The 68658-nt window shown below is 41.3% G+C and overlaps 8 protein-coding genes across 12 annotated transcripts; 4 read left to right on the top strand and 4 right to left on the bottom strand.

The window, feature by feature from the left end:
• Positions 1–5878: 5878 nt before the first annotated feature.
• Positions 5879–9799, bottom strand: suv39h1b (SUV39H1 histone lysine methyltransferase b). Of its 4 annotated transcripts, none has more exons than XM_030784970.1 (6): positions 9781–9799; positions 8530–8717; positions 7541–8194; positions 7010–7156; positions 6173–6302; positions 5879–5967 (listed from the first exon to the last, which is right to left on the bottom strand). In XM_030784970.1, the coding sequence occupies exons 1-6, from the start codon at positions 9797–9799 to the stop codon at positions 5879–5881; spliced, it is 1227 nt and encodes a 408-aa protein (XP_030640830.1). The 4 variants fall into 4 exon arrangements, with proteins under 4 accessions (XP_030640830.1, XP_030640831.1, XP_030640832.1 ...); XM_030784971.1 differs by having other exon boundaries at positions 8536–8717; XM_030784972.1 differs by having other exon boundaries at positions 8575–8717.
• A 1298-nt stretch (positions 9800–11097) lies between these two features.
• On the bottom strand, positions 11098–16893 carry wdr13 (WD repeat domain 13). Its single transcript, XM_030784529.1, has 10 exons — positions 16887–16893; positions 15911–15965; positions 15358–15589; positions 14934–15043; positions 14419–14549; positions 13721–14028; positions 13205–13385; positions 12255–12396; positions 11905–12023; positions 11098–11459 (listed from the first exon to the last, which is right to left on the bottom strand). The coding sequence occupies exons 2-10, from the start codon at positions 15949–15951 to the stop codon at positions 11275–11277; spliced, it is 1449 nt and encodes a 482-aa protein (XP_030640389.1). The 5' UTR covers positions 15952–15965; positions 16887–16893; the 3' UTR covers positions 11098–11274.
• A 6496-nt stretch (positions 16894–23389) lies between these two features.
• asic1a (acid-sensing (proton-gated) ion channel 1a) lies at positions 23390–31116 on the top strand. Its single transcript, XM_030783510.1, has 10 exons — positions 23390–23751; positions 24546–24741; positions 28119–28266; positions 28663–28790; positions 28916–29066; positions 29360–29416; positions 29969–30122; positions 30309–30400; positions 30537–30616; positions 31000–31116. The coding sequence occupies exons 1-10, from the start codon at positions 23390–23392 to the stop codon at positions 31114–31116; spliced, it is 1485 nt and encodes a 494-aa protein (XP_030639370.1).
• A 3058-nt stretch (positions 31117–34174) lies between these two features.
• gpd1a (glycerol-3-phosphate dehydrogenase 1a) lies at positions 34175–37558 on the top strand. 2 transcript variants are annotated; one of them, XM_030784082.1, is made up of 8 exons: positions 34175–34252; positions 35169–35346; positions 35620–35691; positions 36044–36182; positions 36295–36407; positions 36717–36953; positions 37132–37238; positions 37430–37558. In XM_030784082.1, the coding sequence occupies exons 1-8, from the start codon at positions 34209–34211 to the stop codon at positions 37524–37526; spliced, it is 987 nt and encodes a 328-aa protein (XP_030639942.1). In that variant the 5' UTR covers positions 34175–34208; the 3' UTR covers positions 37527–37558. The 2 variants fall into 2 exon arrangements, with proteins under 2 accessions (XP_030639942.1, XP_030639941.1); XM_030784081.1 differs by having other exon boundaries at positions 35551–35691.
• Positions 37559–38452: 894 nt separating this feature from the next.
• Positions 38453–43410, bottom strand: LOC115821351 (NACHT, LRR and PYD domains-containing protein 12). Its single transcript, XM_030785177.1, has 9 exons — positions 43365–43410; positions 41527–43144; positions 41259–41420; positions 40770–40940; positions 40472–40645; positions 39656–39829; positions 39346–39519; positions 39043–39210; positions 38453–38759 (listed from the first exon to the last, which is right to left on the bottom strand). The coding sequence occupies exons 1-9, from the start codon at positions 43408–43410 to the stop codon at positions 38690–38692; spliced, it is 2757 nt and encodes a 918-aa protein (XP_030641037.1). The 3' UTR covers positions 38453–38689.
• Positions 43411–49693: 6283 nt separating this feature from the next.
• LOC115821350 (keratin, type II cytoskeletal 8) lies at positions 49694–53252 on the bottom strand. Its single transcript, XM_030785175.1, has 9 exons — positions 52956–53252; positions 52128–52336; positions 51617–51677; positions 51296–51391; positions 51008–51172; positions 50630–50755; positions 50214–50434; positions 50066–50112; positions 49694–49788 (listed from the first exon to the last, which is right to left on the bottom strand). The coding sequence occupies exons 1-9, from the start codon at positions 53250–53252 to the stop codon at positions 49694–49696; spliced, it is 1317 nt and encodes a 438-aa protein (XP_030641035.1).
• Positions 53253–55083: 1831 nt separating this feature from the next.
• Positions 55084–59002, top strand: LOC115821349 (deoxyribonuclease-1-like). The gene is made up of 9 exons (XM_030785174.1): positions 55084–55164; positions 55607–55695; positions 55848–55934; positions 56498–56610; positions 57064–57176; positions 57403–57560; positions 57730–57838; positions 58119–58230; positions 58857–59002. Exons 1-9 carry the CDS (start codon positions 55084–55086, stop codon positions 59000–59002), a joined length of 1008 nt encoding a protein of 335 aa, XP_030641034.1.
• Positions 59003–60094: 1092 nt separating this feature from the next.
• On the top strand, positions 60095–68109 carry abtb1 (ankyrin repeat and BTB (POZ) domain containing 1). The gene is made up of 12 exons (XM_030784583.1): positions 60095–60238; positions 62368–62430; positions 62543–62598; positions 63006–63150; positions 63269–63428; positions 63725–63770; positions 63985–64101; positions 64215–64327; positions 65077–65175; positions 65282–65449; positions 67245–67445; positions 67853–68109. The coding sequence occupies exons 1-12, from the start codon at positions 60183–60185 to the stop codon at positions 68057–68059; spliced, it is 1431 nt and encodes a 476-aa protein (XP_030640443.1). The 5' UTR covers positions 60095–60182; the 3' UTR covers positions 68060–68109.
• Positions 68110–68658: the final 549 nt, after the last annotated feature.

Genomic DNA, 68658 nt, shown 5'->3' with positions numbered 1-68658 from the left:
ACTTGTTCAGCTGCTTTGTAATTCTTCCTGTCATAGGAGATATGTCCATGTAGTCTTGTTTTTCCACGTCTCTCCAGATTTGGAATACCTAATTATCCTCAATCTCGTGAGAAATCTTCCCCTTGTGTAGCAGTTATTTCTGTCAAGCCACTTTCCCCATAATAAGTGAAGTTGATCAGACATTTTTTCACACAATGAATTTCATTATATCGTCAAGCAACGTAACGCGGGTGGAGGAAAACTTTACTCTCCTGGTTTTTCACCCACATAAGCACCTCAACGTCACTGACCACCCGCTGAGAGGGAGGGGCAGAGGGAACCAGCTGCACTCACCTGTCCACAGAACTTTGCCAATTATGTTCTCATGGACACCTGTCTGCTATACCCGTGTTCAATGGCCTGTTCTAATTTACAAACACGTCCTATACTTTGTACAAAACAGCATGAATTAGAATGAGATGTATCAGCACTAATTCTGAATGTATGCTGTGAATGGCCCCAATGTATGATATCAGGCAAGGACCAGTAAGTAGCTTTGTCTCCTGATCAAACTTACATTAGGTGGCCTAACAGGTATTGCCTGATGTGATAACCACACCATTTGCATCATTATTACCTATTGTTTAGGTGCTGTCTAACAGCACATACCACTGAAGTATTTGGATCCACTTGTAAGTAGCTAGAAAGGTAACGCTAATTAGATGTGTAATTAACAATATATGGGACTATTCTGTACAAAGGCTACCTAATGTAATGAGGGACCAACAAAAGACAGTGTATTTGTTATTACTGTTTCTCTCTGTTACAGACAAAGCGAGATACATCCATCCAGAATGTCACAGCACAGTGTGCGCTGTCCAATGTTGACGAAACCATCAGTGAACACCCACTCTCCATGCCAACTACAGACACAACACAAATTGACCAGTCAGAAACCGTATGTCAAGCTAGCCAGCCACCTCTACTATCCAAATCACAGCAGGAAGAGACCACAACTTGGCCTGCGTACGGGCCAGCCCATCCTGCTGACACTGCAGATGTGTTAGAAGATTATTTTGAAGATTCTGTGAAGCCAAAACAATCCGTTCAGGCTGTCAAAGATGACCTTCAGATTTCTACCAAAGTGCCTTCCCATCTAGACCTAGCTAAATCAGTTGCGCTTCCTGTTCATTTGCATTTAGAAGATAAAATAGGGGTTTCAGAGGAGAATCAGGAAGAAAGACAGTATGGAGGAATACAGTCTCAGACAGAAGAGGAGGTAAATGAAGCAGTGCAGAGGAAATCAAATGAGAAAAAGAATGGCAAGGAGGATAAAAGTTCTCTTCATGCTCCCGTGGAACTAACAGACCCCAGGGAAGAAATGAAGACTGGTGATTCAGAAGAAATCAAAGAAGACCTTGAACAAAAAGAGGAAGAGAATACTCAAGCATATGGCTCCGACCGTATCCAGGAGGAGGAGATTGGAAAACTCAAAACCATCAGGATGGAGACCATGAAGAAAGTGGAACCAGTCCATGACATAAGTAGCTCTAAGGCAGATGGTGAAGAAATGCCAAGCATTGTGGCCTCCAGTAAATGGCAAGCCCCTGGAGTTACCCCCCTGGGGCCAATAGAAGAGGGCATTGTGAACAAGAGAGAACCTATTCTTTCAGCTACTACAGCATTTCATTCAGAATTACTGCCCATGCCTCACCAGTGTCCACTGGAAGTGGCAGCAACGCTTCCTGAGGACTCTGTTGAAGACCAAGAGCCCCTGGATGCCACTAAGTGCAAAACCATCAGTGAGGAGAATTTGGTGAAGACAGATATTTCAGAAACAAAAGCCAGATCACCACACCTAATCACCAGCGACCGTCCGATTCCACCTGTGGAACCATCCGATTCCCCCTGTGGAAGCGAGGATTCCGCCCGTGTTTTCACAGAGGATGACTTGGTGACTAACGAAGAAGCAGAGTCTGCTTGTGTTTACCTTGAACCAACATACGTTCCACATCACAAGGTCCCAGGACAAGAGCTGTCACTGCCCTGCAAAACCAGTCAAACCCCCGAAGCTCATGTGAGCCATTCTGAGGAAAATCTGGAAAAGACTCTACTTCTGTCTGTTGCCTTCCTCTTATTTGCCATCTGTCTGGTCATAGGTCTTCAAAATCCAAGATTCTTCATTTTCATGGGATTGTTCTTGGTCTCGCTTTGTTTCTGATTTTTTTTTTTCCTCCTCTCACACCTCATTCTGTGCAAGACAACCACTTTTCACTCCACCAGTGCCTTCCTTTCAATTTCTCCAAAAGCAAACCTTGAAAGCACAGTTTTTTTGTTGGTATGTGTTTATATAAGTGAAAGTACAGCGAGATCTATACTCAAGGTTATCATTTTTACGTGAGATAATTTTTTTATGTTGTGGTCATACCCAGTATGCAGTACAAAGACCTGAATCAAATATAGTACAAAACAGTAACAAAACAAAATAGCTTGTCTCAACCTGAAATTTAAAACATTGGACATCTTCTGTCGATATATGCATAGTTAATTTGACAGTTTATTTTGTAAATTAAGACAAGAACAAGCTTTCATCAAAAGGTTCATTTTTAGATATGAAATCTCCTTTTTATTTTTGTGATTAAGACGCCAAATTACTGATCTTCATTAACGAGACTATTATTTCTGAAGATTTTATAGGTTTTAGCCATACGTTTAGTCTCCCCAAAAGTAAATTAAATAGGGATAATTTCACTGTTTGTTGGAAGTTTCACTATTAGCTAAACTTCTAACAAAGTCAGAGCCTTTTTAATGCCTTTGTTTCTGCCTTTTGTTTTTACAAAGAAAGTTTGAAAACATTTTTCATGCAATAATGGGAAGAATAGTTAGATGAGAATACTTTGAGAGTGATAACAGAATTAATGAAGTTTATTGGCACGTTGGATACAGAAATGAATAGATACTGTACATTAACATAACATCTACTCATATGTGGCTGGTTTGGTGATGGTGAGTGCATGTGATGTTTGTGGTGTTTGACTGAGATGTATGACAAGATGGGTGTTTAAGAAAACTGGTCAAACAAAATAGATTTAGCTCAAATGTTTTGAAGGGAGCTAAATGCAGAAAGTGATATAAATAAATGTCTTGAGAAAATGTTAGTTTTTAAAATTTTAAGAAAAAGCTGCTGAGATGGACACTACTCCCTCTTTTCATTCAAACAACATTTGTGACCTAAACTGCCATCAATCATTGTATTGAAAATAGTGTTAAAGTGATCACAAAAAAATTATAGTACTACAAAATATAAATTAGAGTGTTAAGACACACGAGTTCCTGAGTTTCACTGTGAAAAACTATGCGCTGTGTGATGTAAACATTTGCTGTGTTAGTGTACTTGCGTGTAAGCAGGAAATTTGGTGTCTATAAATGCCAATGCACAAAATCAAGTCATTCAGCAATGTTTTCTTTTCATCTCAATCTGTCTTTTCTAATGCCTTCAGGGGACATTGCCTATATTTTTAGCATTCAACTATTCAGTAAATGTAATTCTGAAAGAAGTGAGAAGACAGTATAATTGATGTACCAGTCATGTTCATTACCACTCACTAATTCATTTGCAGGCTCCTAGCCTACAGCTTCATTGCCTTTGAGCAGAAAACTGCAGAGCTCTAAATTAGTAACTAGGTTAAATGTAATTTTTAAATATAATTGTAATTGTTAAATATATTTTAGTTAGATTTGCAGCTCACCTCGTAAACAGGATGACCTAGATGTACGGGAATATTAAAGTTTCACTACGAGGATTAAGTTGACGTTGACATATTTAGTGTGTCTTATAAGAGCATTTCCAACATGTTGCCCACTTGCAGTAAACTCAGACTAAGACATGGTTTCCTCTGAATGCGCAAGGCAGAGAGACTTCTTTCATCGCAATTTCAAGCACGAACGAGGTGACCTTAACCACTGATATCACCGAAAAGGTCATGCATTGCACAGAAGTCAAGGTGTCCCATTTCAGAGGAGCTAGTTGCCATTGTAAGTTGAGATCAGAGTTTATGGACCGACAGCTTCTTATGGCCTTGGGTTCACCTCTTTCAGCTCTTGAACATTTGGGGGTAGGTTTCAGTGTATTGTAACCTACTGATAATAGCAAGCTGGCTTAGGTCAACTTCAATGTCAAGACCTGTAGGCCTACTCACTATTTTGGGCTCCAAAGAGAATTGAGCTATTAATCCTTAATCTGTCGGCAACTGAAATTAAGAGTTTGGATGGTTGAGTAATACATTTCCTTTAAAGAATATTTGATATAGCGAATGCTTTAAGAAGCATCATGTTACAATGACATGGTGTAAGTGATTTTAATACAAATAATTTGAGTTGAAAAGATGCTTTGAAAACACCATCAAGTATTTTAATCACAGTCATGAGTAAAGTTTAATGTTTTTATTTCACAGTATCTTCTCCTTTTTGCTGCTAGTGTACATCTTTTTACAAAAGAAGACATGATATCACTAATTTTTCTTGACATATAAAAATCAAAGACAAACATCTACGTTAAAAAAATATTAACCTTTGGCAGTAACTGTGACATTCAGGTAATCTTATCCAAAATAACAACTGAGAGACCGGGAAAAGATCCGAGACATTTTATCAGGACACAACAATCTTCATAGCATAATAAACCCATTTGCTTGTGTTGCAATTATGTTCATCCACTTGCCCAAAAATCACAAAGCTGATATTTGAACGAATATGAAATGTGGTGCGATGGAACAGCATTTAAAAATGATCATGGTGTGTGCTAGTAATACTTTAAAACCATGAATTCATCTTGTGAATATGCCACTATTTAAAAGAAAAACACCAGCAGACAATTGACCGGTCCGATTTTTCCTTTACGTTTCTTTAATGATCTCACTGTTCTGTAAAGATTTTTTTTTTTATGTCATGGGACGAAGCCACTTGCTGTCGTAATAACAACCCTGACAAAAATGTTGTTGTGACATCATTGCAGATTGTTCATCTGGGTGGAAAATTAATTTCTTTTGAAGACAGTAAAAACATAACAGGCAGAACACGAGACCATGTATGCCTGAGCATACGACATGCCAACTGCATATGACCCAGTCACACAATCGGTGACCTCGCTATGACATCACGAGTGTCGTTAAAACTCTGCAGTGACCTCACTACAATTTAAATCATTATAAAACCTTCCTGTTAAACGTTAAATAAAATACATCCATGCTAACATCTTTCTACAAGGTCTTTAAAAGCGCTCTCGCTAAAAAATTTTTTTGTATTAAAAAAAGACAAGAAAAAAAATGGAAAAACAACTTTTAAAAAGTCCCCACCCACCATACCAACTCACAATGATACATATCTTCATGACATTTATGATTCTGTGAAATTCATTTACGTTTGTCTGTACAAAATCAGCTGGCACGGCTGGAGCAAAGAAAAGTGTCATGTCATGTACAAAAAAAACAAAACAAAAACCTGAAACCATCCACACAGCATAAAAAGGCCGATCACAAATGATGTGAAAACAACATTTATCATCAGCAGACATCTAAAAGATTTAAATGTTTAAACTGAATCAAGTAGCTTTTTCGTTCCATAATATATTCTGTAAGTCAAATTCTTTCTATATATATTTATATATATAAAAAAATGCCACTGACTTGAAGGACAAAAAGTGTGAGGGAGGTCAGATATTCAAGCATGTATCTGACGTGTTGACACATGAAAATGTTCCCGTATGACTCTGAAGGACTCGTCTGAAATGGGACATTAGAGCCTCTCAGAATGTTCCCTATGACTTAACCATGTAATACCAACTCACCCCTCCCAATCTAAAAGAGGTACTTTCGACAGGACTCCACACCACACTTGCATTCTATACGCATTCTCTTTTTGGGGATCCAGGGAGTCCAGTCAAACTGAAATTAGAGTCCATCTTCGTACTTTCTGCATCGACAGGATCAACTGTATAAGACAAGGGAAAGGTGTTAATTCCAAAGCATTCCTGTAATAACTAATTACACTTTTAGGCTCCTTAAAAAAAAAAAAGAGAGAGAGAAGAAAAAAACAAAACAAAAAATTAAAAATCCTTGCTCGTCCATCATTTGATATAACTAAGCTTGCAAGAGCTAACCTAAGGGTAATGATCCTCTGCCTCCTTCATACTTACTCTGCATTTTGTAGTCAAAGGTGAGCTCTTCCCCTGTCTTGATTGTGCGGGTGGCAAAAAAAGCTATCCGCGGTAGTCTCTCATCCAGGTTGTTTATGAACACGTTGTACACCTGAAGATTTGGGTCACACTGCAAAATAGTGAAGAGGAAAAAAAAAAAAAAAAACACTTTTTAGGTCAGAACTTAAACTGAGGATGCTAATCTTCAGTCAAGTGTCTACGTTTGACCTGTATAAGGTATATCTGCAATGTTATTTTACAAAGTGCCTTTAAACAGGTTTTTGAATTTAACCAGGAATCTCTGGGCCAGAGATCCCAGTCCAGTCCCGGAGGGCTACAGACCCGTGGCCGCTGCTGCTTTTTTACCTCTTAATTAAATGCCATTTTGTTATGTATAAATCAGGTTTCTGCATTCTTCAGCTAATTAGAGAGCACAGTGAACAGATTATGAGAAAACCTAAGGAAAATCCACACTAAGTCCTGCATACATATGCCATTGTAATGATAAAGACCTGGTGTACATATCAAAATCACTTTATTAAATGGTTTGTGCTATTAGATTCATAAATATACAGATAAAGAGAGCCAGTGACTCTGCTGATTACTTCCATCGCTAAAATCATTTCCTCTTAGTTTTGTTTAACTGAGCTTTTTTTTTCCCCCTTACTGCTGGGGGGGTGGGGGGTGGTATGCTGATCTCACTACTAAATCTAAACATAGGCTGTGAACTGGCTTAGCTGCACATGACCATATATGTCATTTTGTTGATACGAAACATGACAGATCTTTGCCTGCAGAAAAAAAAAAAAAAAAAACACTTTGGCCAAGAGCACTCACACTATGATTAACAAAGTGAGAGATGTTTCCGTAATGAGCTGCATCCACGGTGTACTCATCATCAACGTAGTCCAGGTCAAACAGGTAGGTGGCGCCCTCTCTATCATAGATGTGACCTCGCCTTTCTGCTTCCTCCGTCGTGATGATCTGTAACAGAGCATAGCCAAACAGTGTGACTGTCTGTCAGTACTTTCAAAGTCTAGAAGTACAAGTTTCTTTATAATGCTTAAAAACTTCTTTGTGTTGTTTGGGCAACACTCAAGACATAAAAAACTTGACATTGTAAATGAGCTTAAATAGGGTAAAACACAAAATCTCAGGACTCACAACCTAGGTTAGTCTGAATTTGATTCTGAATCTGACCTGAAAAGTCAGTCATAATGTATATTTACAGGAAATATATTTTACCCTTGAAGTTAATAACAACAAAAGATCTAAAAATGTCTTGTGGAGCACCTCAGATTTGTCCTAGATGGTTAGAGACTGATGCTTAGCTGCCTATGTAATCAGACACCCTCCCCAATCCCTTACCTCTCCAACATATTCCATCACAAAAGTATTCTTACGGATGCGTTCCATCGTGCGCACTCCCCAACCTCTGCCGTTGTCAGTCCGAAAGATGCAGAGTGAGTACTGGATGCCACGCTGAACCACTCTGTTCGGACAGTCTGGTCCACAGCGGCATCTCTTGTTGCATTCGTATATGGGCATCCCCGGCCGAATGCGAACCTGACCCGAATCGTTATAGGCAAAACGGTGCTGGGACGCACCGGCGCAACACCCGTCCACGGGGTTGTCCAGGCAGTCGGTGCATTCGCAACCCACCGCCACTTCAGTTAGTGTAATGCCCTCCCCAACCTTATAGTCATTAATGTATGTGAAGTTCTTAGGCGGTCCCTCCGAGTCCACTTCGTTACAAACAGATATACGGCCCTTGTGGGTTCCAAGGCTGTTGAGATGGACCTCCCACTGTCGAAGGATCTGACGATGCTTGGCTTTCTGAACCAAATGTGAGGATATGGCGGAATCGAGCTTCTTGGGGATGCTCCTCTTTTTTTGCCTCTTGAGCTCCTTGTGCACGTCCTCCCAAAACTGTGTGAGCAAGTCCACGCACTTCAGATTCTTCCGCGGCTCCCACGTGCTCATGGACTCTGGGTAACCCTTCCATTTTACTAAATAGAACTCCTGTAAGTGAAATGAGAATTATGGCGACGGCCAAGCATTGTTTCGAATATTATGAAATAAAGTGCTGCTTAGTCTGGCATCTCACCTCGTTCAGTATGTTAATAAAGAAGTTAAAACAAATCAGAAACAACTACAATTTCAAATGAAAAGGGAAAAAAAAAAGAACACAACAACAACAAAAACTAAGAAGTCATAATTGTTTTAAGCAAGAATATTCAGCATCATAATCTTCATATTCTTACATGCTATGCTATGCAAAGCTGACCGAGGACCCGTATTTGATAATCCTGGAGACACTGACAAACTACAGTTAAAGCTCTGCAAAGTTATGTTACCTGTACTTCTGGCGTTCTTCCCGGTGTCTTTCCATTTGAAACAACTACTTTCTTGTAGTTACAGAGATACTCAACCTCAAAATCACAAAGGTTGTATTTGTTGATTCCCAGATCTTTGCAGATGACACCCTCTTCTCGACAAACAGTCTCCAGTTGCTCCAGTGTAGCCTTGCAGGCCACTTGGCATTCTAGAAGCAGAGAAATTATTAGACATAAAAGAAAACTGGTATTTGCCCGTTCATAGTGCATTCATTCATTCTCCAAACCGCTTATCCCTAATTGGGGTCGCGGGGTGCTGGAGCCCATCCCAGCGCTCATTGGACGAAGGGCGGGGGGAAACACTCTGGACAGGTCGCCAGTCCATCACAGCCCGTTCATAGTTGTATTCACAATATTTGATTTTTAACCAAATTCTAAACGGCGCAGCACATCTGGCTGCGTCAGTAATGTGCGAATGGATACTTCATGAAGAGGTGAGGAATTAACCTAAAAGCTCATTACTTTGTTTGGAAATGTCTGATAACATATTTATACATGGAAATGCCTGTTATCATATTTAGACATTACCCTCCAGTGCCAGGCTGGCAACCAAAGGAGTACAAACTGGACAGCGTAAACGCAACTGTCGATGGTATGGATTTGATAACTGGTGGACATACATGCTTAACTTTCTTGATGCGTTTTAGATTACACTTAGAACACTATCAAGAACACAGTCGACAACGTCCCATCTCCTGCTTAGATTACACTACGCAGCTAAGTAAAGACTGGTAGAAAGATGCACAACACTTAGGTTCGCTTAGTTGACAATAGCTAAAGTTAGCTAGACTACCGGGGCCAGATCATTCACGTTCTGCATATACAGAGTGTGTACAGAGATCATCTAAGGTAGTGTAATCGCACTTCTGTTCTAACGCCATCAAACATAGCTGTATTTAATTCGACAGTAAATCATAGAAACTTAATGCACAAATAATAACTGTTCGATAGTTCCATTCACTTTTAAGTTAATTTTGCAAACGTGTTGCTACCGAGCTCTCTGCTTGGCGCTATGAAATGTGGTTCGTAGGTTTATATCAACAAATGACTGCAACGCCACCTACACGTTTCTAGCCATTTTATAACTTTCATGTTTTTAAAAAACCGCCCTTCATCCAACCTTATGACTGGTAAAACGCTATGCAATCGACCGCAGACATGATGGGACGAGGAAATCGTTGTTTTTAAAGATTACAGACGACATAATCCTACCTTTCAAATTTTCCGCCATCTTCCTCCCGCCGCCAAAACGCAAGAATAGAAAAAGTGACCAACGATTGGTTACATGGTGACTGAGTGACAAGCCGAGTATCCAATTAATACAAAGACCTAAAATCTACATTGAGTAGAAACCATATGAGGGCGCTGCAGAAACGGATCAGCAGGACGTGTGTTCCTCTTCTTCTGTTATATCTCTGTAGCTCGTTGCTGCCCCTCGTAGGTTAAATTCACAGTAACTTCATTATTTTTCATCCTCACCATCCTTCGCTCACACTGCTGACGCAAATAAACTATTTCGTGTCGAACATGCAAAACACAGTTGCCATTTAAAAAAAGGAAGAAGGGAAGAAAATATGGTGACAGAAATAAATGTAGATTTATCGTTACAAACGTAAAATAACCTAATGAATATAATCACCAATATTAGATTAAACTTCCTGTGTTCAGAAGAATAGTGAAATGATGTTTACTTAATGTACATATCTGTATTTCCCATACAGTGCATGATATCTTTTAATTATTCATTGAAATATGATGGAGCTACTTGAATTGGTTTGTTATGTAAGTGCTTTTGTCTGTACCATTTATCCAAAATGCACTGCTAGATGTTTTTTATGCTGAATATCTTGGACAAATGGAAATTCTATTTACAGGGTATGTAGTGTAAACACAATCATAAATAAAAAGACAATGCGAAAAACTATTTATTCTGCTGTGTGATGGATTTATTCCTCAACAGTAATGAATAAATACGATAGTGTTAAAGTGTAAGCCATTAAAACTTTTGACAGTGAATATTCTCTCACTCTCCCATACACATACACAATGAAAACTTTACTGACAAAATTCCATCTTTTTGTAAACTTCTTCTTAGTTACTTCTTCATGACATTGATTGCAATTACATACGTGTTCCACATAGTTTTGTGCAAGCATCACCCCAATGAAAGAGAAGGAGACTGAAGTTGTTTGCAGGCTTTTGTGCCAGCCTTACTTAAAAAAAAATAAAAATAAAAAAAAAAAAATAAAAAAAAGAAGAAAAAAAAAAAATAGCTGGCTTAGCTAATCAAGGTTCTGGAAAGTCTCCAAGTTGTAGAATCACGTGTTTTCAGTTCAGGCTAAAATGAAGTCCCACTGGAGCATGACACTCCAAGAGAAGGATTGCCTCTCTCGGTTTTAAACCAAAAAAGACAAAAAAGGAATGCTGGACACAAACAAAAAAAAAGGGTAACGGATTCTTAAGAAAAAAAAAAAAAAAAAACAAATCTCATTTTAAAACGTCTCATTTCACGATGAATAAGTAGTTTAGCATCTCACAAGTTATCTTTACAAGCAGAAACCATAAACGTAAGAACAGAACCATCTGGCCTATCCCTCTGTCAGTCTCTGTTAAACAAGGTTATCTTAATTGCACATAATGGGACTAACCAGTACAGTGGCTGCTGTTGGCGTGGAAGCATAGTGTCGGCTATGGGGGTTGCTATGGTTACTTCTGCTCTCGTCTCCAGATGATGACCATGCCGGTGGCGTCAGCTGACGCCAGCAGACTCTCATCGCAGTTGAAGCTAACATCCAGTACCGGGCCGCTATGACCCTGAAGCTTGTTGACAATTGCTTTAGTGTTGCGTTCCACATCAAAGAAATAGACACATGCGTCCTCACTGCCAGTCACTAGTAAGAGAAGAAAAAAAAGAAGAAAAAAAAAGCTTAAAAACACCAATGTCTTGAAGCATCTGGAAAATCAAAGAATACAAAGCAGTGATGAGCTCATCAGGTAGCTAGGGGATGGTTCACCAGGTTTCTTTAGACCAAAATTGAACAAACTGCTGAGGGGAAAAACACCACTATAAAAACTGCTTGAGCATATTAAAAACAAACAAACACGCAAAGCACTTCGATCTGAGCAAATGAATAAAAGAATGACTGAAAAAACAAATGAAAGATTGGATACAACTGTCTTATGATCCACCTCGTTTCCTTGGCAATGCTCACACAAAGATCCACTTCTTCCTCTGTTAAAATCACTGGCACAAAATACTCAGCAGCGTGCTGTTTTGCCAACACGACACTGAAGAATCTGTGTGCGGGGGTGGAAGCGGGGGGGCGGGTGTCTTACCAACACAGGCTCCCTGTCTGAAAGACATCAGTGGACAGAAGATGCTGTGGGTGGGCTGAGAGCCATGCTGGATTGGAAAACTCCTCTTTAGCTGCAGAGTTCCCTCATTATCTACAACCCTGTCCGCAAAAAAAAAAAAACACAGCCACGTCAGAACGACGAAAACAGCTCCCGTCCAGATAACACTTCATCAAATCACGTATCACAGTTACGTTCGGAGTAGGTCACCCAAGACACGTCCTCGATCTCCACTTCATGTGAAGTCGTTATCGGTTTGGGAACCACACAAGTGTTATGTCTCATTGTTGTTGTAAGGTCAATAAACTCCATGGAGAGGTGTGCATTCTGACCTGTAGAGCAGCAGTTTGTTGACGCAGGCGTTAACGAGGAGGGAGGGGTCACGTGCTTCTCGACTGATCCAGGAACGGGCGGAGATGCTGGAGATAGAGCTGCCCTCACTGACCACTAACCGCTTGGCTTTCGTCAGTTTTCCTGTGAGAAAGACTTTCTTTTTAAGTTTTTGTCTTTTTCAGTAAAGATATAAAATCTCTGTTCCTTTAGGCCTTGCACAGTGGTGCAAGTGACACTATGTACAAAGTGACTTCCTTTTCTAATAACTGCTGACTAGAGCGAAATAGGAGTTTCACTGCTCAGCTACTTCTGTTTTTTGGGGTTTTGGTTTTTTGTTTTCAGATTAATCTGGTAAGTGCACAGATTATTGCTTCAGATAAGGTTACAGCAGTAGCACTGGTTTTTGAGGTTAATTAATTAAAGGTTAACATTTAAAATTACTTCAAACAAAGTCACATACAGCCCCCCCCCCCCCCGCTTCATGGCTCGAGAGCCTTCTAGCATTTTTATTGAGCAGAGGATTTTTACTTTCAGAAGGTTCCGATTTGTAAAATAAAAAAGCGAGAATCGCTTGTGGAAAATAGAACAAACAGAGGTATATTCACACGAGAATGTAGCGCCTCCATTTGAAGTGAAACTATGCATTTTCTATAAATGGAACCTCACACGAATGTAATTGGGTCAAGACAACAAGAGCGGGGGGTGCAGCCGAAAAAAGCAAGCAAGGGGACGAAATCCACTAAGCCAACAAACGTCAACACATTTACAATAGTACATCTTACCGCTGGTTCCAAAAGACATTATTAAAAAAACATTACTGTGACAGAGGGAAGGGGATTTTTTTTTAGTGCTTTGTGACTAGAATTGTTCTGAAAAGTAAACACAGAGGGTTACGAGAGGACTAAAAAAAGAAAAAAAAAGAGAGAGATAGAGGTTAGTGTATCAGTACCTGTAGCCATGTCAAACAGGAAAGAGAATATGCTTCCTCTGTCATCTCCAGCCCACAGGATCCTTCCCGGAGCGTCAAAGGAGAGAGACAGCACCCTGCCAGTCAGTTTACTCGAGCCACCTTTTACCTTCTTCCCAGTGGAGATATTAACCACCTGCAAGAGATGCTTACTGTTCCCAACCTGCATTACAGAGAGAAGAAGACGACTTTATTTCCAAAGCAGTTGAGAATATGATACATTAGTTCCATTACAGTTTGATTACATATTTTAATTGAAATGATCAATATGACTGTGGATAATTTCGTGTTCCTCATCCACAGCAAGATAATATATTCTGCTTAAAGGGGTTTTTTTCCCCCCTGACCTAGAATGATCCAGTGCTTGCATCTTAAGTGTTTCCAGATTGGACCTTATAAAAACCGTACTTACTGATAATGATGTTATGAGCTATTAAAGTAAATTGAGCTATTGAACAAAATGACAGTGAATGGACTCATCCAGCTCGCATGACTCACCACAGTCAAGTTGTTGTTCATTGGCTGAAATGTGCAGCACAGAAGCTCGCTGGACTCAGGGTCAACCACTTCACGGATACAGCGTCCGTCCTCCGTGTTCCAGATGCGAAGGGTGCCGTCCTGCGACGTGGACACTATGATATCGTTGCTAAGAGACCAGGCGAAATCAGTGACAGGACCAGCGTGTCCTCGCAGGGTCACCTTAACTGTGGGCGGAGGCGGGGACAGCGTCATGATAGACAAGGTCCCGTCCAATGAACAACAGGCCAGGAGGTGCTTGTCATCATTGGCAAACTGCAGCCGAGGGACTAGAGACAGAACACGTATACAGATGATGAGAATACAGTCAATACTCATAAAAGTCATATAAAATCAATGAATCAGCAGTACATGTTAATTTATATCAGCAACAGCAACACAAAAATAATAGGGGCAGCAGTAATGAATGAGAGAGAGAGAGCGAGCTGTAAAAGTTGGAGGCAGATAAAGCCAGTGAGAAAAGGCTTTTAAGCAGTCGTATCTCTCGTCGAGAACAACAGAGAACTAAACTGTTTGTAATGTCCTGTTTATCTTCTTGTTAAATACCGAGCAGCACTGCAGTGTGATGTTCCTTGTAATTACGCTGTGCAGCAGCCTACTCCATCAAAAAGCCATTTTACCGCATTGCTTTAGTCTCGGCCAGAGGCAGCTTCTCTCACCGGCTTTGTCCACGTGCTGGTCAAAGATATGGTGCATTCCAGCGAAGGCGTAGTTTTCACTGAGTGTGGTGTCCCCAGCCATGGCACGGCTGGCCTCTGCCACCGAAGTGGGAACCAAGCTGCCAGGGGGCCTAGCATCACATACACACACACACTCACTTATGTTGAGTATTACATGAGCTTTGGTCACCAAAGAAACCATAATGTGACCAAAATGTTGAATGAATATTTTAAAATTCCAAAGTAAAAACCATGAATCAATTCTATTCCCAAAACAGGCTAATTCATCAAATTTGGAAGAGAGCCTCATATCGATTGTATATTCTCTTAGTTTACAGCTCAAGATGAACAGGGTAGGTAAGTTCCGCTTGTACAGCGCATGACAAATCGGACAGACTTCTGCTAAGAACTTCATGATCAACAAGCTAAGTTAGTTTTACACCCAAAATGTCATTTCAGACCTTTTTTGTGAAAATGTATTTCCCGCCAACTGAGATGGTGGAGTTCAGCCTTACCTCTCATCATATGCAGCTCTGTTCATTTGGGCTTGGAGCTGGTAGGAGCCTCGGCTCACAGAACGCCGGTGGCCACGTGCACCCTGGGCTCTGGGGTCCTCCTCAAAGTCCTGTCAGGAAGAGACAACCTCACAGAGTAAATACAGCTATTCAACATGACTTCACCCACTGATAACAGGTACATATACCTCCATTTAAGACTTTCACCAGAGTTAAAGCTTTGCCTTCAGTTTACTTTGAATGTCTCCCCCCCCCCCCCGTGTGGACCTATTCCCTCAGTATGCCTTGATTGTTTAACCTCACTCAGTGAAGGGGTGTTTTAAACAACACCCAATTGTCTTTCATTCATAAACCTAATGTTCTGCCTTGTTTGTATCCCTCTCTAACGCCGTCCTCTCTCTCTCTCTCTCTGCGAGAACCTAACCTCCATGCGGTCCAGTGTGGTGCGGGAACTGCGCACACTGCTGGCTCTGAAGCTGCTCTGCTCAGACAGCGGCCCGTAACGCAGGGCCAGCAGCTGACTGCGCAGCCGCAGATACTGCCTGCGCAGCCCCGGCTCAAAGCCACATTTGGCGTTCTCACGGAGCAGCTGGCTGCGCCGGCGGATGTATTGTGTGCGGAACTGTGGGTACGTGGGCGTGCGGTAAGCATTGTACCTGCAGAAAGCAAGAGGGGGGGGAAAAAAAAAAAAAGAGAGAGACAGAGACATGAAGGAAAATCAATCATGGCTCAAATATCAACAGTCAGTTGAAGTTTCACTTCATTGAAAGTTTGGCAGTATCAAATGAGATTTTTCTGCTGACAGAAATATCACCTACTGATTGGATATTTGAGACTGCAGGCAGTTATTGTAGGACAGAACCAAATGGTTTAAACGTTTACTCCATTAATATATCACACATTGTGTGCAAACAACTTCCACTACCATGATCATCAATTTAGGTGGTGATAAGACTGGCCATTTTTCTGGAGCTCACCTTGCGTCCACTGCCAACACCTGCTGCCAAACTGCAGCCATTCCACACACTCTCTCTGGGAATCCAGGAAGACAAAGGCAAGGCTGATGTCGGGCACCTTGTCAAGAAAATGGCCTAATTAAGTAATTTCCTGATCAATAATGAAGGGCGTACAAAAACATTAATTGTTCTCAGTGCTAAGTGTTCAAAGCTTATTTATGAGCAATGCTACCATCAACCAGTGTGTGTGTTTGTTTGTTTTGTGTTTCACGACAAACACTGGCGGTCATCCCAATCTCTTCCTATGATCTCCATAAACATACATCTGAAACTTTCTTTCAAGAGATGTCAAGATTCGTCACCCATTTCGGTTCCCTTGAGTCGTACTTATTTGGTCTTTTGCATCCAATCCGGCATAATATTACAGTGCTGACAACTGCCTGTTTCGATTCATTTCCCGGGTAACTGCACGATTCAGGCCTAACTGAGGCCACAGCAACTTAAAAGCAAGCGGCTGAAAATGGACGTGGGAAGGGACATAAGATAACTTAAAGAAAGCAAAACTGAAAAAGAGGAAAATTTGTTGTACCTTTCATTTAACCTGGTTGGTCTCCAACGACTTCTATGAACTGCATTCATAATCACCGGCTCATATCTCATTATTTAATACCCTCACTCTTGATTGAAACATCCCAAACTTCTAAAGAAATGTTGTTATTAATGCTACAGTGGTAGCTTAAATGGGTTTTCCCCAAATCGCAACAGAACTGAACCGAGCTGCAGTTTCGTTTAGGGAAATAGCTCCAAGCTATGAAGGGTTGGTTAGTTAGCTTGGAGGCTAGCTAAGTAGCTCAGCACCGTGTTGGCGACAGCCCAGCATATCAAGTACAGCCATTTATCCATGATTCTGATAAAGAGGAAGTTAAAAGTCGTGTTTTCTCTTCTTAAATTTGAAACGCACACAAAACATAATAAATTAGTGAGACAAATCCCTTACCTTCCAAATCTTCTCACTGATGCATTTTTGCGAGGGTGGGTTGACAGATCACGTGATCCGTATGCTAGTATCGACTCGTTTTACCCTCGTTGATCTGTAAATCATCTGGAAGGCAGAAGAATAGTCTATCAGGTTTTACATTCGTTGTATGTGAATGCGACAAGAAGCGAAGGTAGCGCACGATTGCCACAATATAAACGCATCAAAATAAGATTGACTCAAGGAGTGTACACAGCCTCGCCTCTTCAGAACAACGCCCGTAAATGTAGTGCACGTTAGTCATTGTCCAGCCTAATAAAAATGACCGGAAACCCAAATCATTATACCGATCAGATTGTGGTATGGCATGTAGCGAGTTTCGAATGTTCTCTATCGGCCCGCTAACAGCATACTAAGCATGGGCGAGATCTAGACGAAGCACTTCTTTGCTTCCAATAATGAATAAACGTATGTTGGTCCGTTTTCAGGTTGTCTGGACTTATTTTCTCTACATTTACATTAACAACAACAACAACATCAACAATAGTAGTGGTAGTAGCAGTTTGGTCAAAACGCCTGAATACGAGAAAAGGTTTACTGTTCGATAATTACATCTGTTTTAACAAAAACTGAGTATCCCTAGAAGCCCAGACAACTCCAAAATGATTATTGTATTGTTTTACAAATAGATTGATTTCTAATATGGGTGTCACTGTTTTCACCAGATATATTCTCATCAAAATATTTACATTTCTCACACACTGAGTGTTGATGTAAATGTACATGTGCTACATTGTGAGCCTAGCTGCCTAAATCTGTAAATATATTTGTTTATAAACTGATTCCAACATGATACTTACCAAAATCGTAATTATTTGAAGTAGTCGCCCCACCATTCAGCAAAAAAACCAAACATATATTCCTGAAGATGTCCAAAGTTGGAGTCAAAAAAAAAGTGCTGTCCTAGATAAAACATTTGTACAAAAATAATGAATTTTCACTTCAGGCTGTCTCTTAGATTTACACATTTTAATGTCGAAGAAGAGAATTAATACAGGAGCTTAATTATACAGCATATTAAAGGGAGTGATCATCCTTTCTGACATAGGTACTCGCTGTAAGAAGAGTGTTTGTTGGTACTTTAGATTTTATTTTTAATCAACCACAAGATTTTTTCACGTTTTCCATTTCCATTAAAAGCCTTCATTTTACATTCTAACTTAAAATATTCTCCAGCCTAAATAGATCAGCTGTTGGTCATAATGGATGTTCTATAACTAACCTCCCACATGTTTTTTTTTAAATGTCAGTGTTTTTTAAGGGACTATCTGCATTTGTTCTCACAGGAGGTCAGACTAAATAGCATCTCACACTCTTCGTTTTCAAGAAAGCGCATAAAACTTCGCCGGTCCAATCAGACATACTTAAAATAGATGTTCTTTGTGGGTATCAAAATGTAAACAACAACAATTGCTACATGTCAGTCTACTGAAATAACACATCAGAAAAATCATGCCACATATGTAATTGCAGGGAGTTATATGTTAACATGAGCCCACCTGTCTACAAAGATGAATTTTCCTTACATTACTACGTTTTCTTTCATAGCCACGGTGGGCGTAGAAAGGTAAAAGCTATCTTTGGGGACTGTCAATATTTAAAAAAAAACACACACACACACACATTTCTTCTCTTTGGAAGCACATGTTTTTAAGCCCGAAATGTAATTCAGTTGTTTCCACTTGTTTATGAATAAAAATATCTTACAATACTTTGCGAATATTATTTATGATGCTTGGCGATGAAAACTGAAGCTTGTGCACATTTGTATTGTTGAAAACAATGTGAGTGTTCGTGTAAGGGACAATGGATGGGATTAACGGCACAGCACTGGCGCCTGTTGTTTCACCTGAGCTCAGCAAAGGCCTGTGGGATGGCCATGCGGGGGGGCACAGCTGACAGGGCTCTTTGCTTGTTTGAGGCACTTTTTCCCGAAGGGGCCCCAATGACGGTGGCATTCACTAGCCAGAGCCATAAATGAGGGATGCAGATGGGCCTAGTCACTGCATTTTCAAAAAGGACGCAAGGACTTTGGAGCAAAGCCAAAATGCCAGGAACGAAAGGTATGTCAAAGTCAAATAAGTGCAGAAGTGGAAAAGTACTGCTTTTATTAAATAAATAAATTAAATCAATGTTTGGCAGCTGCAAATGTTTTGCACGAGCTCGTTGGAAACTATCCAAAGTTTCCACGGTCCTTATGTAGATGAATATAGTCAGTGTGAAGTTGAAGGATGAAAAACATAAACTGTCTGTCATCAACTCTCCACAGGTAACAAATCGGATAAGAAATCAGCCACAAAGGTAAAAAGGCCACTCCTGAACTGTAGTGCAAAGAATGTGTAAACGATGAATGATAGTAAAACCGGAGCATCATAGCAGCCCATTGAATATGCATATGAATATAAACATAAATATTCACTGACTGCACTGCCCAAGGTCAGAAAATAATGTGATAGAGCTTCCTATACTCATCTTATTACTGTACTCTTATTATTGCTGCACTCATTATTACTGAGTAATCAGTGAGAATTTGTGACTCCACAATGTGTCTGCTGCCCCAGCATGCTCTATAGTTGGGTAGCTTTATCTATTTTTACATATGTGTTGTTTCACCGTGAGTACGACGTGATTCACCGTATTTATTGGTTTTTTTGTTTAATGTTTGTTTGCTTTTTTTTCCATGTAGCAGCCTCAGAGTCCTAAGGATCAACCGAAGAAAGGTGATCAGAAAGGAGATGACAACAAAAAGCAAGGAGGTAAGCATTGAAAGCTGAGAATGTATATGAGTCAGAACAGAATCTTCATCAAGACAGATTGACTTTTCATGGAAAATCTTTTCTAAATGTGAAAGATTTACATTTATTTTAGTAGCTAAGACAGGAGCTGCCTTTCTGCCTGAATTTCTAACACCACAGCCAGAACAATTTAGACATAATATCTAATAAAACTCATTGCAGTCATAACATTAATTACGAATACAAATTAGAAATTATGAATTACAAATTAAGAATAAGACTATCCGAGTAGGACTTCAAAATAAACGTAACCACCTCTTGGAGCTAAGAACGACTTCCATTCATCTCGGCTATGATAGTTTCTACACAAGGAATCAGTGACTTATCAAAGCTCACAAACTGGAACACTGCCTTCCAGTAGCTAAAGGCACTTACTGTTAGAATGAAGCACATGTGCAATTTCAGAGGAATTAAAAGCTTGATTGTTCTCCTCCACATTTAAAATGAAATAGCATTAATTGAACTATTCATTGAACTAAGAGAATCACTTCAAGGTATCTTACTGCAGCTGCAGCAAAAGAAGAGAACATCCTATTGTAGAAGCGCTGTAACCCTTTGTATGTCCTAACTGTGTATACACATACAATATCTATCCAAAAGCAAGAAAATCAATCACACGCCCTCATGTAGAATTTAAGTGTACTTGTTACACTTCCTGTGTGTTTCCAATCAAGGTATCTGTCTGTGTCTCTTCCCCTCGCAGGACAGCCGAAGGGAGAGAAGCAATAACTTCCAGGCCTTTGTGAAGATGGCTTTGGAGACACTCCTGGGCTCCTGCCGCCGTAAGCACGGGGGCCCTCGGGGCAGACAGGGCTGAAGACGTCCCTGCCCATCCTACCCTATCCAACCAATCAATGCAGTCCATTGTATCTCACTGAGACAAAGATTGGCTTAAGTCTCCATCCATCATTGACTCGCTGTCTACTAGAGACTTCCCTCCCGCTGAACCATACAATCCTCCTTTCTTCAAGGTCTCAGGTCTGAATAATGCTGCTGAAAGGAATTATGGAAATCAAGATGTTGTCCTGACACGCCTCAGGATTCCAAGCCTCCCTATTCACCCTAAACCTGATCTCCTCTGATTTGACTCCGCCCCTTTTCATTGATTGTGTGAAAGTCCCTCTCTGTATTGTAAATAAATAATCTGATCAATAAACATAATTTCATACAGTTACTACAGTTTTATAGACCTAATATTTATACAACTAAACAACACTGATGGTTGTCCATATCACTGAAAAACAAGATACTGACATATTAATAGATAGTTTAACGTTTACAAAGCCTTGTAAATGTAAAACTATTTAGTTTGTAACGTTTACAAAACCTTGCGGGTTTAACCACAAACACAGCCAAAAGTTAACAATTCATATTTGTAGTTTAAATTTTTATTTCTTTTTCTGAGACTAACAACGAAACCGTACTCTGAATCTGATGTCTTTTTGATTAGAACATCTAAATAAAATTAGTCCTGTATCCAGCTTTATCATCTTACAGGTGAAAACAACAGCACAGTGTAGACATTTTATGCAATCTTACTATGAAACCTTTATATTCTTATTATTCACACTTGAGTTTCCATGCATCCTCATATTTAGGTGTGCAGCCAAACTTACAGTATGGCTATTTAAACAGGCCTGGGAGACCTCACATAAAAACTAGTGAAGCGTTAACTAAAAGCCTGTATTTAAAATTCAGGGGAGGTGTCATCAGCAAGGGAGCCCTTCATGTGAAGTGCATGCTCCTTTCTGTCATGTCTATTAGTAAAGACAGGAGTCCTAAATGCCTGAGAAGTGGTCCAATCCCACAGAGACCGCCCACATCTCGCTCTCCTCACCCCACCACACACACACACACACACACATACACAAATTTGCTTCTGCAGTGCTGGCTATGCTTGTACCCTGCAGTTGCATCAAACGCAGCCCTTTACTCTAGTATAGAGATGGAGAGGATAAGCCTCTCGCTTATTTCAGAGCACGACCATGTATATTTAATGGAAAGTAATAAATATTTCCTTACATTAGTAAAGCCTGGATTATTCCATGCTATATACCAATTTTAATACCATCGGGTTACGGGGGTTACATTTAAATTTGGACTTTCTCAATGATTTAACTCCTGTTCAACAGGTACACCAGAAGACTGAAACACAAAGACAACACAGAACTACCAAAAAGCAGTATGACAGCTCATGACAGCGTTTAACACTGATGAAGAGACTGTGAAACGTAACTAGGTGACTGTGCACGCTCACTCAGAGGTGAAGTGAGCGCATTTTTGTAGCATGATAACATTAATAGTAGCCTACCACCTGGGCGAAGTACAGACTACGGTTTCCGTTATCCTTTCTGGCGGACCACTCTTAAAATAATAGTCCTCAGGTTATTCGCCATATTATGTCCCCGCTGATTTGATTGATAATTTCCTTAAGAATGTGTACACAGCTGACGAAATTCACAATAGCGAATACAGCTGTCCTCTCGACTGTAAACACAGGGGGCAAAGGATTGTATAGGATATGCAATCTCTCTCTCTCTCTCTCTCTCTCTCTCTCTCTCTCTCTCTCTCTCTCTCTCTCTCTCTCTCTCTCTCTCTCTCTCTCTCTCTCTCTCTCTCTCTGTGCGTGTGTGTCGGGGTGGAGTGTGTGTCTGTTTCATGCTCTTTCTCTCTCCCTCTCCTCAGAGTCTGGGAATCGCCATCAAAGCCCCAAGAACAGATATGTGAAACAGCAAACCAGCAACTGACATAGAGGGAGAAGGATCAGGATTCCGATGCGAAGCCCCATCTGTCTTCTTCTTAAATACCTGGATATCTACATTCAAAATATTCTTTTTTAAATTTATTTACAATACTCCGTTGTATAAGTAATGTATACAGTTAATCTGCTGATATATTTCTCCCCGCAGCGACCCGTTTTTGTTAACTAAATTTTGAGTCTCAGATGTCCGTCTCGTGTAGCCAACGAGCACTAAGGTGCATTGACCACGAGTGGTAGGCTCTCTGCTGTATGGACCGTATTTTATTACATCGTTTCTTGGAATCTATAGTGGGCAGCTCTTTTTTTTAGTTTGGTGTTCAGTCTCGATCTGCTGTTTCTGACAATACTTCTTTCTACACTTGGGAGTAATTCGGAGTTTGAAAACAATTGTTGATTCTTATATAATAAGCCATCGGTGAATACTTGCTTGTCTACATGGAGTTCTTTGCGTCGTGATCCTATCTTATTCATGAGTTCCGTTAACTGCAACGTGGAGTCAGCCGTTACAGGTTTTGACCTGCTATTTAAATCAACTGTCTATACCCGAGCTTAAATTGATGAGGGCTGGTAGTCTCATTTCAGCTAAACTACCCTTCTCTGACCGTGAGCTTACTGAATCGTTGACTTTCATTTATTAATATCCGAAAATGTTTCAGTCGGTTAAATGTATTGATAAATATGATCATCCATACGCAGTGACCAAACTGAAGATCCTATGGGAGTTCCAGCGTCCACCGACACAATATGCCGTCATGCGCGAAAGGATTTGATTTATACCCAGGCTGAGCTGAGAGAATTGTTTTACAAACCATATTCATAATTTAGTGTTCTGCTGTCTGCTACTCATTTGATTTTGCCAAATCACAAACCAGGAGGAAAAAACTTTTCAATATCCAACAACAGGAACAATGGACCTTAAAGTTGAACCAGTGGACATGGACTGTAACCGACCGCCTCCGCTCCGGGTTTTTGCACATAGGTCGACCCTTCACGGAATCTCGCACGTATTTTCACAGGAGAGGGTTACAGTAAAGTGTTGTCTCTGGCTAGTTTTTTTCCTCAGTTCATTGTCGTTTCTACTGTACGTCTGCATAGACCGGATTCAGTACTACTTGAAATACCCACACGTAACCAAACTAGACGAGGTCACGACACCTAAAATGACCTTTCCGGCCATTACAATCTGCAACCTGAATTCCTTTCGCTTTAGCCAGGTTACGCGTAACGACCTCTACCACGCGGGGGAATTGCTCGCATTGCTCAACCACAGGTGCGTTCGGTGAACTGACAATGGCAGCATGTGTGTTTATATGTGAGTGAAGTGGACTGGAAAAAATTATGCCAGAAGTTCCTTAATGGTCGCTTGATTTTGTTACAAAAGAAAGGGAGGGAAATTAGGGTTGTCACTTAATTTCACTCTTTGTACCCATCGCTTTACTTCTCAGCCCCTGTGCGTTCCTATTTTCCCCTCAGAGCAGATTTTCACCATTAGTTTTGTCTATCCACGTGATCCACAGAAACGTCACTGAAGAATGGGCCCTAGTTTAAACTGTGATTTAGTGTATGCTTGTTCTAGAGAGCATAAGCGACAAGGATGTGCCAATATTTAGTCTATGTTGGTTTCACTAAATAATGAAGTACTGGTAATTTTTGACATTTTTTCATTCATTTTGAAGAGAGAAATATAAGAAATATCATGAATTTGATGAGTGGTCTGCTTTCTTAGGAATTAAATTCAAGACTGAATCAGTCCTGGTTTGTTGTGGTTTCTTGGTTTGTTAATTCATTAACCGTGTTTTCTTCCTGAGCTGCTTAATACAACTGTGTAAAATGTTAAAAAACAGTATTGGCTCATTTCACATCTAATAACTACCCCTAAAAAGTGATTCAGATGATTAATGATGGTGAGTCACTGCTGAGAGGAGCCACTGATGATTGGGAAAAAAAAAACATATGTAATAACTGTGGCAGCCAAGAATTTTGTGTTGTTTTGCTAGCATTTTAGCAATTTTGCATTATTTTCTCTCTCTCTCTCTCTCTCTCTCTCCCTCTCTCTCTGACTAGATATGAGATTCGGGATGCTCACCTGGTGGAAGATAAGGTTCTAGCGGTTCTGAAGAGCAAGGCCAACTTCACCAACTTCAAGCCTCGTCCTTTCAACATGTGGGAGTTTTACAACCGCACAGGACATGACATCAGGGACATGCTATTATCCTGTCAGTATAGGGGTCAGACGTGCAGTGCAGACGACTTCACTGTAGTAAGTCAACCTGAAGTACCTGCTCATAATTCATTACTACAGAAATGCCCAATTAAAGTAAAGCAACTGTTTGACAGCATGGCTTATGAGGCTAAAAAGAATTCTGGAAGTTTCTGTCATTATTGGGAAAAGGAGTGATGTGGAAGGGTAGCAGTGCATGGTTGATGACAGTGTGCTGGTGTGGGAGCAGATAATGTGTTGTCCAAGGTGCTGAAAAGGCAATATCGTGTGTATTTCGTATGGTTTGTATTAATTTTAAGAAGGCAGTGTGAGTCCCCCTAACCTTGTTAATCCACTGTTCCAGAAATCACAGCACCACAGGGTATGATTCGCAGATCGGCTTAATTTCACTGCTACATTAGCCGTGTCCTATGACAGTGTTAAAAATGAAAGGCAGCAAAGTCCTATAAAAGGTTGCCATGGTAATGTGTCACTGATATTTTGTTGTATTACTGTGATGATCCCTTCTGCAGGACAGTATCACTCTAGTGACAAGAACGCCCATCCCTGAAGACACAGACCCTCTGGGGACCAATGTGTGTGTGTGTGTGTGTGTGCGCATGTGTGTGTGTGTTTGTGTGTGTCTGTTAGAAGGGGCTATTTGTAGCATTGACCTACTTACATAGGCTGTGCCCACAAGCATCTATATTACCACAAACATTTTTAAAATGTTCCAGTTTCCACATACAAATCTCAAAGAAAAGTGTCATTTTCTGGTTTGAAATTCCTATACATGTGTTTATGGTTTCCATAGCTTTGATTTTAGATTGAATTAAAATGGTTTGCAGTTTTGAAAAATTGGAACAGTAGTGACCATTCAGGTTACAGGATTTGAAAATCTATGTTTTTGATAAAACAGACTGTTTATCGTTCAGCAAGTGCAGTTTTTCAAAGACCCGATGACAAGAGCTAAGAAAAGGCTGGCATGCAGGATTTATTTGAACCGTCTGTCTGGAGTCTCGTATCTGTTTTTTTTTTTTTTTTTTTTTAAGCAGACTGTAAGGGATTCGGGGAAGAGTTTAAAATCCTTTTCCTCTTCGTGACTTTAGTATCTGCCGGATGATCCAAAATATCCAGCATCTTTTGAAATAGGTCAGTGTTAAATATTAGATTTGGGGTGAGGTGTGAGTGGGAGAGCTGGGAGTTTGTAGGCTTTATCTCTTTCTTATTCTTTTACTTTACCGACTCCACGCTCAAGTAAAAATAGCTCTGTAAAATACACCAGCACGCCAGGTTTCTAATGGAAGTCTGGCTCGAAGATTAGTTTTCTTTTTTCCCCCCAACAGTTCACCCTATACATGCCCATCTCATAGACTCCCACATTCATTTGTATTGCGTAGGGTCTAAAGAACATTTGTATGTCCAAGTGTTTTAGTGGTTACCTGCGTGTGTGTGTACATAAACATGTGAGGATTAAATATGAGGTTTCAAATTCTTAGCTGAATGAATAAATGAATGAATGAAATGAATTAATAAATAACTGTAGGTGCTAATTATTATAGATTACAGCAGCCTCTGAGCGGCGTCGGTTCCAGCTAAACACAGTTAATTTACCTCTCAAATGGTTGATATGGAGCGGAAAGCAATTAGGTGGACTAAAACGCTACATCCGTGAAGGAAAGCGGACTGTATGTAATTTAAGGCAGTATCGGGTCGTCGCAGTTTCATTGCAGCAGTAGTCACGTCATGTGACACCACAAATCAGTGAAATAGTAATATTATCTTCATGGTACCACTGAGACTGCGATGAAACTTTTCTAGTATTCATTAGTATGATGAAATAGCAGTTGTGTAAAATCAAAGAAAGCTCTGATTGTTTGAGCTTCAGGCATTAACATTAATACTGAGATGTGTGAAAAAGAGAAAATGGAGAAGAAAGAGAGTGGGAGAGTGAGACATATGTCTCAAGGGCTTTGTTTTGATGTGTTGGTGTGAGTAGTATGTATGTGTGTGAGGGAGAGAGAAAGAGAAAGAGGGATGTCTCTAGGGCTTTGTTTTGATGTGTTTGCGTGAGTATATACTATATGTGGTGTGAGTGTATGTGTGAGAGAGAGAAGTCTTGAGGGCTTTGTTTTGATGTGTCTGTGTGAGTATATGTGCGTGAGAAAAGGGAGAGAGAGAGAGAAAGAGAGAGAGACTGACTTCACAGTTTGAATGACTTTCTCAGGGTGGGAATGCAATGTCAGTTATCCCTATTGGCTACCACAGTCTCTTGACCAACTCTCTTTTTTCACAGGTTAAGTCAAATTGTCTTGATGTATTTGATTCCTAGCTGCGAGTTTTTCTCAGTTTTTTCATGTATTAGGCTGCCATTCCACTGGACAGGCGCTAGTGTTTTCAGACACATTTCACAAGCAGGCAGATGTCATTAGGGGTTTTTTTTTTATGGTGGTGGTGGGGGGGGGGGGGGGGGGGGGGGGGGGTTGTTTGTTTGTCTTTTTTCACACATCACGGTTTTAAATCAACTGGTGCTCGAGCAGATCTGCCCTAACAGAATGTACAGCCATCATTCCCGCTGTGAGTCACACTGCAGCTCAGTGCGACTGACTGTTTTGGCAGGCAAACGCGGAGGCTCAAGGCCGCATGGCGCCTGAGAGGGAGATGACAGAAGAAAGGAGGATGTTTTAGCCTGAGGGTTGAATTTCAGAGCCTCGCTGCATCGCCCTTACCCCAGTGGCTTTGAGCAAGCAGCTTGGCCCCAAGTAATCCCAAGCACTTTCAAAATAGGAGCTTTATTAACATGGAGAAAGGAGCTTTTTACTGGTAGGATATTGTTGAGCATTAGATGGACAGGGTGGAAAAGACCCCACAGAATTGCCTAATGTTTCAACAGTGTTTTGCAACAATAAAAGAGACTGACTGAGTGACACGCTATTATGGGGTAACTCACTGTAATTTACAAACCAACATGCTGTTAAAAACTCAAACACAGTAAAGTGCACAAATGATGCTGGGGTAGATGTGTGTGTCCTTTTGTTTCTCTCATGGGATGTTCTGTTTCCATAGCAACTGTCTGCCTCTGCTGGTCTAAACACACAATCTCTCTCTCTCTCTCTCTCTCTCTCTCTCTCTCTCTTCAGCTCTCTCTCTCTCTCTCTCTCTCTCCCTCTCTCTCTCTCTCTCAGTTCCCCTAAATACTGTAATTATTCTCCTGTGACATGATGAATACTGTGTCAAAAAGTGAGGTCCATTGTCAGTGTATTTTAATCACAGAAAATGGAGCACTGGGTATGCATTAATTCATATTACAGGACAGTAATCACTTACACTGTAGATCCCTGAATATCACCAGAGAGGAAAGAATGTGAGAGTGTTTGTATCTGTATTCTCAGATACTCTTGTTCTGTGTGTGTGTGTGTGTGTGTTCATGTTTACAGGTGTTCACACGTTATGGGAAGTGTTATACATTTAACTCTGGTGAAAGCGGGCCACCGCGGATTAGCGTGAGAGGCGGGATGGGGAATGGTTTGGAGCTGATGCTGGACATTCAACAGGACGAGTATTTACCTGTATGGGGAGAGACAGGTGTGTAAACTCATCCTCTAGATTTCTACACTCCGCAACTTCTGCGACACAACTGCTTTTTCAGATTAAGTGTATTCATCTCTTGCTCCGCGTAAGGACATCTGCTAAATCAATAACCGTAAATATAAGCATTAGTAATACACCTAGCAGCATTAAAAACAGATCAGTTACACGTCCAGCTAACCGAGCATACAGTGATGTGATTATGCACTAGCATAATGTGCTTAGCTCTCGCGTCATTTATTTGACTTGAAGTATCGTGTCACGAATTGCTCCGAATGAGTGTCACTTATGTAGGTGGTGAAATATGCACTGTGCATCGTGTGTAATGTCTCCTCTACTCTCTTCCTTAATTTTCATTTTCTCTCTCTATCTTTCTCTCTCTCTCTCTTCCAGATGAGACATCTTTTGAGGCTGGCCTTAAAATTCAGATTCATAGTCAGAGAGAGCCACCTTTCATAGACCAGCTGGGTTTTGGTGCAGCCCCCGGCTTCCAGACCTTTGTTTCCTGTCAAGAGCAACGGGTACACTTTTTGTGTGTGTGAGAGTGTGTATTTGTGTGTGTGTGTGTGTGTGTGTGTGTGTGCGCGTTTATGCATTAATGAGGTGTACGTGTATGGTGTTTCTGATTTGGTTGTTTTTCTCCTAGCTGCTGTACCTGCCACCTCCGTGGGGAGACTGCAAGGTCAACCCGCTGAACTCTGATCTCTTTAAATGGTACAGCATCAGTGCATGTCGCATCGATTGCGAGACGCGTTACCTGGTGGAAAACTGCAACTGTCGCATGGTGCACATGCCTGGTAGGACACACAGTTGATACCGCCCTTCAGCTTTGCTTCAAACGCTTAGAGATATCTTTTTTCTTGGAAAAAAAAAATGGGAAAGTGTGGAAAAAAAGAGAGAAAGAGAAAGTGAGAGAAACAGCCTTAAGGCAGTTTAAGGCAGTCATTTTAAAAAGCCAGTTTTGTACTTTACATAGAACTATCCTTCACTAAGTCACCAAGACTGGGATTAGCTTCGAAGAACAGCCATAAAATGTCTCAAAACCTATTAAGCCTTTCATGTTAAAATGAGATTGTGACTGCCCCTGCAGGTGATTCTCCGTACTGCACCCCTGAGCTTTACAAGGAGTGTGCCGACCCAGCACTTGGTAAGTCAGTCACGACTCACTCACAAGGCAGCTGGTCTCCTCCGGTTTCAGAGTCAGAGAGAATACTAGCATCTTCAACAATGACTCAGTGTATTGACCAGGATACTATCCCACCAGTTCTGAATTTGGAGAAAGGGAGTCGTGCTGTGTGGTCTGAGGGAACTGTGGATGTATGACTAATTATGCTAGCCAGTATGACCCTCATTGCAGTATTGACTCATCTTTGCTGTGTTTGTTTTTACTATGAACATTTGTATACTTGCAGTGTTGCTGTCGTTCTCTAAATGTCATTATATTTTGTGCCTGTTTGTTTTTCTTGCCAATTTTGAGCTCCAATAAGTTTATGTAGTATGCTTAACTTAAACTCAGTAACCTTGATTATTACTGGGTTTTACTTATGTCTCTATTGACATAATTTGTCTAAACATAATTAAACTTAGTTAATGAATCATGAAAAAATCATTCGGTTAACAGTGATACTTAACCGCACCGACTATAGCTATCTGCTTTTTCAAAGATGATTTAAAATCCCTGTCTACTGTTGTGTGTCAGATTTCTTAGTCGAGAGAGACAACGACTTCTGCACATGTGATACTCCGTGCAACACAACCCGGTACAACAAAGAGCTGTCTTTCGTCAAAATTCCCAGCAAAGCGTCTGCTAAATACCTCGCTAAGAAGTTCAACAGATCAGAGCAGTACATAGCGTAAGTGCTCCCAAAAAAAAAAAAAAGAAAGAAAATACACCACACACTGAAAACGCAATATATGGTTGGAATTGAGTCACTCATTGCTTTTAAAGCTAAATGGCACGGCAATGTCTCTGTGTGACTGTTAACAACGATTGATGTTATTTATCCTACGCCGTGGAAATCTCTTTGGGTCTCTTCCAGGGACAATGTTTTGGTGCTTGATGTGTTCTTTGAGGCCCTGAACTACGAGAGCATAGAGCAGAGGAAGGCGTATGAGGTCGCAGGACTCCTGGGTGAGTGTGTCCATTATAAAGATTTTAAGTTAATATTTTATAACTAAATTACCTGTGCAGCACACAAACACTGCAAGCTGTCTGTGATGTGTGTGTGTGTGTGTGTGTGTGTGTGTATGTGTGCTTTGGCTCATAGGAGATATTGGTGGACAGATGGGACTCTTCATTGGAGCCAGCATCCTTACAATTCTGGAACTCTTTGATTACCTGTATGAGGTACGTTCTTTGTTTTACTGTCTAGCAATCATCTAAAATCCTGCAATCATCTAAAATCCTGACTCCAAGCATTTCAACGCTAAGACAATAATTATTAGAGTGCCAATGTCAGTACAACTTATATAGATATACTATATACAGTCTAGCCAAAAACAATTCATCATGTGAACATTCGAATAATTGATGTTGTCGGCTAGAATGCATACAGACCATATGATGGTAAAGACACCGTATGAATAACCTCATGTTGGACCATTTCATCTAATATTGTTTTTTACAATGGTCCATTCTTATTCTCTGTCTTAACCATATGTGTGTGTGTATGTGTGTGTGTGTGTGTGTGCGCGTGTGTGTGTGTGTGTGTCCGCTTGCCACTTCGGTAGGTAATGAAGTACAGACTCTGTCACTGCTCGGAGAAGAAACAACACAACAACAATAATGACGTCGGCAACGTGCTCAGTCTCGATGATGTCAAATGTCACGTCAGTAAATTTCACTGAAGACAACTCACACAGAGACTGCCACAGACATCAGAACAGAACACAGACCTTTCCAGCCCCCCGTTATACAATTTACCCGCATAATCTCTCCTCCATTCTCTAATACCGATAATCCATCAGATTATCTAATGGAAAACTTAATGGATCTGATCTGATGTATCTTAGTGCCTGGTACACTTTCTGGTGTGGGTAAAATCAGAACTCTTTATTGATGTCAGTGAACATAGCAGTGCAAACATTTTTCAGTCTCTTTTTTTAATTCAGTGATGTGTTATAATCATTGTTTAAACATAAACATTTGAACTCAGCTCCCTAGTAAAGAGATTATATTACTTGTAAAGTAGTAGACCCCAGCAGAAGTTGAGTCTTTGACACCTCCTGCGCAAGGCTAGTGAGGCAACTCACAATATATATCAGAGCAGTGAAACGAACAGTTAATGCATAGTTTAGAGTACTATTAGGGTAGATTTTTCTTTTACACAAGAATATGGAGTGAACCCCTGAGTGAATAATATGAATGACTAAATATATAATTTTGTTAAATTTGCTCATTCACTTATAGTATCGGAGCTATGCACTAGAAATGTTATGACAGATATCAGCTTGAGATATATGTTGTCTGTCCTTTACTTGTTGTCTTTTGTGTTTACGTGTTTGTTTGAAACAGTATGCAGTGTTTGAAAAGCTAAAAGTCACACAAAAAATAAATTGTGGGGGTTTAGAAACACACTTGTTTGCTCAAAGCAAAACCTGTATTGGTCAGTGTGAGCACAGTCCAGGTTTTTGAGCCGTCGGTTTGTAATTTGAGAAGTGGCACTTGTCACTGACAGTGTTGCATGCCATTCTCCTCAGAGACAGCCAATTCATTGTTTACCCGGCTTGTTAAACATGACCCGGGCCTTGCCCTAACCCGGTCTATCTGTCCTGAAGTGGTGTGCTGACCCAGCATGTGAGTTCCTGTACGGAAGTCTCGAAACTGCTCATCTTGCTGACTCGCATGTGTTAATGCAGGAGTTCTGTAAATCAGGCCCAGACCACAAGACTTGGAAAAAAAAAAAAAAAAAAAAAAAAAAAACAGTCTAAAGTGTGACGTGCTGCTGTGGACGGATATCACCAGCAGGCTGCATGAGACCTCTCGTGGCCGTGGTACTTTTACGGCGTGTTTGTCCGTTAGCATGTTTTTGTCTGTAACGGTATGTCTGTCGGTGTGTGTATATGCAGATGCATGTACGTTTGTGTGTGTGACCAGTTGACAGGAATGTAAGTGTCCGTTTTTTTCCCCCTATGCTCGTCTGTATGTTTGTCTCTGACAGTGTCAGTTGTGAAATGAAACTCATGTGCTCAAGCATATACAATGATATTTGTTGAAGAAAGAAAATGCTATGTTTTAATGATACCCAGATTTAAAAAAAAAAAAAAATGAATACATAAATTAATACATAGAATATTTTCTTAGCTAAATACTTTTGCACATTGTAGACTAGAAAGCATTTAGAACACGTGCCAAATACATATTATTTTCCATATTTGGATTGCAATGTGTGTTTAATGACTTTTTTTGGGTTTCTCTTTGATCAGAACTCTAGCATAGTTTGAGACACACCCTGAACCATTATGGTTCGTATAGACAGCTTGTCTCAAGGAATAAAGCAACTGTATAAGAATTGTACTGAGTTAGTACTTAGATCAAAACACATAACATAATTATCATGTAATGCAATTGTTGTTTTTGTAACTTTTCAACATTGTTTCAGCATTAAGCTTACGGCAACATTTCTGATTGTTTATGTTATGGTTTTAAATGTGATTAGTTTTGGGAGTGTGGGGGTTTGATGGACAATTTGTTAATGTATTTTCTTTATTCATTCATGTTTTATTGATCTGATAAAGTATAATAAAAATCAATGTGAGAACAACGTGTGCTCACTATGAAGTTCTTAAACAACAAAAAAACCTTGATCAGTCACCATCACCTTGACTCAGACCTTTGTCCCTGTTAACATGTCTCACAGTTGACAGTGCTTCATTTCTCACAAGCTACTGTGAATTAAATTTGGGAACAGGAAATGGTCATATTTTTGGCAAAACTACCCCTTAACCATTCAGCAGTGCTGTGTACATGTTCTAACAGTGGTGTCAATTGTTCTCAAGGAATTTTGGCCCTTGTCACTGTATCCATTACGCAACAAGGATACATTGTTAGAATTCTCATGAACTCTTTTTAATATCTCCAAATATAAAAGATTGTATTTTTCTCTCCTGGAATGTTCTGTCTTCTCTTCTCTTCTCTTCTCTTCTCTTCTCTTCTCTTCTCTTCTCTTCTCTTCTCTTCTCTTCTCTTCTCTGTATTTCACAGTTGTGCATTAGTATTCGTTCCATGCTTACCCTACATTGCTCATTCACATTCTGCTCTGTTTGGTTACTGGCCCAGAATGACATCTTATGCTTAGTATGAAGCCTCACTGATGCCAGAGGTGAGCAAAAAACTTCAAAAGTTAAAAAAAACCCAACCCTACCAAGACAAGACTTCGTTATTTACAGTGACAACAAGAACAACAAACACTTTGCAGTATGTCTGACACATTTACTTTTATATTTAGATATATTTAAATGCAGACTGTAAATCATATAGATCTTGTCTCACAAGCTGGAATTTGAGTGAGATTGAATCTGTGTGATGTATGGCTGAAGGAATGGCAAAGCTTGGTTTTGAAAGGAATGAACATAAACACTACAGAGGTCCAAAGATCAATGTTGGATTGCAGTGTGAAACGCGTGAACCATGGTCATTGTATGATACTTTGACCGTGTCTATATATCTGTGGCTGACAGCTTTCATTAAGGTGTTGTTATGCACATGAAAAATAAAAAAATAGGTGCAAACAGATATTTAGGAGTCTACCCCTCCGCCCTCCAGCTAAAATAGCGCAGAACACAGTAGGCGGTTTTGGATTACCATTTTAAACACCAATGAGAGAGGGGGCGTGGTCTTTTGTATAATATGTGAAGTAGCTGCTGTAGTTTGACGGACAGTGCAGTCCCAGTCGTAGTTCCCAAAGTTACAGACGCAACGATATCCAATTGAAAACACAATGACTACGCCGAAGAAAGTGTGCATCGTTGGCTCTGGCAACTGGTAATAGAATGGTTCCGGCGTATTATTGTCCTCTTGCAGTTCGTTTGATTAATAGTTTTGATTTAGGCTTTTGCAACCTCAGTCAGCGTAACGTTTCTGTCTGTCGATTTCATTTGTTTAAACCGGTGTAACTTTTACTGGTGTAACATAGTGTAACTGCTTTAACAATGGGGAATTTGAGATTTAAAAGAACTGTCGTCTGATCCAATGGTGGTCAACCGATTTTATTTCTCTTAAACGAATACAAAGTGTTTAGGTCTGTTTTGGGCAGTATGGCAGCCTCAACAGGTGTGCAAAACCTTAAGAAATCAACAGGCTCGCTGTTTGGCTGGCCAGAATCCTTCGCTGGTGCAGGGTAACAAGACGCTGATGTGTGAAATGTTAAAAACACCTGACCAAATCAGTCAAACTAGTTAGTTTCCCTTCCCAATACTTCGGTACAAGTTTGTCGACAAGCTGAAAATCAGCAAAATGCGGTGGAAACGTATTTTAAACCCAGATTGCTGCAATGTTTACGAGTGCTGACTCAGCGTACCTTGATTTACTTGAGAATTCATCAATGTTCAAACTTCTGCTTATGAAAGCTTTAATCCCAAATGGCTCGTGACAAAGCTAAAACTCATGATCAGGCACGTAATGTTAATGTTTTCTTGTTCCATCAAAGCCTACTCCCATCACCTAAGAAGGTGCGTAGCCTTTTGCAGAAAAAGATTTAAAACAACAATAAGCCGTTTCTTTCTACCCACATTTTTTGAACGCTGCGTATCCAGGTGCAAAGAGGGTGAACGAGGGTGAACAGAAACGTTCACCAGGCTACCTGTGCTCATGATTACTGTGTTAAGTTGCTTCCACCTTGCCTAGTGCATGTGGTGTATATCTAGTATCCCCTTTCTCTCTCTCTAATCCACTCTATCAGGGGCTCAGCCATCGCTAAAATCGTAGGACTTAATGCAGCACGGAACGCAAAATTTGATTCTGTGGTGAATATGTGGGTGTTCGAGGAGATGGTCAATGGAAAGAAACTAACAGAGATCATAAACACAGAACATGAAAACGTGAAATATCTTCCAGGACGAAAACTGCCTGAGAATGTGGTAAGAATAATCATAAGGAGCAGTAAAAACAGCACTGACACTCATTACTTGTATGAGAAATCTCCAGTGTTTACATGAGTAGATAAAACCCACTGTATCCAGTTTATGAGTCTAAATGGCTGGACAAGGTCTGATAAATTACTTTATGATTGCATAACGCTCTCTCTCTCTCTCTCTCTCTCTCTCTCTCTCTCTCTTTTTCAGGTGGCTGTGGCAGATGTGACAGAGGCTGTGAGTGGTGCTGACATTCTGCTGTTTGTGATTCCACATCAGTTCATCGGTCGAGTGTGTGACACCATACAGGGGAAAATCAAACAAGATGCAGTGGGGATGTCACTTATCAAGGTGTTCCATCCTGCTCTTTTTCTTTTTCTGTCCTTCTGTCTTTCTTTCTTTCTTTCTTTCTTTCTTTCTTTCTTTCTCTGCTCTCACTAACTTTCTTCTCTTCTCTTCATTCAACTTTGTTTTCCTTTTTTTTTCTCTCTACATTTTTAATCTCTTATTGACTAATTTCCTTTTGTTCATGAAAATGTTGGTTGTGTGATTAATACAACACACCCAGCAGTCTGTATGTGGTAATACTACTGTCAAACCACAGGACCTCTGTACTGCTTTACTTTTGACCTACATTGAAAAAGAGGATGACAAAGGGTGACGTGTGTGTGTGTGTGTGTGTGTGTGTTTGTAAATATGTCAGGGGGTTGATGAAGGTCCAGATGGGCTGAAGCTGATATCTGAGGTGATAAAGGAAAAGCTGGGTATCAGCATGAGTGTTCTGATGGGAGCCAACATTGCCAATGAAGTGGCAGATGAGAAATTCTGTGAGACAACTATAGGTGGGGGCAGTTTTCGTAATTTCCTTTGAAGCTTTTCACCTTGGTCCCTGTATCAGGATTAAATTTCTCTCTCTCGTGTGTATGTGTGTGTGTGTGTGTGTGTGTGTGTAAGGCTGTAAGGACAAGACTCAGGGAACACTGCTGAAAGAACTGATGCAGACCGATCACTTTCGTGTCACGGTGGTCGAGGAGGCTGATGTAGTGGAGATTTGTGGTGCCCTGAAGGTAACGTGACCTTTCACCCACTTATAGTAAAAAGAAATGAAACTACACAAATCAAATTTCCAGTTTTAAGGCTCTTCAGCACCTTACGTAGCTAAATTAGATTTTCTTTTCTATACTGGAGGGTGGGGGTTCCCTGTCACTGCTTCAATGTATAATGACTATTGCTGTGTGTAGGCGTACCAAGGTTGATTGTTCAAGAGAGCTGTCATTGCATGAAGTTTCCAGTAGGGGTCACTGCACACACATGTATATATTGTGTTGAAAGAACCCTTTGAAACATCCCTTGACTGCCTCCCATTATTCCTGTAGAACATCGTGGCGGTAGGGGCAGGTTTTTGCGATGGCTTGGGCTACGGTGACAACACAAAAGCTGCGGTTATCCGACTCGGGCTGATGGAGATGATCGCCTTCGCCCGGCTCTTCTGCACTGCCGGCCCCGTTTCCCCCGCAACCTTCCTGGAGAGCTGCGGCGTGGCCGACCTCATCACCACGTGCTACGGAGGACGCAATCGCAAGGTAGCCGAAGCCTTCGCCAAAACCGGAAAGGTAAGAGGAAGCGCTCTGACTTTGAATGGAGAGGAATTATTTCTCTCTCTTTTATCTCTCTCATAAATGATAGAAGTATGGTTTGCATCATCTCTTCTTTAGACTCCCCATAAGCTTTCCGTTTTGGTTTTTTAAGTTAGCGCTGCTATAGGAGAGTATGTGTGTTTTGTCTGTGCAGTCTCTAGAAGAGTTGGAGAAGGAGATGCTGAATGGTCAGAAGCTCCAGGGTCCAGCCACAGCCACTGAAGTCCACCTCATCCTGAAACACAGAAACCTCCTGGACAAGTGAGAGTTTCTCCATTATGTTACATTATTATTAGTATAATTTATCATGGCACTGCCTGTACTGTAAGTTTTACCCCAGGCTAGGGCAAAAAAACCATTTAGAAATCAAGGTATGTTTTATGTGACTTTCTCTCTTCACTTTCCCAGTGGCTTACTTTTTGCCTTCTCTCTTTCTCTCTCTTTTCCTGCAGGTTTCCTCTCTTTAATGCAGTGTACAAAATCTGTTATCAAGGTCATCCAGTAACTGAGTTCATTGATTGCTTAAAGAACCATCCAGAACACATGTGAGGGGAGCAGCTGCCTGAGATGTGTGTGTGTGTGTGTGTGTTTGTGTGTGTCTCTTAGAGAGAGAGAGAGAGAAAAAGAAAGCTCTTTACGTCCCCATTCAGAGTTATGGCTCCAGTCCATAGCCAAGCTCAGTGCAGAATCTGGTGTTGGCATTGTGGCTGCTCAGACCATTCTAGATTCAGCACAGAGTAGCTATACAGAACAGGAACAAAGACTACATGTGTTTCTGTGTTTGTAACACTACAAGAACCACAAAGACTGCCCGTGTGTCTTTGTTTCTGTGTCTTTGCGTAGCTCTTTGGATTCATGGTTGTGTCTCTTAGGGCCTGTAGTGTTTGTGGAGCCTTAAATACCAAATCCTCCCTGTTCTTCTATTCTGTGAACCGTTCAAGGCCAAAGACTACTCCACATCCTGCCTAGAAAAGAACAGTGCACAGAGTGCACTGAGTATTTGTAATTCGCCAATATTCTCCATAACCTGGCTGTAAAATAAATAATGATCTATATATTACTGACACCTTCCTGTTTGTTTTCAGTTTTTTTTGTTTTTTTTTTGTCCAAAGGCCGACGTCTTTTCCATGTGTTTGTGCAACTTGTGCTATTATCTATTGTATCTTCTGAATCAGCACACTGTAAGTGGCATTTAAATAATCAACATGTTATATAAACAAAATAATGGTATTAAGAAACCAATTTGGTTGTGGTTTAATAGCATATTAAACCACCCACCGTGCAAGGAAAAAAAACAAAAACAAATGAACAAATGCAGGAACTGTTTACTTTTTAAAAAATGGTTTAATTTGCCAGGCTGAAGCCCTCTCTGAAAGAGGAGGTGGAGAACACAAAGCTTCCCTTAGCACATGTCTTGATAATATGCATACAATTACATTAAGCTATGACAACAATGATGAAATGGTAGGTGGGGTTATAAAGGCTTATGTCTGGGTAGTATTGATAATGTTTACCGCTCAACAGAATTGGTCTGTGAACTGGAAGGAACAAATCTGTAACACTAACCAAGGCTTACAGAAGGATACACCCAGTGATGTGGCGCGAGGCTTGAAGCTAACAATGACTAACAATGACATAAAATGATTCCAGAGCTTCCCTCTGAGAACCAGTTGTGAACATTTATGGACCAGAAGGGCAGGAAATGTGTGGAATCAGTATCTGATCTTTGGGCAGGTGTCCATTTGCTCAAACACATCTTCGCTGAATTCGTTATACTGCAGGCTAAGAGAGAGCAAAAGAGACAAAGAGAACACAATATTAAGCATGTAAAATATTAAAGTGCGCAGGGAGTACGTAGTAACATTAAACCTAATACCGTCTTAACAGTGCTTCCCCGACCCTGTTCACCTGTGACTCACCCAATTCTACCACGGCTAGTAGATTCTACAGCTAATGATCTCAGTTGTGTTAAGACCTAAAATGTGCAAAGCTCTAGGTTGGCAGGAACAGGATTGGGAAATTTGTCTGTATGTCAGTGGAAAGTATTCAGGCGTACGCTGCTTACTTAAGTTCCTGCATTGCCTGTCGATCCTGCATCATTTTGACCAAGGGCAGAACCGAGGAATCGGTGAGCTTGTTGTTCTTCAGGATGAGCGTTGAGAGAGTGTTGCTAGCAGCGACTGCTTCACACAACTCCTCAACGCAGTTATCCGTCAGGTCCAGCATCTCAACACTGTGTGAAGATGGTAAGCAACAGGAGTTACCAAACAGAGACAACACACAACCCTAAAACTGTCTGAGAAACCGTAGTTTGAATCGTATTGCGAATGGCTTTCGGCTGCTGATTCAAAATGGTTATGTTACTTACTCTAGTAGCTCGAGTTTACAGTGTGTGTGTTTGAGGGCAGTCCACAGGTGTTTTGCTCCACTGTCTCCAACTCTGTTGAGTCCGACTGAAAGTTCCTTCAGTTTACAGATTCCTGACACCAATGCACTTCCCAAAGCCCTGAAGTTTGCTTCAGTCAGCTCACACCTCACAATACTGCACACACACACACACACACATCAGTGGCTACCAGTGAAACGATTCCTAAGAAATACTAAAAGAAGCAACAAAAAAAGATAAAGGGCGTTTTTTGCAGTTTGGGGTAATGAACGGACAATATGCACTCACACACCTTAGTTTCTCCAAAGAACAGTTGGGTGATTTGAGGGCGTCACAGATGAGCATGGCTCCTGATTCGCCGAGTTCATTGACTGACAGCTCCAGGTCAGTCAGAGAACAGTTTGCCGACTGAAGAGCAGCAGCCAGAGCAGAGCAACAGGAGCCAGTTAACTCGCAATCAAACAACCTACGGGGCACAGCAACATGCGTATGAAAATACATCTGCCTGAAACTCTCTGTAGATCACCGAGATGTGCAATTCTATCTTCGGCTAATTGAAGGTATTTAGCCAGGGCTCTGTGGAGGGTCATGAACCTTAGACTGCAACGATCAGTAGAGTGATTAAGGACAGCTTCTAAAAGAATGTGACCAGTCCTGTTTATCTGGGCAGTGGTGTCAGCCAGGGACTCTCTCTCTCTCTCTCTCTCTCTGTCTCTCTCTGCCAATTCAGTTGCTGAAAGAGGTGACCACTCCTCTCCTCCAACACTATTACTTTTCTTGACCACACAGCTCTCAGAGAGAAAACAGCAGTGATTGGCTGGGTTCATATTCACCAGATGTGGCTGCCGTATGAAGGGGAGATTTCAAGTAACTGGATATTCCAAATTGGAGAGGAAATGTGAGCAGATAAAGAAGAGTGTTAATGTTACAGGTTTAAGGTTTAAAAAGTTCATTGTTTGCTGTTTTGGTATGTATTCAAGATGTATGATGTAGTCTCCCCTCTATGTGTGCAGAGTATTTGTTGTAGAGAGTTTGAGTACCGTTGGTCAATGTACGTGTTGTAAAGGATTACCTCACTGTGTACAGGATATGCAATGAAGACCGTTACCTCAGAGTGGTCAGGCTGCAGTTTCCCTCCTGTAACGCATGGGAGAGGGACTGCACTCCCTGGTCAGTGACTGAGTTCCTCATCAAGTCCAGACTCTTCAGTCCTGAGAGACCACCAGTCAGAGCAGAGGCCAATGCTGGCATTGACGCAACTGTTAGTTCACAACTGTCAAGACTACAGAATACACACACACACACACACACACACACACACACAAATTAGGCTATGTCACTGATGCACCAGCATCGAAATCAATGTTTGCGTGTGTGTGTGTGTGTGTGTGTGTGTGAGCCTGTACCAGAGCTCCTGCAGTTTGCAATGAGTGCTGCGGAGCATATCACAAAGAGGAATGAGACCTTGATCCCGCAGGTCATTTGCTCTCAGGTCTAATATCCGCAGCTTAGAACCACCAGCCAACATAATAGCCAGTGATTTACCGCATGCCTCCGTCAATGCACATGCCGATAACCTAAAAACACATTCACAGGGAGGGGATTTCAACACAGACTAAACTTGTTTTACCCTTTCGCTAAATGAGTATGTTTTACTGACATGTTTTCAAGATTCAAGAGATTTATTTTTCTCACGCTTGACTGTGCAACAGCAGTGAGACTTATTGCGACAACTCCAACAACCGTGCAAACATAAAGCTAAATATCAGTATAAAATTAAATAAGAAAAGAAAAAGTATAAAGCTACGTATAGGTAAAGGAACAGAGAGTCAATATAACAATAATAAATATTAAAGTAAGTAATTTTAAGTTCAAGTTTAAGCATGCGATCATACTTGAGTTTCGACAGATCCGAATGGGTGAGTCCTGGGAAGAGGACGTCCGCTCCTGCGTCTCCCAGTTTGGTCGAGGACAGATCCAAATCGGTCACATGGCTGTCGCTCAATGCTGCTGCTAGCTGCCTTACCACAGCCGGGCTGAGTGTGCTCTGAGAAAGACTTAGAGCACAGAGACAACATGATGAAGGCTTTCCTAGAGGGTAAAAAAAAACAAAACTTTTTGATTGAACACACACTTTAATACGAATTTATGGATAAAACTCACGTGATGGAGTGCGCCAGACGAAGCGCGGGTGTAAGAGCGAGCACCTGCTGTTCCGTTAAGGAGCTTCCGTACAAGTTCAGTTCCCTAACTTCCTCCAAACAGCTCGTCACATACGACAGCGTTGCGTAGTCTCGGTCCTGCAGGTGACTGTAACTTAAAGTCCTCCAGCTGTTGGGTTGGACGCTCTCTCTGATTAGTCTTGGGTCTTGGGTGTGCTGCAGGAGGCGCATGCAGTTGATGTGCTCCTCCTTTGCGAAACCCTGTAACACCTCAACTGCTTTGTCCCTCAGCCAATCACGGAACTCGGAGACGCGTTCACTTCTGAAAACCCCCACAGAGCCTTCCAGAAGCTTCCGTTGCGATGGATCGGAGAGCCCGGCCAGAAACGCATCGCAGAGGCCCGAGCGCCCGACCACTGCCTTGCCCTCGTCAGGCCCTGATTGGTCTAAGTAGAAAGAAAGCGCCACGAGAAACTCTTGCATTACGGGAGAGAGGAAGCAGAACGTTCCATCAGAGGTGGCAACATCATGGGTCATACGAATGAATGCAAAGAGCTTTTGGGAATCTAAGAGATCCTGCAGACCACACGCAATGATGTGACTAGTTGAGAAGGTACTATGTGTGTACTGGGAGCTGGTGTAGTTTGTGAAAGGAGTACACTGGTTGGCTAGTCTCCCTAGACCAATCAGAAGAACTCTTCTCCGTTCCTCACACATTCCCTGCTCCTGTAGTAGTTTAACTGTGATCATGCTGAGGAGCTGGGTGAGAGTCTGAGGGAACTCCTCCCCCGACTGTAGCTGGGTTTTAAACACACTGCACAGCGTCCAGCAAAATGCAGGACACACGCACAGATCCTGCACTCCAAGGGTCTGCTTGCAGTGCTGGAAGACCCGTGCGGCCCCATCTTTTTCGCTGAAGAACCGCTGGAAGAAGGTTCTCCACTGGACCTCAGAGAAACCCAGTACCTGCACACACTGCACAGGCTCCAGACTGACTGGTTCTCTTGACGTTACCAACACAGAGGCAGCGGGCAGCAGAGAGCCCTTCAGCAGGCTGGCAAGTAGCACTGAGGCAGATGCTTTCTGCAGTGGGTCGGAGATCAACCCAGAGACGTCCGAAAGGTTTTGGCAGTTCTCCAGCCCATCAAGTATGAGGAGCAGAGTGTTGGGCCTCTGGAAGGCAAGGGAGAGAAACTCAGCTGTGAGGTGTGCGTGCGCGCGAAGCAGCAGGTTTTGCAGGCTGAACTCCTCTGCAGGTTTGTTCATCTCCCTCGCGCATACTTTCAGCAACAGCGTGTATTGCTGCAGGCACGCGCCACTGGCCCAATCCTTAAGGAGCCACTCAGTCGCTGTGGTCTTGCCAACACCGACAGTTCCGTACAGAACAATCCTGCAGCCCTCACTGTCTGGAGAAAATGCCTGTGAGAGAAACTCTTCCACAGTTGAGCACATCTCTGAGTCTAGCTCAAGACATTCACTTCCATCCTCACTCACTGACACGGGTAAGTAGTAGTTGTTGAGAAGAAGTTCTGGCACAGACTGGCCACCCAGTAGGGAGGAGGGCGTTGTTTCACTCTGTAGTTTGGCTTTCACAGTCTCCATGTGCAGACGCTGAACATCTGGTAAAACACAAGATTAGCAAGAGAAGTCAACAGAAAACGTAACTTTATTGTGACAGCAAAAAGTAACAGAAAGTTGACTATAGCTGCACGCATTTTATTCGAGTGTTTTTTTTTAGGTTTAGGCTTAAACTACATGAGGTTTGAGTACATTTTCCCAAGTTACTCGACAGCATAATCTTTGCTGCATAGTATGGCTAGAGGAAGACCGATTGATTACCGGACAAAACGTCATTTTTGTTTTTCGCGTCCTGTGGCGTGGCCATGTCCCAAGCGCGGCTAGACGTAAAATTCCCGACCAACAGAAAAAAAAGATCTCCGATCCCTCTGAATGCCAAATTTGTGAAGGCTTTTGAAGTCACGGTGTACGTGCACCGTAATCGCTTGGATTTTTTTTAGAGGGGAAGTCGGAAGTGCTTTGTGAAATATACTGTTAAGTGTGTTGTGATAGTCGTGGCCATCGTCCAAGACACTCCCTTGTTAGGTACTTACTACGATTTATATGGAAACAATAAAGACCTCGTGTAGTAAACAGATTTGCATTTAGACATTTACGGACTTTTTACGGACTGCGTCTTTATGCACCGTCTATGTAATTCTCTCTTCGGTCTAGCAGCTGTTCGAGGTGTGTCTTTTGGTATGCATATCCATTCTTTAAAGGAAGATCGTATAGTTTACTTCAAGGACGAAAAGACAAAAAGAAAAAGAAAGCTGTATTCAAAACGGCTCTTCCTGGTAGGCCAGTTATTAACGTTACTGAATTGCAGCGCTAGATGGCAGTACCGCTCAATATTTGATCTCGTATTGCAAGGCGAAACCCCAGTCGAACTTCCAGTGAACTCGTATTTTGATACCTACACAACACTGATCCTAAGCAACACTATAAAGTGTATTACTTTTTAGTTATTTCCCATTCATCAGAAATACCCTTCTGCACAGAAGTTGTGCATTATTCTTCATGATCTACGATCTAGGTCAAATATGTCAATACTTAAAACGTTAAAACGTCCTGTTGATGATTTATCAGCGAACGGCGGGGAGTCCAGTAGATCAGGTTTTCAGTTCTGATGATGTAAGAAAACTGTTAAATGTTTACATTTGAGCAGTGGTTGACAGTAAGACTCCTGTGTGTGTCTCTGTGTGTCTGTGAGGGTCCTGAACCTTTGCTATGCACAGATTGTTCTTTCCCACAGGTTTCTACTCAATGGCTCTATTCTTTGGTGGGGGGGGGGGGGGGGGGTACAAGCTTTGATGTATTGTCTCCGACCTTTTCACCATGCTCTTGGCTTTTTCACCTTTTAAAGGGAAAATTACAGAGTTTGATCATACTGTATGTAAGGCATCAGGAAGGCACAGCTGAAAGTCAAAGATGAATTTATTGTCAACAAGTGGCATGTCGTAAAATTAAAATCCAGCACACGAAACGCACTTCACAAGTCAGCAGAGTAGGCCTGAGAGCTGGTGCTATGCAGAGATCAGTCTCTATATTACATTTCATATCCTGATAACACGTATTCTCATTTTTTCCATCCCAGCCTTTCAATTCTGAACATGTCATGCCATTACTAGTTTAGCAAGACCTTAGTCCAAACATACGATCATATGTTAATGAGCTTCTCTCAGAAGGATAGTTCTCTCTCACACTGGTCCCTGTCTCAGATCAGCATCCAAATTTTTTGGTGTCTAGACAGCACTTGTGAACAGCATTATAACAAGATCTTGTGGTTATAACAAGAATAGCCAGGGATTGTTTGTGATCGATTGACTGACGTTATTTGTGTCTGCTCAGAAGGGAGGAGACCAGGTATGCGTAAACTGATCTGCCGATCCGTTGCCAACATCTCTAAGCCCTCTGCTTTGATGCTCATATACTGCAAAGCATCACTCTTTTCAGGTCAGACCAGCCGCAGCGCTGTCCTCCTTTTGGTTTCATTCTCAGAAGATGTGACCTGCCATTTGATCAACATCTCATTATATGTGGTCACTCAGTCTATTCCTATGCTACATACATACTGATTCCTGGACATGCTCCTCCATCCCCTTTTGCATTCAAACAGGGGAAGAAGTAGAAGAGTATGTGTGCTGAACACACGCACTTCCTTACAAGGCAAGCAGAAAACAATAAATGAGGGCATTTAAAAAGAAACACAAATCCAATTATTACCTTTAAACTACGTGGAGAAAACAGCTAGGTACATACAGTCATGCATAAACGCATTCATTTCAATGGGGCCTCGTCTTCCTCTTTTATATCACGTCGCAGCTAAAATGGAGATACTTCAATATATGTATAGCTAATGTTTTTTGTATTATTGTTCCACACATCCCCCTTTTGACTCACAGTCTGTTGTCCTTTTGAGTCTGAAGAAAGCTGTGACGACCTCAGGTTGTGGTCGTGTTGGCTTTGATGCACTGGCCAGGTTGTCAGGCTCCTTAATCCCATAGACATATGTCGGGTGATGACCTTTATAAAACGGAGGAAACTCTGTCCTTTCTTTTACACCTGCGCATTCCCAGCGATAGTGACTCCTTGTGAACAGCATCGTCTGTATGGCAGAGAAAATTATTTTACATCACCGACACACAGAGTAACATTTAATGTCAAACAGATTTGGCTGTTTAGAACAAGAAATAGATCTCACAGTATCTGCTATGTCATTAAACATGTTGGAGTAATCAATAATCGTACATACAGGAGCAAATGGAAACACAAAATTACCACAGTATTAGGTAAGAAGGATGTGCAGAGAGCTCAGTATTTGTATTTGTATCTGTATTTGTTGATGCAGCAAAATTATTTGTATTTGTATTCGAATAAAAGTGGAGATAGGCGTAACAATCCTGTTTTAGTTTTTATTACACTTCTAATTTTAGGATATTTAAGTGTTAATATAAGTGTTCTTCAATACACTATTATAATAATTATTAGACATGAACTATTATAATAAATATGAACACTTCAATGTAACATTGGTTTATGGCTTTAATAAACCCAGCAACAAACATAGAACCATAAACATCATTGAAAAGAAAATCATTTTAAAACATTCAGCTCCTAATCCACACTCAAACCAGTGAACTAAACACTAAACTAATAAATGCCTTTGTGAACACTGTTGCTAGAATAGCTATAAATAGCGCTCTATTTCTCCAGTGTGATATCTGCAACCGTGTGACATACAGGCTGACTGAACACTGAGCACAGCGTCTAGGTGAACTAGCTAGTAACTGCACTGCCAGAGTTTACGTAGGCTAATCTCCTCCTCCCGGTCAAACAAACTCCGCTTCACATATCACAGGAAAACCCAAAACAAGTAACGTTATTATAAAGTACCTCAGCAAAGTAGTGAAGGTAAAAACATAGTAATAAAAAACCTAATCTAAACAAGATAGTGCCGTGGCAATGTACTACGTTTTTTCTATATTTTAGTAAGGTTGCGCCTCTCCTCCCCCCCCCCCCCCGAGTACTGTACTATTGTCTTCCTGTCGCGTCAGCACAGGCAGGCGGAGCACAAATACCCACAGCGCTCACAGTTATGAGGAACACCTGCTATTTGCCATGATTTATTTTTTCCCGAAAACAAATAATTTTTTTAATATTTGTACGAAATAGATATTCGTAAAACCCCACTATTTCTGCTGTGCCGAATACCGTATTCGGATTCGGCTCCACCCCAAACAGGTAACCACGAAACTGATCAATAATTATGACGCTCTCTTCTTTTCCCAGCTGTCATTGTCTATAACTTGTAGCCAATGAGTGACTATTTCTAATGAACTCAAAAGTTCAAAACCTAACCATAAAATAACATTTTATCTGTGAGGCTGGATGGCATGACTGTGACATTAATACTTTGTATTGTCATAATGTGCCTATACACCTGCGTGTGAGGGTGCGTGCGTTATAGCATGCGTTAGGACTATACTATTAATGTGGGGCAGTCTGCTAAAATACTCTGCACTATAGACCATCATAACTTTGTACATCTTTGGCAACACTGTGTGCTCCTTTTATGGTTATACTCTCGGTTAGAATGTGCTGTTAGGAGAGACTTTGAAGTAAAAATAGACATTCCACTTAGGTCAAATTTGACATGCAAGGAGCTCATGCATTTGTGACAAAAATGTGTGAGAACCGACACATACACGCACCTCTACATACTCACTCAGACATCACTGTCCTGCCTTTTTGTCCACACAAACACTTCACCAGAATACAAGCTTACACACACATTCAACACATAAACACATGTGTTGGAGATGTGGCACTCAAACTGTATCCAGACATCCCAGAAAGCTTTAATATTCAGGTGAAACCAACTGCAGTTTAATCTACGCTGTGATATAAACCGCCAGATTGATCACATGACACAAGGTCAGAACACATCTCGTTGAGGCTTCAACCTGACCGGAATTTGAAGGTATGCATTGTGTCATAAACAACAAAATCCACTGTCATTACGCATTTTCAATTCGCCAAAGCTGTCTGGATAGTATGTTACCATTATGTGACGCTTTGTCATATGCTGAGTACCATGCTGAGGCGGTCAGCATTTGCTCCAAATTCAGTTTCGTGGACTTCTTGTTCCCTTCCTTTACTGTAAGGTGGTTGTAGACCACAACCTACTGATCTAAATTTGTCTGACGTACGACCAATATTTTGACAGGAGTGGCAGAATTTCTTTTAAGTTTGCTTCATTTAATTCTCAGGCCTTTTGGTGTCTAGACACCATTTGACGCTTGTGAACGGCATTGTGATTGCAAGAAGATTAGTCAGGGATGCCATTGTTTATTTTTGTTTGGAAAGGAGGAGACCAGGAATGCTATTGACTGTACCAAGACATCTGAGTGATAAGCACGGGAATGTATGACCTGTATCTTTCACGTGTAAACCTACAGCTCTTCAAGCTTTAAGTGTGTCAACAACAATATGACGATCACGACCGTCTACAGACATCAAAAGCACACCTGAAATTCAGCACGCTTGCACAACAAAATTCTGACTAACTATTTGACCTCTCGGATACACGTGTGGCCACGCAGGGAGTACACATTACAAAGAGCCAATGGCACCAGCTGTGGCATATGTGAACTCTTTTGTGAAAGTCTGTGACCAGAGAACTGTTCTGTTGTTCTGTTGTCTGTATACGTGAGAACATCATTATTACCTTGCAATACCTGTTGTGCAGAAGACTCTGCTCCCTCAAATGAAACAATAAGTAAATAAATAACAGGTGCTACAGTTTAAGTGATGCAACACGTCAGTGATGTGTGATTTTGTTTTTGTACAGCATGTTTCTGGTGTGCAGTCAACACAGAAACTTGTACACCGATAATGGGACGTCAGTGATACATTAAGACACCGCTGGACAGTCACAAGAGGGTGTGCCGAGATTCAAGATTCAAGAGATTTATTGCCATTTGCGCAGGTACAGGACAGTACAGGTACATTGGAATTCTTGTGCGTATCTCTTCGAGTCAGCTTCGTAGAATGAAAAAGGCAACGAAAGGCAATTAAAGGAACAGCATAAAGAGAAAAATAAATAAAGATAAATAAAGACTGCAGTGTTCAGGCACTGTGTTTAGTCAAGGTGGAATGAAGAGAATGAAAAGAATTACGACTGTGTGTGTGTGTGTGTGTGTGTGTGTGTGTGTGTGTGTGTGTGTGTGTGATCACAGGAATGTACAAAAAATTGTTAGGCTGAGAACTTGCCTAGAGGAGCAAAAAGGTATATGGTTCTGTCAGAATGTGGAGTAAGACTGCCGTTCACAGTTTTCCCCCAAAAAACGAATATTTTGAATAATAGAAATATTATTACCAAGAACAAATGAATGTTTCTGAGGCATTGGACAGATACAAATATTATTTATTTGCGTGATATTTATCTTAGAGGTGGACATACATTAAATTATAAAAACTTCAAACAAATTCAGTCTTCCCTAATACCACATAAAGAGTATTAATCCATAATGACAGTCATAGCCAGCAGTATTTCTTAAATGATGGAAATTCATATACAGTTTTAAGATGTGATAAAAAAAAAATAGACTCTTAGATTGAACCAAAGCCAAAGCACCAAATATATTAATATCTTCCTCCCAGTAAAAATCAAAATATCTGTAAAAACAAAGAGCACACAAAGAGGTGTATTTTTTGGATGTCTTATTATTTGGATATCCACTGGCAGTATTTCAAATTACATTTAAACTTTTGTTATTGTTACACTGTAACTTTTTTTTTTACATAGTTATCAAAATTAATATTAAATTACCAAACCAATTTGATTATTGTGTGTCTTTTCTATCTACATCATTCTCAAAATTAATATTAAACTACCAGGCTGGTTAAGTTCTAAAGTTTTACATCTTTAAAGAGTAAATCACTCTTGAAGTTGCTCAAAGGCAAAGAAACACTTTGTTTACAGTCTTCACAATCCTGATGGGTTTTTGTGTGTCTTGGTCATGCTGTGTTTCTGCCTATGAGGGTGAGGGGAGAGGGGGTGGCTGGTTGCCATAGAGAGTACATATAATTTCTTAGTCTGGACATAGTTATTGCAGTTGCCCTTTTGAAATGACTTCATCCTGAGTTTGGACCATCTTAATCAGAACTTTGTGTCCAGGGGCAGGTTTTTGGATTTTGAGGCCTTGGAAAAAGAAAATAAACTAGCTTAAATTATAAAGATTACACTATTTCCTGTATGCTTGTATATTACACTGTAATATGTTGTATTATGTTATATAGGCATGTACACTTGTGTATTACTCTGTAATTTGTTGTTTTTGTTCAACTCTGATTCATCTCATTTCTTTGATAAATTATTAAGTCATGATGATAAATATGTGTTGAAAAAATGCATGAATCCTATTTGATAGACATATATGATACTAAAATGTGACACGTTTTGGAATTCAAATACTCACTCTGTTTGGGAACAGTCTGAACGCTGATTACGGAATCCTGATTTAACCTAGTGGGTGACAGGTGGAAAATTAGTCATCAGTGCAAATTAATCTAATACGTATCCCGAGTAGCTTGTGTAAATGACTGATCTTTGTTAAAAACTCTCACCTTTTCTCCTCTCCCTCCAGCAGTCTCTTGTAAGTTGCGATTTCAATGTCAAGGGCTAGTTTGAGATTCATCAGTTCCTGGTAATCGCGGACTTGTTTAGCCATGTCTTTCTTGGCTGTCTGCAGCGCTGCCTCCAGCTCATCAATCTGATGCTGGGCGTCCTTCACCGACCTTTGGCCGCGGTCCTCCGCCTCACAGACCTGTCCATCCACTACATCACACTGCAGGGAGTCACGGTGGATTTGAGGTTAGCTGACAGCGGTTAGCTTAGCATCTCAGTTGCCAGTCTATGAGTTTCCGAGACCAGCTAATTAAATATTAAATTAAATTAAATTAAATTAACATGCTCTGGATGCTTGTTGCCATGGCATTGTCGAAGGTTCTTAGGCCGACCAACGCGGTGAGTTTGTGCTGACCTGTCCTTTGATGGATGTCATTTCGTTCTTTAAGCGCATGATTGCGCGCTTCAGGTCTGCGATTTGGGTCTTAGCACCTTGCAGCTCGGTCTTATACTGCTCAGACTTGGACGAGGCCAGTTCAAACTGGACATAAGAGAAAAATACCCGTCACAAAATCAGCGATACACATAGCAATACACTTGAGTGTACAGTTTTGATGAAGTTTTCCAAACCTAACCATGAAGCACATGACACCCAATTGATTGGTTGTTATTTCTATGGCTACAGTCTATGGTTGTGAGTATACATCTCTAAATGAATGTATAACTGTGAATGAGTACCTGTGGCTGTTTTGGGATGTGTGTAGAGAAAAATGTGTTTGTGAATGTCACTCACTTTGTTCTTGTACCACTCCTCCGTTTCCTGTCGACTGCGTTTTGAAATGTCTTCATACTGGTGCTTGACATCAGACACAATCTGCTCCATGTTCAGCTGTCTGCTGTTATCCATCTCCACCACCACCGATGTGCTCTTCAGGTCCTCCTTCAGTTCAAGCAGTTCCTGAAGAAAGAAGCATGGAAAGAGAGGGGGAGAGAGAGAGAGAGAGTGAGAGAAATAGGGGCTCATGGTGTTATGAGGAGGTTGACAGTTATAACTACTTTTGTAGGCATTTGTATGTGTTACCTGATCATAGAAGCTCTTTAAAAATTTCAGATCATCAAGAACAGCAGCCATTTGGTCCTCCAGTGATGATTTACTCAGGTAACCGGAATCAACGTCCTGCAGAGACAGATAATGATGAAACAAGTTCGGGTCGTTCTGTTGTCCTTAATGCACAAAAGTATCTCCAGCACTCAAACACAAAATGACGTAAGTCACAGAAGTGATTAAGAACAAAAATGGGACTTCACCCCAGAATGCAGAAATGTTTTAAAAACACCTTCAAGTGAATCCCTCATACAGTCAGTGACAGACCATATTTGTACATGTTTGTGTATCACATACCTTCTTTAGAAGAACAAATTCATTTTCTGCTGTGTTTCTTTTATTGATTTCATCCTCATACCTGTAAACAAGTTCAGTTACATAATTTCACATAATTGCCATGAGATTTTTCTTGTTCTTCACTGAATATAAGAGACACTCGGGTTTAAAGGTCATACCTTACACCCCAGTCACTAACGATAATTGCCATCGGCGGTTATCGTTAGTGATTAAGGGTAGGACTAAATCCGGTGTTTCCTGCACTTGTCTCTGCTGTTGTGTCTTAGGGTGTAGTTATGGTCATTGGTTAATAATTAGGTTCTGGCACCTGGTGGTGATGGTTTAAGGCCTAGGTTTAGCCTACTCGCTCAGTATTTGTTTAGAAGGTCGGTCTAGGCAATGAACAGTAGGTTTCAGATAAAGCCGAGACCCAGCTGTAGATGGTTTAAATCGCCTTGCTTACCTAGACCTACATCTAACATTGATGGTTATCATTAGGGTCAGTGCTCAGAGAGCCTGGAATTAGGCTTACCTCTGCTTGCTCTCCTCCACACGTCTGTGAGCCTCACTCAGCTCGGCTTCCAGAAGTTTCTTGTCCCTGTCAGCAGCATCCAGCTGGCTCTTGAGACTCCTGATGTAGTGTTGCATCATGGGATCAAGCTTGGAGTCTGCCTTAGTCTGAGTCTGCAACAACTTCCACTGGGTTTCAAGCATCGTATTCTCCTGCTCCAGGATACGCACCTGACAGGGAGATAGTGGAATATTTACTTGCTAAAAAAAAAACTGCCCTGGCTGGTTGGTCTCCCTTCTTGTGTTATGACAGAAGTTGTTGTAATTGTGACATGATGAGACTGACATGGATGTTGATGCTGATTTTGACAGCAGTTACTTAACATTGACATAAAAATTCTTCAGGCTGAGAAACAATGGATTCAAGCCCTGCTCTTTCTGCGCTACCACATTGGTCAAACTCCCAGAGCGTCGGTTTCACACATTTACAAACCTACAAACTCATTGCTTGCTCGATATAGGTAAAACAAATGTCACATTAAGAATAAAATATATGTAAATCTACACTATACAAGATTGTTTTAGGCTTCTCTCAGTCCCTTTGCTCTGGGAAACATGCTCAAACCAAAGTTGTTGCTGCACCTTCAGTCAATATATGAATAAATAACTACCCTTTGACGAGAAAGAGAAAAAAAAAACTTCTATCAAAAACAAAATTCTTTTCTTAAGTCAAAAAAGTACCAAAGTGAATTTAAACTTGCTCCAAGGCGTAGACATTAACTCCAAGGGCTCTCAATATAGGTGAACTAAAATGAAATAGAAGGAAAGGCCCGGAGAAAGGAACGCTCACCTTGTCTATGAAGGAGGCGAAGCGGTTGTTGAGGGTCTTAATTTGCTCCTTCTCTTGCGTGCGCACAGCCTGTGCAGTTGGGTCCACCTGCACGTTGACAGGGGTCAGGAGGCTTTTGTTCACGGACACTGCTCTGATGGGAACCCCCAGCGCGCTGCTCCCGGGTCTGGCACGCGGTGCCGTCGATGCGCGGGGGTACGAACCCAGAGAGAAGCTACTGTACGTGCCTGCAGATGGTCTCGCCAGCCCTCCACGGGCGGAGCTGATGGGTACCAGATGTTTACGGTGCACACTCATTTCTGACGCAGAAAAGAGAGGGAGAGACAGAGAGAGAGATGTGATGCAAAATAGAGGGATGGGAAAGAAACAGAAGCTGAGCGGAGTGTATGTGGATGTCAGAGAGGTTTGAGCACATGCTCTCTTATAAGAGCTTTGTGGGGTGGGGCTTGTGTGTGTGTGTGTGTGTGTGTGTGTATATGTATGTGTGTGTGTGTGTGTGTGTGTGTGTGAAAGAGAGAGACGGACAGAAAAAGTATGCTTACATTCCTCTTTTAGAAAAACCAGTTTAAAACATCCTATCACTCAAGCATTCTTCAAGTTCACATACACACACACGCACGCACACACACACACATACCTGGCTAGTGGTTATGCTTGCTTTTAATTTAACTATTTTCTGATGAATACTGAAATGTTTTCACCAAACAATTTGTAATTGCTTCAACGATGGGGAAAAGGAATACTGAGTGTTGGACATTCATTATTCATTATTTTATCATATGTTTGTATAGGGAATAAACTGTCCTTTGGAAGTGACATTATTCAGCTGAAAGACTATCAGTGAATTTGTTCACACTGTATACCCTTTAGTTCTTCCCTCATAGAGTCTCACACTTGCCGCAGTCACAGTCAAATATAGCGCTTAATAAGTGAAGGGCTCCCTTTACAGAGTCGTGGCAATGCTGACATCTAGTGGACATTCAGAAACTCTCCTCCAGCGCTACAATTCTTTGTGTTACTGGTTTCTCCACATAAGCTGTCAGTAACAGTGTGATGTACACGCTTCCCCAGGGTGTGTTCTCTGAGTTTCAAGGATAGCTGTGTCTCTGAATTTTCATTTGAGCTCTATCCCTGAATTTGAATTTCTTTGTTTTTCATTTCCATGATGTCAGTAACAATAGAATGTCCATATTTCATTTGACTTTGATCTAGCTATGTGCTAGGAAATGTTACCAAAACTTGGGAAATGCTTTACATTTTGGTATCTCGGGGAAAAAAAAAATCCTCACTGCTTTCTTTTATCTAATCTCATTAAAAACTGACCATTGTTTTCTGTTGTGAACACACTGTTCCCATAATAGCAGGTGATAGAATCACACTGGAAATATGTGTGGACATGTTCATCTCATTCATAACCAATAGACCATGATAGGAGTGGAAGGGGGGCGGGGAATAGAGGGGCTTGTCTGGTCACCGTGATAGCTCCACAGGCATGTTTGAGGAGGGGCTTTAGAGGTATGTAACTCAGTAGTGTATGATTACCTGTGGAGCCAGTTCCTAAAAGGCATGGCTTCAGCCAATGAGACGCCATCATCACATCCTCAGCCAACATAACAACCTTCAAGAGCCACACTTGCTGCTGGCAGGAGTCTGTTGAAGCAGGAATGCGTATTAGTTTGCATCTCTGTGAGTGAGACATCTGCTAATTTTAGAGAGCCCCAAAGAGTTTCCATCAAACGTCTGTCGACGACACATACCTCCGACATCAGCACCTTCATCATCTATTTTCTCCAAAATCCTCATCACAGTAAGTATAACCAAAGAGACTCGACTATTTCTGGCTTTTGTTATTTGTGACTTTTTTTTCTTATTGTGTATTGTCTGTCTTATTGTGTTTTATTGTGGGTTTTTTGTTCCTTTGCGGGTTTAAAGAGAGGTTGGTATAAAATAAAAGTGGAGTTTGGAATTAAAGAGAACTTTTCTTTGAGCTTGGTCACACATATAGAGGTCTGTTTTGGTGAGTGTTTAGACAATACTAAGTTTTTATTCAAATGAGGGTTAACATATCCTGGTCAAACAGACAATAGGTGATGACAAACACCTAATTCTTTCTCTCTAAGGTGACAAAATGAAGATCGCTTCATTTAACGTTCAGAGATTTGGACTGGCAAAAATTTCAGATCCTAAAGTTCTTTCGACGCTTGTCAAGGTAATGATCTTGTTTGTAACTAGACTTAAACTCTTCCTGTATGGGGATTGCCAAACTTTGTTTGTCTAAGGTAACTGACTGAATACCTAAACATCAAGAGTGAGACTATGTTTTTCCTCTTCTACGGAATTGGAAGAGTTCCCACACGTGGGTGTTTCAGTCAGCTCATTTCAAACTAGAATCAGTGATGAACAGAAATGAACCTGTGTCTTTGTCCTCATCTCTTGGGGTCATTATGTGAATAGGGTGTCATTGTCACACCCTCTGACATAATGACACGTAATGACGTCTTGACTGCTTTGCTCCTATTCAGTTACTGCTGCTCTCACGCATTATTTTTATTTGCAGGCCTTAATATTGAAAAATGAATGTAGAAAAGACATAGAAACATTTGCAGCATTTCTAAAACTAAAACTCAGCCTCTCCCTGTTCTTCTCTTTAGATTGTCTCTCGTTACGATATCATAGTGATCATAGAGGTGACAGATGTTACTGGAGATTCTGTGGACCTTTTCCTCAAGGAGTTAAACATGTGAGTGTATGGCTACATGTATATGTCTATGTTTGTGTGGTTGTGAGGTGCGTTTGTATTCAAACAATGGTTCTATTTTATTTATTTATTTATTTATTTTTATTTTATTTTTATTATTTTATTCATTAATTAATTAATTTATTTTGTTGCAGGGCTAACACAGAAAATCACTACACCGCTAAATTAAGTTCCCGTCTTGGTCGGACACGTTACAAAGAGCAGTTCCTGTTCCTCTACAGGTTCCACTGTTACTATCAACTTACATTAATGTCTTAATCTGTAATACTCACGTCGTAACTTCAAAACATCTTTTTAAAAGCATTCAGCACAATGTCTATGCTTGATCATGTCATCAGTTTAATTCTGGAATGTTCCTCAGTTTCAGGTCAGGTTAGTCTCTACTTAGTTTCTAGTCTCTCCAAGAGCAAAATGCATGAGAGCTGAATTGAACCCAAAGAGCTCTCATGTTATTTAAAAATGATGAAGTGTTGAGATGAAGTGCTGAGATGAAATGATGACATGCTATTTACGCTACGGCTTGACACCAGAAACCAAATATCCATCGTCAGGTAGTTAGTAAGCCCACCGGACCCAGAAGCAAAAGAAAACCCCAAACAAACAAACAAACAAACAAAATTAATCTATATAAAAGACATAAAAACAGGTGGATTTTGGAAAGTATAAAATTGGAAAAATGATTGCGGCCACTTCTGTCTGATCAGAAATATGTATGTGTGCATGTGACATTAGTTGTGTTTAACGTACATTTGACATGTTCTGTGTTGTGCCTTGGTCGTGTTAGGGATTCCTTGGTGGATCTGGTTGATTCTTATCAGTATGAAGATAACCAGGCTGGAGATCATGATGTTTTTGCCAGGGAACCTTACATCCTACGCTTCAGATCCCATCACACAGGTGCTGACCTTTTTACAGCGTTATGCGTGCAAAGACAAAGAGTCATAGCAAGTATTCTGGTTACGACTCAATTTCAGCCAAGGGCGGTAATTCAATCCGCCGCTGTTTATTGTTGTTGTAAAAATGACGTTATTTTATTGTGCCAACTGATGAAAAGTTGTTTTTCCTTATGCCATCAAAAACATTCCTGAGGTGAGGCCCTGTTAACTGAGGCCCTGTTATCATTTCTTTGATTGTCTGATCAAGTCATAACCTGTAAAAAAAAATTTTTTAATAATTTATGCTGGATTGTTTTCAACATGACACTTTGTGAACAGACTTTGCAATGACCCCATTTAGCAATTCTTTCACGTGCTCTCTCATTTGTGTGTGTGTGTGTGTGTGTGTGTGTGTGTGTGTGTGTGTATGTGTGTGTGTGTGTGTGGGTATGGGTATGGGTATGTGTGTAAACAGTTCTGAAGGATCTGGTTCTGATCCCGGTCCACACAAAACCAGATGACTCTGTGAAGGAGCTGGATGAACTGTATGACGTCTTTCAGACTGTGAAGCGCAAATGGAACACAGATGTGAGCGTTACCCTGGCAACCTGAATTTTATATTGGCAGTATGACTGTTACTGTGGCAACAACAATTTCATTTTAGAGAAAAAGTTCTCTGTTCTCTTTTGTCCCTGTGTGTGTGGGTGTGTGTGTCTTTGCAAATGATCAGGTGATGAAGATTTTCATTGCTCTGTCTCTGTCTGTGTCTATCTGTCTGTCTGTCTGTCTCTCTTTCTCTCTGTCTCTGCTGTAGAATATAATGATTTTGGGGGACTTCAATGCTGATGGGTCATACGTCTCTGAGAGAAGGATGGACGACATCCGTATCAGAAGCGACTCAAACTTCCACTGGCTGATCGGTGATGATGTCGACACTACCGCAAACATAACAAATGACCACACCTACGACCGGTAAATGCCACAAAACGCACACTCGCAGATGGATGTACGGTGCATACACGTCCATACACATTACCACTCATCTCTCTGATTATCAGCAAGACCTTCGCCACTGCTTCACAGAACACATTCACCCACAGTAATTACTCCAGCAGTCCGATCATCTGAGCTTCTTTTGCAGGATTGTAGTTTACGGAGATGACATGCTGGAAGCCGTGGTACCAAATTCCGCGCGTCCCTTTAACTTCCATAAGGAGTTTAATTTGACTAAAGGACCTGGTAAGTCCACTGTTGTGGGAGTCCTGTTGCAGTCCTGCTCAGAAACAATAGATTAAATTTGTCATTTGTGATAGCAACATCAGTGGCACCCCTGCATTTAATATGCACTACCATAAGCCATGTAATATGCTTATGGTAGTGCTGTTAAAATGCTGCAGTATTGTTATTTTGTCTTTAAATCATCATCCTGTCTCTCCGTGTGTGTTTGTCTCTTTCTGCAGCTCGTTCTCTCTGCCTCTTGTTCTAAACCGTTTGTTCCTCTGTCTGTCTGTCTGTCTTTCTGTCTGTCAGGCGCTAAAAGTAAGCGACCACTACCCTGTGGAGGTGGAGTTACGCTGTGAATCTCCCCATCAGGCCAGAACTCAAAAACGACGGAGCGCAAGCCAAAATTTACACAACCCAGGTCAGAAAATCACAAAGAGCAGCAGATCCGACCATAAACGGAGCAAAAAGAAACATTAAATCTCTGGTTTGGAAAACTGAAATGATGCGTGTCTGATATATTCAGAGAACTTGCTGGAAACACAGCTAGTAGGCCTGTGAGAATGTCTTAAAGGCACGATGCTTGGTAGTTATTTCTCTATCACAGATTGCTGTAGAACCCTCCTGACATGCATTTAAATATTAGCCGTGTAAAAGCAGCTATATTATGAATTCCTGCACTACTTGGAGAATCACAGCATAGCAAATAGACACATTTTAAGTATACACGTTGCTCTTGAACCCTGTTCTTATTCTTTTTTTTCCAGTTGTTCTTACTGATAAAATGAGTTAATACTGCCATTGAAAAACTATTTTCCCGCCCTAAACTCCCCTCAGCTGGGTCGTATCAATAACTCATCTCCTCAGAAAACCAGTAGGCTCTATGCACATACTTAACTCAAAGGAAACTGGTTTCCAACCAGTTTAGCTCATCCTCTCAGACAACCAATAGGCTCTATGCATGCACTTAATACGAAATAAAACTGGTTTCCAACCAGCTGTAGTATTGTGGGAGTTGTAGCTCAGTACTGTGTTTCTCATTTTTAGGGTTCTATAGCGAGGTTGCTGTTCCGGCAGGTTCTAGGAATGAGACACTGCTCACTGAGGTGCTGGAGTTGAAGAAAGCGAAGTTGTTACTGGAGAGCGAGAAACTCTCTCTAGAGATCCGAAAGCTCAAAAACAAATCTGAGTAATCATGACCTGGTCCATTATCCACTGGCCTGTTTGTTTCTTTATTTCTGTGTCTCTGTGTTATTGTTTTACTCCAACACCTGCATCACTATCTGATATGTACAACTATCAAATTCATTTTACTCTAGGACTGAACGGTAACTTATTTCAGTTTAATTTATGGTCTGATTATTTTGTAAAGATTTCAGAGCAACATTACTGCTGAAAAATATGGCAGTATCTGTTGCTCATTTCTTTTAAAATGATACTTTGTGCTTTGTGTGGGTTTAAAACGTTTGGATAATGTTTTGTGTTCTAACACACCGTTTTTTTAAATAAATATTTTAAGTATACGTGTTGCTCTGAACCCTGTTCTTATTCTTTTTTTTTTCCAATTATTCTTACTGATAAAATGAGTGAATACTGCCATTGAAAAACTATTTTCCCGAAATAAAACTGGTTTCCAACTGGTTGTAGTATTGTGGGAGATAGGTCAGTACTGTGTTTTTCATTTTTAGGGTTCTATAGCGAGTTTAATTTATGGTCTGATTACTTTGTAAAGATTTCATAGCAACATTACTGCTGAAAAATATGAGTAAAATATATCTGTTGCACATTTCTTTTAAAATTATACTTTGTGTTTTGTTGGGTTTAAAACGTTTGGATAATGTTTCTTACACACCGTTTTTTTAAATAAACATTTTAAGTATACGTGTTGCTCTGAACCCTGTTCTTATTCTTTTTTCCCCCAGTTATTCTTACTGATAAAATGAGTTAATACTGCCATTGAAAAAGACAAGTTCTTGTGTGTTTTGTGACCTTAAAACTTGGAATTGATAACATTACGTTTACAGCAAAGCGGACATACTGACAGCCAAGTACCACGATTCACTTGTAAGTATTGACCATACCGGTACTAAAGAGGGCGCTGTCTAGATCTATATTGACTTTCTTTTTTTTTTTTCAAAACAACAACAACAACGGGGGGAAAAAAAACACTGTCATTGGTCGGGCTGCTTCCTGTTTACATTCGCGTTAACGTCGCTGTGAGAACCCAGTCGTCGCAAAGTAGGCAGTGAATACGCAAAAAGGGGCTAAAAAAAGTTGTTGTTGACATTTGCAACTCTTCGTTGTACTACATCTACTCCTGTCTTGTAGGCAGGCCGTTTCAATGCATTTCAGAGTACAGTTGTCACCGCGGGGATGGACGCTACCGATTTGTTTACAAGTTGCAGAAAGGGCGACATTTCTAGAGTGAGGTCAGTGTGTGATTGGTGTTGTTTGGGATGAAATTACGCGAACGCATAGGTGCGGTTTGAACAATTTTAATGCTTTGTAACACATGAAACCAGTCACACCCGACTAAGCATGGTTCTTTTGCTGCGTATATACTGTCGTACATCATAAATTGCTTGCCTTCTCCAATCGTTAACACATATATAATAACCACTGAACGTGCAGTGGAGGATCTTTAAAATATTGTGATAGCTAAATGTTGTTGTGGTTAATATCTCTCTCACACACACAAACACACACGTATACTAAGAACATGTACCAAATTTAAGAAATGCTGGAATAACCGTGACCTACACACACACACACACACACACACACAAAACAACAGATTACCGAAGTTCATCAGCAGAGCTATTCCAGCTCAGAGAAGATAATACCGAGCAGTGTTTTAATTGTAATTGTGGTTATAATACTAATGGAGGTAAAAATTCAACCCAGTAACATCTGAAAGAAAAGTGAGTGTTTTTTTGTTTTGGTATTGCAAGAGTAACACTTCACACTACTGTGCTTTAACCAAGAGCTTGTACAGTGTATACTGTATAGGTCCACTGAAAGAGATTTCACTCAGTGCAGACTACAGGGTTTCCTAAACCCTGTCCTTGAGGGCTTTGGAAATCAGGTGTGGTGCTCTTCATCCAACCATAGACCACAGGGGTTGATATAAATGACAAGGAGCAGGATATACGGGACCGGATTTGGCGAGTCCTGGTGTAGTTTGTATTTTTGGGTGGGTGAGCTCTTTGGTAAGCAAAACATGTTCTTCACTCAGGAGTACCTCAAGAGGCTTTTGAATATTCCCTGTCGAGGTTTGACAGTTAGAAATATATAGCAAATTCCACCAAAACTGGGAGCTACTCGGCCTAATTTCCACATCTGCTTTCCTACGATGACCAACAAGTTACCGTTGCTTTACAGTTAGCTGTTCCTCATACTTCATGTAGTTAGCTTTGGGCTAGGTTTGCATAAAAGTTGCACTGAGAGGATGGTAAAGCACAGAGAACCCACTGTATCGAATGAACATCAGAACACATAAAAAAAATATGTATGTGTGTGTGTATGTGTATGTGTGTGTGTGCGTGCATCGAAGCACGTCAGTTTGTCTTGCTAATGGCTCACAGTGAATATCCTCCTGTGAAGGGCACTGAGAAGCATTCACTGCCTGGTCTTTTCACTCATGCCTGTGTCCCACGGCAAACGCTCTGATCTTGCCGACTTTACCGCGGTAACCTCATCGTTTCCCTGTCCAACAATTTGATTGACAAACCACTCTTTGTCCCTGCCTTTCTGTCTGTGGGTTTTTGCTATAAACAGAGAGAGAGAACATTTTCTCCCTTTAGCTATTTGTTCACAAACCAGCAGATTAACTCCAGCGCTCATAAAAGCTAAGAGCACACTCGTTTTCATATTTACCAGCCGTGAGCCACAATGCTTTCTGATTGGCTGTAGTTGGCACGCACCTGTCTCTCAGGTAAACCTGTATTTCGGTGTTGACAGAAAAAGCAGCAGGGTTTTGACTAACCACGCTCGAACCAGTCATTGCAAATCTTCTGTATTGGTGTATCTACCGCAAATGTCCAATCTGTTAGTTGTACCACCAGCTTAAACAATCAGTCATGTGATCTATTATTAACACACATAGGTGACAGAATACTTGCACACGTTGCAAGTCTTCCGTCATGTCAGTATCTTCAAAATTAAATGCCTGTATAATTGGGGAACAGAACATTACCGGTTTAGATTCATTGGCATGAAATGAAAGAAAAAAACACGGCCGCGAAGTTACTTTGACAGGCCAGTAACTGTCATGTCCAGTGACTCTCATGGCCCATAGTGCCAACATCTGAAGAGCAGACCTTTTAGTTTCTTTCCTGCAGGTACGGAGAGAATCTATAAGAAGTCATTACAAGTTGAATGAGCGATGCCAGTTTGGTTTCTTTCCCTTTGAAGGCTTTTGGCTGTTAGGACTAATTGTGTTCAATTAGACTTGTGTATTGTGAAGTGTACTTGCCTTGAGGGCTTAGTGAAAACAGCCATTATATTCTTACCTGTGTCTGCTCCTGTCTCTCCTGTCTCTCTCTCTCTCTCTCATTAGATACCTGGTTGAACAGAGAGATGTGGAGCTGAATGTACGAGACAAATGGGACAGTACTCCTTTGTAAGTGGGTTATTATATCTGTTAACACAGACGTGTGAAGTTTTCATAAGAGAGCGAAAAGTACCAAAGCTTTGAATAAGCTTTCTCATTCTCTTTTCCTCTCTGCCTTTAGGTACTATGCGTGTCTCTGTGGACACGAGGAGTTAGTTCAATACCTGCTGGCCAATGGTAAAACACACTGTGGTGCATCCTCCAATATGTCTTACACATTACATTTCTGTATATCCACATCTCAACTATGTATTGCGTATTATGTATTATACATATTGTAAATATAATATATAATACAATATATGACATTTTATACACACATTTATACACACACACATACATACGTACATACACACACACACACACACACACACACACACACATATATATAAATGTATTATGTGAAATTGCATTAGGTCTCAAATTGACAATGATCCAAGATTTACAGATAGTGCTTTCCTTCCTGTTAGTGCTGTTTGAAAAGGAGAAATCAAATAAAAGATGTTCAGGGAGATCTCCTGAAGTTTAACGCGTGTTCAGATGATATGATCGCGTTTTGATCGTGTGTTTCTGTGTACCGTCAGGAGCAAAATGTGAGGCCAACACGTTCGACGGTGAACGCTGTCTCTACGGCGCTTTGAGCGACGCCATCCGCCGACTGCTGAAAGAATACAAACGCATCACAGCTAAAGGCATGCAGAGGGATTACTACGACCAGTTCCTGCAAACGTATGTGACCCAGTGCACACACCCACAACCAGAACCACCTCAGAATCACCCAGACACATCACAGAGACGCGTTCACAAACGCTTGACCGTTCTCTCTCTGTCATTAACATCTCCACAGCTTGCTTGAGCAGGGCTGCTACAGTGACGTGATGTTTCTGGTCCATGGAGAGACCTTCAGGGCCCATCGCTGTGTCCTCAGCGCGCGATCGGAATACTTCGCTCACATGCTGGAGACCAAGTGGAAGGGCAAAAGCATGATAGCCCTTAAACATCCACTGGTACGCGACTGGTCGGCTCGGGTGAATTTTTTAACCGTAATGTCAAATCGACCCACTGTTCCTCAGTTGTCTGTAGGGCCCCTTGTGTCCCACCGTTATCGTGTGGGAACACTTCGAAGAACAGAAGCGATCAAAAATTGATATAAATTTGGTCTTTATCTCTACATGAGCGTTTCATTAATGATCTTAGCACAAGAAATCGGGAAATGTTCTCTGTGGATGGGTTTTTTGTTTTTTTTTTTGATACTCAGCTTGAACTGTACAAACCCTCATTTGCATGTTTCTCTTTGTTCCAGATCAACCCAGCAGCGTTTGCAGCCATCCTGCAGTATTTCTACACTGGTTAGCAACCCCCCCCCCCCCCCCCCCCCCCAGCACCCCAGCAACAGCAAATCCACTAATCTTCCCACGTACACAACACGACATGAACCTGAATAAGATTTCATTACACAAATCGCAAACGCGTCTCATAAGAAAATCAGAGCGTGGGCGCGGTCGGCGGGTTTCCCTCTCATGTGTGTCCTTTTTTTTTTTTTTTTTTTGTCCTCGCTCCCAGGCCGACTGGACATCGACGTGAGTTACGTGGAGGACTGCAAGCGTCTGGCCAAACAGTGCAAAATCAGCGAGCTCATCGAGGAGATGGAGATCAAGTGCAAGCAAGTATACGAGTTCGGTAAGGCGCGTTCGCTATGTCGTTCTGCCCGTGACGTTCTGTATTAGAGATGCATATCTACCAAGTCTTTTTTTTTTTTTTTTCCCTCATTTCCTCGTGTTTGTTTCTCACAGTGTCGTCTAAACCGGGGACGTGCGTTAAGGTGTTGACGCTGGATCGACATGATTGGCAGCTGCAGGACGGGATGGCTCTGCTGGCCGACTGCGCAGTGCCTGCTGAACTGAGGGTACGTTTCCTGCATTGCTCTCCCATTCACTACACTTACTGTCGTCCTGTCTGATAGAAGCCTTTCACATTTGCTCACTGTATTCATTGGGATTTCGCGTCCTTTGTTCAGTTCAGGACCCTCGTAAATTCATTATGTTGTACAGATTTAACCCATTAGCTCTTAGCTGGACTCGGACCGTCGGCCTCTGTGTGGGGGTGTAACCCTTGAAAGATTTTGAAAATCTAGTCAACAGCATGTCTTAAGAGAGAGCTCCACCCCCCTCCAAGCCTCATACACTGTCTGAATTCCAGTACACGTGTAATGGATATCCCCGGGACTGCTGACCGCGGGTTAGGGAATGAGGATGCCTTAGCAAGTGAGACAAAGACTGGAGCCAGGGGACCTATCTGCCAGCATGGCTTTTTAGGCCTAAGAACTATCTCCACAGGTTTATCCACAAAACAGTGTTTTAACTTGCTCACCTCTGTGACACAATGAGTACTAAGAAACTTTCAGTTATCAAGTTTAGTTATGACTAAAAATTAAAATTTCTTTATGTTTTGTAATAAAGCAATAATTTATGGTCCAGTAGGAGGTTGGTCAGACATTTCTGTTGATTTATGCAATTGGTTAGTTTAGCTAAAGCTAATCTAGGTGATGATAGAGCGAATTTATTTGTGTTTAAAGTGTTTCCTTTGGGAATTCTTGTAATTGTTTGCATCAAAATAATGTTTGGCATTGTTGAATGTGTTTGTTTCATGCTTTAGGTTGGATATGGTGAACTTCCCTTTGACGAAACGGACAACTTCCCAAGCTATCCTGATCTTTGCTTCCGAGTCGAAGGCTATGATTTCCTTTGCCATAAAGTGAGTGTGTCTTTTCACACAGACTAGACTGTGTTCATAACACTTCTTGGTTTAGTGAATAAACATTGCGTGAACTATGTCTTTGTATCTGTGTGTTTGTGTGCAGGCGTTTTTCTGCGGCCGTAGCGATTACTTCAAAGCACTTGTTGAAGATCATTTCAGTGAGGGCGAGACCCTGGCCTCTGTACCCAGCATCCCCGTTGTCACCCTTCACAATATCTCTCATGATCTCTTCACACGCATCCTATACTACATCTATAGTGACAATACACAGGTAAATACACACACGCACACACACACACACACTCTCTCTCTCTCTCACGATCTCTTCACACGCATCTTATACTACATCTATAGTGACAATACACAGGTAAATACACACACGCACACACACACACACACTCTCTCTCTCTCTCTCACGATTTCTTCACGCGCATCCTATACTACATCTATAGTGACAATACACAGGTAAATACACACACACACACGCGCACACACACACACACACACACACACACACTCTCTCTCTCTCTCACGATCTCTTCACACGCATCCTATACTACATCTATAGTGACAATACACAGGTAAATGCACACACACACACATGCACACACACACACACACACTCTCTCTCTCTCTCTCACGATCTCTTCACACAGATCCTTTACTACATCTATAGTGACAATACACAGGTGAATACACACACACATGCACACACATACACACACACACACTCACACACTCTCTCTCTCTCACGATCTCTTCACACGAATCAACAGTAAGCAGGTGACTTCACACACACACGCTGTTGCAGCTCACGGAGTGAACACAAATGCAGAACACAGATTCTAAATAAAGTTTCGACGGGGTTTTATGGAGAAGAGCGGAAATGTGACGGGCAGATGAGAACACGCGGAAATTGCGGCAGAAGAGATGGTTTATGACAGGCGGCCGGGTCAGGACGCGTAGTCGGGAACGACAGACGAGAGGCCGGCGATGGGGGGCAGGCGTGTGGCGGGTGAGAGGCAGGCTAGAGCTGAACGGGAGGCACAGGGAGATAACCTGTTTAGCGAAAGAAGAGTATTAAGACAACCGACAAATCAGACTTGTTCCAATACATAAAGAAACGGTAACTCTACCGAGCGAACTGAGGCGTCGAGCTGACGGCGAGGGGTGGGAGAACCGGGTTATAAATGCGGCAGCGGTGATGAGTAAATGAGAAGCAGGTGTGCCGCTAATCGGGATCCGGAAAACGCCACACCCACACACAAACACACACACACACGCAGATACACAGCAGGGGGAGCACAGGAGACACGAGGGAGAAGGAAACACTAGAAACACAAGGGAAAACGAAACCAAGAGCACAGCCGAAGCCGTAACACACACACACACACACGCTCACACACATGCACGCTCACACTCATGATCTCTTCACACGTATTCTCTACTACATCTATAGTGACACAAAGCAGATAAATCAGATAAATTCATACACACACATGCACACACACACTCTTGATCTCTTCACGCAGATCTTCTCGTTCATCTGTAGTGACATTAGGTAGATACACACACCATGTGCATACAGACACTCTGATGAGCTCTTCACATGTGTTCTCAACTATATCTACAGTCACAGCACACACACACACACACACTCATGAATTCTTCAAAAACATCTTCTGCTATATCTGAAGTGACAGGGCACAGATGTCCCTGGTGTCATTGGCTTTTCACATGCATCCTGTTACATCTGCTGAGACAGGACACAGGTACAGCCCCTCACACACAAGTGTCTTCTCTTTTCACATGCATCCTCTCATATCCTCTGAGACAGTACTCAGGTACAGCCCCTCACACGCGAGCCTCCTCTCTTCACACTCTATCACGTCCCTAGTGACAGTCCGCAGAAACACACCTTCAAGCTCTTACAAGTCTTCACTCATATCTTCATCCATACCTACAGCATCTATGCCCAAACATCTATACCCAAATACACACACACACACACACACATACATACATACTATTAATACTTAATTATTTTGTGTATGACTTTGTTGCAGCTCTCACAGGATAATGTGTATGAGGTTCTGTGTGTGGCTGATATGTACTTGCTTCCGGGACTAAAGCGACTGTGTGGTAGAACTCTGGCTACGCTTCTGAACGAGGAGAATGTTCTACACATGTGGAAAACGGCCAAACTTTTCCGCCTCTCTCGTCTGGAGGACCAGTGCACAGAGTACATGGCTAAGATCATCGAGAGGGTAAACCATGTCTATGTGTTTGTGCACACACAGAGAGAGAGAGAGACGGTCTCTGTTTTGCAACTGCATATGAAGTGTTACACTGAAAATAACAGTAACACTGTTCGAAAGCCCTTTAAATTAAACCCGCAAAAGCTCTTAGTCAGCTTTCTGTTTCATTATTTGTCCTAGAACACTGAGTATTAGAGTACCAGTGTAATCCCCTGAACCCACTCACACTCAACAAAATGACTGCCATGCCTAATCTGGACCAGACCTCCACTGACAGTCTCTCACTGTGACTCAGTTCAGCATCATCTGTTGCAGATTGAGTCGGACAGGGAGCAGTGATTACACCTCAGCTGTCTACATATTCAGATATGTGTGTGTGTGTGTGTGTGTGTGTGTGTGTGTGTGTGTGTCTGTAGTTGGTGGAGCAGCCCGAGTTTGCGGAGATGATCAGAGAGGATGCGGGGAACGTCGCAGCTCGACAGGAGACCGACTCCATCCCTCTGGTGGATGAGATTCGATTTCACATAACCAGCAACGTGCAAACGTACAGCGCCATCGAGGAGGCCAACCAGAAACTCAGCGCCCTGGAGCTGCTCCTCTCCAACATCGGCCTGGAGTGCTAAAGGGAGGCAGGAGAGGGTGGAGAGAGAGAGAGGTGAAGAAGAAAGAGTGTGTGTGTATGTGTGTGTGTGTGGGTGTGTGTGTGTGTGTGTGTGTGTTTATGTGAGGGACTGTTACATCCTTATTCAGAATAATTTGAGATAATGTGTATGTTTAGTCCTAGTTTGTTTAGCTGTGTGTATAAGGCTATGGGTCTAACGACCCTGGTCAAAGATGTAACAGCCCCCCCCACACACACACACACACTCACACACACATACACACACACATACATATGCAGGGTAGTGCTGTCACCTGTATTACGAAAATTTGTGTTTAGATGCACTATTGTTCCCCTACTGAGGCAAATAGATGATGAAAAAGAATATTACGTTACTATTAGAGATATTGCTCAATGACAACATCATATTTAGAATACAAATGCACGATTATGATGTCATCTTGCTTTATCACATCGTAACGACGTTGACTGTCTTCCTTAGATCTTTTTTTTTTTTTTTTTTTTTTGGAAACATAATGATAATAATGAAGTAGAGCAATATGACCACAGGTTCACCCCATAGAAGTCCAGAAAGAGTGTATATTTGTTTTGCTTCAAAAG

The sequence above is a fragment of the Chanos chanos genome, chromosome 9, assembly GCF_902362185.1.
Source record: "Chanos chanos chromosome 9, fChaCha1.1, whole genome shotgun sequence".
Taxonomy (NCBI): Eukaryota; Metazoa; Chordata; class Actinopteri; order Gonorynchiformes; family Chanidae; genus Chanos; species Chanos chanos.
Note: the sequence above shows the minus strand (reverse complement) of the source record. Positions and strands in the feature narration are given on the sequence as shown.

Bases quoted from the DNA above. Each gene is read 5' to 3' on its own strand.
- suv39h1b (XM_030784970.1), bottom strand. The intron at 8,195-8,529 runs GTAACATAACTT...TTTCACTTACAG, and splicing joins GAAGAACGCCAGAAGTACAG to GAGTTCTATTTAGTAAAATG. The intron at 7,157-7,540 runs GTAAGGGATTGG...GCTCTGTTACAG, and splicing joins TGATGGAATATGTTGGAGAG to ATCATCACGACGGAGGAAGC.
- wdr13 (XM_030784529.1), bottom strand. From the start codon at position 15,951: ATGGCTGCAGTTTGGCAGCAGGTGTTGGCAGTGGACGCAAG. The intron at 15,044-15,357 runs GTTAGGTTCTCG...TCTTCCTGACAG, and splicing joins CCACACTGGACCGCATGGAG to GACTTTGAGGAGGACCCCAG. The intron at 14,029-14,418 runs GTGAGAGAAGCT...TTCTGTCTCTAG, and splicing joins CCAGCACGTGGACAAAGCCG to TCCCTCGGCTGCAGTTTGCC.
- asic1a (XM_030783510.1), top strand. From the start codon at position 23,390: ATGGACCTTAAAGTTGAACCAGTGGACATGGACTGTAACCGACCGCCT. The intron at 28,791-28,915 runs GTACACTTTTTG...TTTTTCTCCTAG, and splicing joins TTTCCTGTCAAGAGCAACGG to CTGCTGTACCTGCCACCTCC. The intron at 30,401-30,536 runs GTGAGTGTGTCC...TTTGGCTCATAG, and splicing joins TGAGGTCGCAGGACTCCTGG to GAGATATTGGTGGACAGATG.
- gpd1a (XM_030784081.1), top strand. From the start codon at position 34,209: ATGACTACGCCGAAGAAAGTGTGCATCGTTGGCTCTGGCAACTG. The intron at 36,183-36,294 runs GTGGGGGCAGTT...TGTGTGTGTAAG, and splicing joins ATTCTGTGAGACAACTATAG to GCTGTAAGGACAAGACTCAG. The intron at 37,239-37,429 runs GTGAGAGTTTCT...CTTTTCCTGCAG, and splicing joins CACAGAAACCTCCTGGACAA to GTTTCCTCTCTTTAATGCAG.
- LOC115821351 (XM_030785177.1), bottom strand. From the start codon at position 43,410: ATGGCCACGCCACAGGACGCGAAAAACAAAAATGACGTTTTGTCCG. The intron at 39,520-39,655 runs GTGTGTGAGTGC...GTGTGTGTGCAG, and splicing joins TGTTCTTTGGAGAAACTAAG to TATTGTGAGGTGTGAGCTGA. The intron at 39,211-39,345 runs GTAAGTAACATA...ATCTTCACACAG, and splicing joins TGTAAACTCGAGCTACTAGA to TGTTGAGATGCTGGACCTGA.
- LOC115821350 (XM_030785175.1), bottom strand. From the start codon at position 53,252: ATGAGTGTGCACCGTAAACATCTGGTACCCATCAGCTCCGCCCGTGGA. The intron at 52,337-52,955 runs GTGAGCGTTCCT...TCTCCCTGTCAG, and splicing joins TCGCCTCCTTCATAGACAAG to GTGCGTATCCTGGAGCAGGA. The intron at 51,173-51,295 runs GTAACACATACA...TTCTTTCTTCAG, and splicing joins TAAAGAGCTTCTATGATCAG to GAACTGCTTGAACTGAAGGA.
- LOC115821349 (XM_030785174.1), top strand. From the start codon at position 55,084: ATGAAGATCGCTTCATTTAACGTTCAGAGATTTGGACTGGCAAAAATT. The intron at 57,561-57,729 runs GTAAATGCCACA...CTTCTTTTGCAG, and splicing joins AATGACCACACCTACGACCG to GATTGTAGTTTACGGAGATG. The intron at 58,231-58,856 runs GTCAGAAAATCA...TCTCATTTTTAG, and splicing joins CCAAAATTTACACAACCCAG to GGTTCTATAGCGAGGTTGCT.
- abtb1 (XM_030784583.1), top strand. From the start codon at position 60,183: ATGGACGCTACCGATTTGTTTACAAGTTGCAGAAAGGGCGACATTTCT. The intron at 64,328-65,076 runs GTACGTTTCCTG...TTCATGCTTTAG, and splicing joins CAGTGCCTGCTGAACTGAGG to GTTGGATATGGTGAACTTCC. The intron at 65,450-67,244 runs GTAAATACACAC...ACTTTGTTGCAG, and splicing joins TCTATAGTGACAATACACAG to CTCTCACAGGATAATGTGTA.